This window comes from Acomys minous, assembly GCF_964271855.1.
Source record: "Acomys minous genome assembly, chromosome: 2".
Taxonomy (NCBI): Eukaryota; Metazoa; Chordata; class Mammalia; order Rodentia; family Muridae; genus Acomys; species Acomys minous.
In genome coordinates this window covers 86,376,465-86,442,210 of record NC_140484.1, presented here as the reverse complement: position 1 = coordinate 86,442,210, position 65,746 = coordinate 86,376,465, and the positions used below count along the sequence as shown (strand labels likewise).

The window sequence follows — 65,746 nt, the reverse complement described above, 5'->3', positions numbered from 1 at the left end:
CAGCACTGCCCTCCCCAGCACTGCCCTCCCAGCACTGCCCTCCCCAACACTGCCCTCCCCAACACTGCCCTCCCCAACACTGCCCTCCCCAGCCCTCCCCTCCCCAGCACTGCCCTCCCCAGCCCTCCCCTCCCCAGCACTGCCCTCCCCAGCACTGCCCTCCCCAGCCCTCCACTCCCCAGCACTGCCCTCCCCAGCACTGCCCTCCCCAGCCCTCCCCTCCCCAGCACTGCCCTCCCAGCACTGCCCTCCCCAGACCTCCCCTCCCCAGCACTGCCCTCCCCAGCACTGCCCTCCCAGCACTGCCCTCCCCAGCACTGCCCTCCCAGCACTGCCCTCCCCAACACTGCCCTCCCCAACACTGCCCTCCCCAGCACTGCCCTCCCAGCACTGCCCTCCCCAACACTGCCCTCCCCAACACTGCCCTCCCCAACACTGCCCTCCCCAGCCCTCCCCTCCCCAGCACTGCCCTCCCCAGCCCTCCCCTCCCCAGCACTGCCCTCCCCAGCACTGCCCTCCCCAGCCCTCCCCTCCCCAGCACTGCCCTCCCCAGCACTGCCCTCCCCAGCCCTCCCCTCCCCAGCACTGCCCTCCCCAGCACTGCCCTCCCCAGACCTCCCCTCCCCAGCACTGCCCTCCCCAGCACTGCCCTCCCAGCACTGCCCTCCCCAGCACTGCCCTCCCAGCACTGCCCTCCCCAACACTGCCCTCCCCAACACTGCCCTCCCAGCACTGCCCTCCCCAGCACTGCCCTCCCAGCACTGCCCTCCCAGCACTGCCCTCCCCAGCACTGCCCTCCCCAGCACTGCCCTCCCCAGCACTGCCCTCCCAGCACTGCCCTCCCAGCACTGCCCTCCTCAGCACTGCCCTCCCAGCACTGCCCTCCCCAGCACTGCCCTCCTCAGCACTGCCCTCCCCAGCACTGCCCTCCCAGCACTGCCCTCCCCAGCACTGCCCTCCCCAACACTGCCCTCCCCAGCACTGCCCTCCCAGCACTGCCCTCCCCAGCACTGCCCTCCCAGCACTGCCCTCCCAGCACTGCCCTCCACAGCACTGCCCTCCTCAGCACTGCCCTCCCCAGCACTGCCCTCCCCAACACTGCCCTCCCCAACACTGCCCTCCCAGCACTGCCCTCCCAGCACTGCCCTCCCCAACACTGCCCTCCCCAACACTGCCCTCCCAGCACTGCCCTCCCAGCACTGCCCTCCCCAGCACTGCCCTCCCCAGCACTGCCCTCCTCAGCACTGCCCTCCCCAGCACTGCCCTCCTCAGCACTGCCCTCCCAGCACTGCCCTCCCCAACACTGCCCTCCCCAGCCCTCCCCTCCCCAGCACTGCCCTCCCCAGCACTGCCCTCCCCAGCCCTCCCCTCCCCAGCACTGCCCTCCCCAGCACTGCCCTCCCCAGACCTCCCCTCCCCAGCACTGCCCTCCCCAGCACTGCCCTCCCAGCACTGCCCTCCCCAACACTGCCCTCCCCAACACTGCCCTCCCCAACACTGCCCTCCCCAGCCCTCCCCTCCCCAGCACTGCCCTCCCCAGCCCTCCCCTCCCCAGCACTGCCCTCCCCAGCACTGCCCTCCCCAGCCCTCCCCTCCCCAGCACTGCCCTCCCCAGCACTGCCCTCCCCAGCCCTCCCCTCCCCAGCACTGCCCTCCCCAGCACTGCCCTCCCCAGACCTCCCCTCCCCAGCACTGCCCTCCCCAGCACTGCCCTCCCAGCACTGCCCTCCCCAGCACTGCCCTCCCAGCACTGCCCTCCCCAACACTGCCCTCCCCAACACTGCCCTCCCCAGCACTGCCCTCCCAGCACTGCCCTCCCCAGCACTGCCCTCCCAGCACTGCCCTCCCCAACACTGCCCTCCCCAACACTGCCCTCCCCAGCACTGCCCTCCCAGCACTGCCCTCCCAGCACTGCCCTCCTCAGCACTGCCCTCCCAGCACTGCCCTCCCCAGCACTGCCCTCCTCAGCACTGCCCTCCCCAGCACTGCCCTCCCCAACACTGCCCTCCTCAGCACTGCCCTCCTCAGCACTGCCCTCCCCAGCACTGCCCTCCCAGCACTGCCCTCCCCAGCACTGCCCTCCCCAGCACTGCCCTCCCAGCACTGCCCTCCCCAACACTGCCCTCCCCAACACTGCCCTCCCCAACACTGCCCTCCCCAGCACTGCCCTCCCCAGCACTGCCCTCCCAGCACTGCCCTCCCCAACACTGCCCTCCCCAGCCCTCCCCTCCCCAGCACTGCCCTCCCCAGCACTGCCCTTCCCAGCACTGCCCTCCCCAGCACTGCCCTCCCCAGCCCTCCCCTCCCCAGCACTGCCCTCCCCAGCACTGCCCTCCCCAGACCTCCCCTCCCCAGCACTGCCCTCCCCAGCACTGCCCTCCCAGCACTGCCCTCCCCAACACTGCCCTCCCCAACACTGCCCTCCCCAGCACTGCCCTCCCCAGAACTGCCCTCCCCAGCACTGCCCTCCCCAGCACTGCCCTCCTCAGCACTGCCCTCCCCAGCACTGCCCTCCCAACACTGCCCTCCCAGCACTGCCCTCCCAGAACTGCCCTCCCCAGCACTGCCCTCCCCAGCACTGCCCTCCCAACACTGCCCTCCCAACACTGCCCTCCCAGCACTGCCCTCCCAGCACTGCCCTCCCCAGCACTGCCCTCCCCAGCACTGCCCTCCCCAGCACTGCCCTCCCCAGCACTGCCCTCCCCAGCACTGCCCTCCCAGCACTGCCCTCCCAGCACTGCCCTCCTCAGCACTGCCCTCCCAGCACTGCCCTCCCCAGCACTGCCCTCCTCAGCACTGCCCTCCCCAGCACTGCCCTCCCAGCACTGCCCTCCCCAGCACTGCCCTCCCCAACACTGCCCTCCCCAGCACTGCCCTCCCAGCACTGCCCTCCCCAGCACTGCCCTCCCAGCACTGCCCTCCCAGCACTGCCCTCCACAGCACTGCCCTCCTCAGCACTGCCCTCCCCAGCACTGCCCTCCCCAACACTGCCCTCCCCAACACTGCCCTCCCAGCACTGCCCTCCCAGCACTGCCCTCCCCAACACTGCCCTCCCCAACACTGCCCTCCCAGCACTGCCCTCCCAGCACTGCCCTCCCCAGCACTGCCCTCCCCAGCACTGCCCTCCTCAGCACTGCCCTCCCCAGCACTGCCCTCCTCAGCACTGCCCTCCCAGCACTGCCCTCCCCAACACTGCCCTCCCCAGCCCTCCCCTCCCCAGCACTGCCCTCCCCAGCACTGCCCTCCCCAGCCCTCCCCTCCCCAGCACTGCCCTCCCCAGCACTGCCCTCCCCAGACCTCCCCTCCCCAGCACTGCCCTCCCCAGCACTGCCCTCCCAGCACTGCCCTCCCCAACACTGCCCTCCCCAACACTGCCCTCCCCAGCCCTCCCCTCCCCAGCACTGCCCTCCCCAGCCCTCCCCTCCCCAGCACTGCCCTCCCCAGCACTGCCCTCCCCAGCCCTCCCCTCCCCAGCACTGCCCTCCCCAGCACTGCCCTCCCCAGCCCTCCCCTCCCCAGCACTGCCCTCCCCAGCACTGCCCTCCCCAGACCTCCCCTCCCCAGCACTGCCCTCCCCAGCACTGCCCTCCCAGCACTGCCCTCCCCAGCACTGCCCTCCCAGCACTGCCCTCCCCAACACTGCCCTCCCCAACACTGCCCTCCCCAGCACTGCCCTCCCCAGTACTGCCCTCCCCAGCACTGCCCTCCTCAGCACTGCCCTCCCCAGCACTGCCCTCCCCAGCACTGCCCTCCCCAGCACTGCCCTCCCCAGCACTGCCCTCCTCAGCACTGCCCTCCCCAGCACTGCCCTCCCAACACTGCCCTCCCAGCACTGCCCTCCCAGCACTGCCCTCCCCAGCACTGCCCTCCCCAGCACTGCCCTCCCCAACACTGCCCTCCCAACACTGCCCTCCCAGCACTGCCCTCCCAGCACTGCCCTCCCCAGCACTGCCCTCCCCAGCACTGCCCTCCCCAGCACTGCCCTCCCCAGCACTGCCCTCCCCAGCACTGCCCTCCCCAGCACTGCCCTCCCAGCACTGCCCTCCCAGCACTGCCCTCCCCAGCCCTCCCCTCCCCAGCACTGCCCTCCCCAGCACTGCCCTCCCCAGACCTCCCCTCCCCAGCACTGCCCTCCCCAGCACTGCCCTCCCAGCACTGCCCTCCCCAACACTGCCCTCCCCAACACTGCCCTCCCCAGCACTGCCCTCCCCAGAACTGCCCTCCCCAGCACTGCCCTCCCCAACACTGCCCTCCCCAACACTGCCCTCCCAGCACTGCCCTCCCAGCACTGCCCTCCCCAACACTGCCCTCCCCAACACTGCCCTCCCAGCACTGCCCTCCCAGCACTGCCCTCCCAGCACTGCCCTCCCAGCACTGCCCTCCCAGCACTGCCCTCCCCAGCACTGCCCTCCTCAGCACTGCCCTCCCCAGCACTGCCCTCCTCAGCACTGCCCTCCCAGCACTGCCCTCCCAGCACTGCCCTCCTGCAACTCAAATGCCCACAGCCTGGGCAGGCCAAGGGAAGACATGTGCCCTCTCTCTCCCAGTACTGCCCAGCACTGCATGGGCCTCAGCTTGTGCGAGCCCTCAGAATTCCAAGCTCTTCTGCCCTCTTTTTTTTATTTCCCATCCCTTGGTCCTCCCTCTCAGGAACTTGTCACTGAAGAACACTGTGCTGACCCAGCTCTGTAGCACTCTTTTTTTTTTTAAACTCTTATTTATTTGAGGTGTTCAGGCCTCAACCTCCCAACCCTGCATAGGAGAGAGAAGGTTATGGGGAGAGGGGACCCTTTTACTTTCCCTGGCTGGTTAGGGCCAAAGGGTCAGTCTCTGTGGAGAGCAGATGCTGCCAGCAATCTCCTTCACAATGCTGCACCCCGAAGCATTTCTCTCCATCTGTCTGCTCCAAACTGCCACATTCTCCATCTCTGGGCTCTTCAAACTGCTACACACCACACGCCAATGGCACACACCACACCCATGCTCTCTCTGAACTCTTATTTACATCTCTCAGAGCCCTAGATCCAGCCCTCTCCCTGCCCCAGGAGGAAGGCCTTATCAGCTGGCAAAAGCCTCACTCCACTAAAGTTGAGTCTCCCTCAGACTAAAGCTCAAACTGAAATCCCTCACTTGGGATTAAAACAAAAACGTATTTACATAACACTGCTGAGTTTACAAAGAAACCAAAACTTCCATTACGCAGCTCAGTCTCCTTTCTCTGAGTACCCTCACCCCCTTTTAAGTCTCATGTCTCTCTGTCTTCCATCTTTTCTCTGAGACTGTTCTTCACAAAATCGCCTTTGATTGGACATTTTTATCTTCGTCTTTCTCTCTCCTTTTAGTTCCTTTTCCTCTGTCTCCTGGCTACCATGGACAGCTCTGAAGCTTTGAACCAAAATCAACTCCCTTGGGTTGCTCTCCCAGACACCTGAGAAGTCTTCTCTGGGATACAGAGGTTTTCTTCTGGAGCCCTGCTGGGAGACCTGTGCTCAGCTCACAGCCTTCTGCTGTCACCTGCTATGCTGTGGGTTCTTTAAAAAAAAACACAGAAATTGTATGTTTTCGTTTTAATCCCAGGTGTGGGATATGGGGCAGCTTCACAGCAGCTGCCTGTGATTTGCCTCGTGCTCTAGCAGGGGCATGAGTTTGCCAGCTGCAGATAGTTTCTGAGAATGTGTGACATTTGGAATTCTGGGGCCATTTTAGGGAGTCTATAAACGCTAAGTCCCTGAGAGGCGGGTTGTTAGTTAGTCATTGGCTGTTGTTGGTTGTGGTTTGTTAAGTAGTGATGCACAGAGAAGAAACAGAAAGAAGAAAGTAGATATCCTAATGGCAAAGGTCAAACTGTTCCAAGGAGCTCAAAACCCTTAATCAGCCGGAAGTGGCCTAACAATAACGACACCCGCTTTCTGACCCCTGACTTTATTCGGGGATCTCTTTCCTTTCCTCACTAATCTAGTGTTAGGGTGTTGAAAGGGTGGAAGAAAATAGGCGGAGAAGGGTAGACGAAAGAATCATAAAGCAGCGAATGCTACCTCAGCCTGAGGGCTGAGTCTTCTTGGACATGTTAGTCAGACTCCCAGGCAGTGACTAACGACCTGGTAGCCGCTGTGTCCAGCTGTAGGAACTCTCTAACCACAGCTGGCAGCGTCAGCACGGGTTCATCTCTTCATCTGCTGACTCCTGACTCAGAATCCAAGCCTGCCCTTTCCCTGTTACAGAACTCTCTCCTGACAGATCTCCATCCAGCCACTGCTGGGCACCTGCTCTGCATGCTCTCTGTCCTTCTCCTAGTCAGTAGCATGCAGTCAGTTGTTCAGGACTGAAACTCTGAGACAGCTCTGGTCCTCCTGCCTCCCGCATATGTAATCCATCAGCAGGCCCTGTCACCTCTGCTGCCAAACCCTTTGTGTGTGAGTCTGTTTCTCTGTGTCTCCTTTTCTCCATTTCTCTGTCTGTCTGTCTGTCTGTCTGTCTGTCTGTCTGTCTGTCTGTCTGTCTGTCTCTGAAAAGGCACCAAGTCCAATCTGTGTTGCCCATACACTCATCAGAGTATGGTCAAACTCCCAGTAGCCAGCCCCTTAAAGAAGACTGAGTCCTTTCTGGCCGGGCGGTGGTGGGGCAGGCCTTTAATCCCAGCACTTGGGAGGCAGAGGCAGATGGATGTCTGTGAGTTTGAGGCCAGCCTGGTCTACAAAGTGAGTCCAGGGCAGCCAGGACTACACAGAGAAACCTTGTCTCAAAACAAACAAACCACTAACAACAACAACAAAACAAGAACAAAAACAAAAACGAAGAAAATGAGCCATTCTTCATCTTGGTTATATTCCTGTTGTTCAGAGGCAACATGTGCAGGGAGCTTGGGGCTGCTGTACACTACACCACCTGCCCTTGGCACCCAGGACACAGTCTTGGTGTTTGTAGCCCTCAGGCAGCACCACGGCCTGTCCTACAGAAGCAGAAGCTGCAGGGGTGGCTCCATTGTGGGTTGAGCTACTGGTAGCACTGGCCTAGCAGGTGGTGACAGGGTAAGGTGGGTCCAGTGGTGGTGCAAGCGCCCTGGCAGCCTGAGGACCAACCCTGCTGGTCAAGGACAGGCTCGTTGGTCCATCACCACCTGTGTCACCACTGCCACATCTCCAGCTCCACTGAGCATGCTGCTCCATCCGCCATCCTTTCACCTTCCAGTTCCATGAGACCACTTTTTAAACACATCTTCCCCTAAGGCCTGCCTTTTATTGTCGTTCTCATCCTTTGCCACTTGTCTCCACCTCCATGGGTCTCTCAGGCTCCTCTGAGCAGCCCGAGGGCCTCAAGGGTGCTAGCAGCGGCTGCCATCTTGAATTATCTCTTAAAAGTCAGAATTTTAAGAGAGGGAGTGTGTTTGTTGGTGTTGTCAACTTTTACAGAAGTTAGAATGAGCAGGCCTGCGGGGATCCTGAATGTTAACTGAAGTGAGAAGGTCCGTCCACTGTAGGCGGCACCATTCCCTGGGCGGGAGGGGGAACGCAAATCCAGGAAGGGAACAGTGCCTATTTCATGTGTTCCCTCCTAAGAATTAGGTCCTCAGAGTAAGGCACAAGGTCTGCTCCTTCCCTCCAGTCTTCCCTTCCCCCTGCCCCACCCCGCCTCACCCCGCCCAGCCCTGCCTCACCCCACTTTACCCCAGGAAGGGACTTTGCACAGCTTGCTGGTTGGAAGACAAAAATCACAAACAGGAAAGACCAGAAGGGCTCCGGATGGGAGCTTTCTGAGGTGTCCTTCCTTATTCAGGTGTTAGGGCTGTTTCTGTGCCATTTTCTCATGTAGCCCGAGCTGGCCTCAATCTCATCGTGTAGCTGAGAACAGCCCTGGGTTTCTGATCTTCCTGCCTCCACCTCCTAAGTACTGGGGTTACAGGGAGTGCCCACCTGGCTTTGGGGGGGCAGTGGTGGGGATGGAACTCAGCCTTGTGAATTCGAGATAAGCACTCTACCAGCTGAGCTGCACCCTCTGGCCCTCTCGGGGCCTCACACACTAGACACTTCAGCGACTCTGGATGGCGTGTCACAGAACCATTCGCAGCCCAGCTGACAGAAAAGTTCACCTACCATGGGACACTGGTGCTGTCCCCATCCCTCCAGCAAATGCAGGACATCGGACAGAACAGGACACGCAGTAATTCCAAAGGGACTGGGAAAGAAGCTGAGCCAACACCAAGGAGAGCCAGAGAGCGACATAGCGAAGCTGCCCCTAATGGCCACAGCCGGACAGAGCCAACTGATCTGACTGCCTCTCACAAGCTTTTAACCTTTACACTGTCATTAAAAGCCCCGCCAACATTTAAGGAGGACGTTCCGTGTAGTGTCCACTTGGAGTGAGTCAGAAACATAGTATATATGGAGTATGTCTTGTCTGTCCCAGAGGCTCATGCGGTTCACTGTCACTGCGCAGCAAGCAGGCCCACACGGTGGTCTGTGTCAAGTGGCCAGCATGCATACCCAAACACCCACAGACAGACATGCCGACAGACAGACAGACACACACACACACACACAAACAGATAGACCATAGACACCACAAACACACACCAGAAACACTCCAAGAAGAAAAAGTACTTTTCAAGTTCAGCACGACAAAGTCTTCCTGGCATCTCTAGGACACAGGACATCTGTCCTGAGGACCACAGTGAGCATGAGAGCAGCCACAAGCTGACCATGCTACATCCCCATGGCCTCGGCCTCCAACACTGGGGCTGAAGGCGCACCCGCTCTGTCTGCACCCCACACTATGCCAGGCCCCTGAAGAACTGGATCTGAGACGAATGAAGTGGGTGACTTTATTCATTTCCGCTCTTGACAGACCCTTCTGGTGGGCACAGACAAATGTGCTGCAGTGTCTGGCAGGGGCCTCGAGTGCACAGGAAGTTTGGGGAGAGTCCAGAAGGTTCTTGGCAGACAGAGACCATGTTTACTGAACTCTTCTTGCAAACGAATGTGGAAGATTAGGATTACTTTCGCATGGCAACGGCTCGACTTAAATACTTCTCTGACAAAAAAAAATAATAATAATAAATTATCTCCAACTCAGAAAATAAATTGTGTTCAGCAGGGTGACAGGAGGGTCCATTCGTCGCATTGCACCACAGGGCTACACAGGACAGGCAGGCAGGACACCAACAGAGGGGGCCCAGGGCCCGGGGGCCTGCCTGAAGTAAGCAAATATGTATGTGCCTCTGTTCCCAGGCAGGTGGCAGCCCTGGCCATGCCATCCGCGGGGGACAGGGCCTCCTTCCTCCTCACGTGCGCCTGGTCTTCTGTTTCTTGGTTTGTCTCTTCATGTCGTCTGGGCCGCTGCTGTCGGAGGCCGCCTGGCCAAGCGCTCGGACTCCCTGAAGACGACTCGTCAGCTGCAGCAGCAAAGGAAGGAGCTAGAAGAGAGAGACCGTGGGCATCAGGTTGGCTCTGCGCACAGAGGACTGGCAGGGAGGTTTCACACAGAGCGGGTAACTCTCTCCAGGCCACACCTCCCTAAGCATCAGAAATGACGGCACTGGAGTTAATACTCCTGGAGGGAGGTGTAGAAAGCCTAGGGCAGCCGCCTGGTCCCCTCCAACCTTAGCCTTCTGTAGCTTCTGTGACCCGGGCACCCTCCTGCGCTCTGTCTCCTGACCCCTGCCTTCCCAGGAGGCCTCGGCTTCCCTACCTTGTCGTGGTTGTAGCCGGCCAACAGGAGCAGCAGCGTCAGGGGCAGGGCGATGTAGGACCCCTGTGCAATGTCTTGCTCAGGGAGCTTCTTCTGCAAGAGAGCCGCGAGCCCTCGTGAGTCCTCACCCTCAAAGGCTGCCATCACATCACAGCTCCAGCCCACGCTGACGCCCATGGTTACCCCGAGTCCCGTGATATCAAAAAGAAACTAAGTGGGGTGCGGGTGTGCCTCCAAGCCCCTGAGACTCACAAGGAGGCCCCAGAGACCGAGGGCTGTCTTACTGTCACAAACGAACTCACTCTGGCTGCAGATGACCTGGAACCTCCAGCTCTACCTCCTGAGTGCCCAGATTAAAGGCATGTGCCACCGTGCCTGGCTGATGGCTGTGCTGGACAAGGCCTCTACCAGCGGGGCTCTGCCCCTGGCCCTGCACATCCCTGACTTAGCAACTCTACTTCAGTCAGTGCCAAACACAGATTGACAAAAACTCAAAAGCACGCATACTCGCAGGAACAGTGCCACCAGGGGATGAGCTGGACACCCAGTGATGTCCTCTGTTGAGACTTGTCCCATTTGAGACCGATGTGGCATACTGACAGAAGGGTCTGGGGACACCGCTTTTAGGAGGTGATTAAGTAATGAGGGAAGCCTTCATGAACAGGGTCAGCGCCCTCATAAATCAGGCCGAGAGGGACTGTGCAGCCACACGCAGCATCTGAGTCAGCTCCAGGCACCATTTATGGAGCCCAGTGGACCCGGGCACTCACGGCCTCTGACGGCAGAATCGCGAATCCCGGCCTCTAGGACTACAAGGAGCAGTTGCTGTTTCCAGTTACACGGTCTAAAGTCGATTTTTAGTATCCTGAACAGACTGAGCCACATGGTACACCCCCCCACCTCCCGCCACGAAAACAGTGCAGCTACAAAGTCTAGTGCTCTGCAGGCATCTTGAAGAAGCAAAAATTTTTACTTTCCTCAGAAGCAACGGCCAACACTGTAGCTGCAAAGTACGGCTTCCCTTTTTAAAAAGAATGTTTTACATTTACTTTGTGTGTGTGTCTGCGTGAGTGCATGTCTGCACGTACCATGCACGGGTGTGGTCAGAGGGTAACTTTGGGGTTGCTTCCCTCCTTCTACCCGAAGGCAGGCCGCCAGGCTTGGTGGGAGTGCCCTGAGGCGCTGGGCACCCTCACTGGCATGGCTTCTCTGGTGATGCTGTCTCCGGGGGATCCACCCTCAGCCTGAGCTTGGGCCTGGAGCCCATCTTTTCCATCACTGACGCCTGTTGGGGTCACAGTGGATCTACCATGCACAAGCCCCCAGACCGACCTAAATGATCCCCTGAATGGAGAACATACACCCCAGCTCAGATGGACAGTGAAGGCGCCTGCTCTAGGGGCTGATAAATTGACCAGGCTCTTCAGCCATGTCAGCCAGCCATGTGCTGGTGAACTTATTCCGGCTACTGCATCCGTGCCTGCTGGCGTGTACGCTCGTGTCCTCCGCTCTGCCTGTGAAGCAGTACTAGCTGCCACATGCTGGGGTGTCCTAAATGAAGGGATGCAATGCCACTGGTCATAGGGAAATGGTGTCCCTGTCCCTCATGTCCCAAGCCACTGGGACAAGCAATTCTGCCAGCTCCTGACTCGTTTCCTGACAGCAGGTACCAACGCGCAGAAAGGAGGCAAGGGGCCCAGGGAGAGCCGAGACACGGAAATGACCTGGGGGTCGGGGGAGGTTCCCACAGACGCTCACTTCAGCTCTTACCGTGGGACTGAAAACCAGAGTGATGTGCTTGTGGTAGCCCACTGCGGTGAAGGAAACCTGCGGCAGGACGTAGTCGTACTGGGATCTGGGGAGTGTGGAGTCCAAAAGCACGACGTAGTTCTGTAGGTATAGGACAGATGGCTGAGGCGACGCAGGGGACACGTGGCAGCCACGCACAGCACTTTACAGTTTGTGAACCCTCAAGTCGGTGCGTTCATCCCAGGGTCACCAACTTTCAGACTGTAGGAGGCACAGTCTCGGCGGCTCTGGGCCTGCGCCTTCTGATAAGGCTGTTGGGGCCGTGGTCCGTCCTTATGACATTCAGCCTGGGTGACTTCAGTCCTTTAAGGACGGGCTTCAGGAACCGCATGGGCTCTGATGAAAGAGGGGTGCACTGGGAGCCAGCGCTAGGAGGAAGTGAGGCTGGGGGGCTCAGGTGTGACTTAACTGGCTCCTAAACTGGCAAGTTCTAGAAAGTAGCACCTCCACAATGGTAGTGGTGAAGACTGAGGCCTATGTGTCACACGGCAATACCGTGTGGACATAGTGGACAGCACCCTCCATGACAGCCAGGAGTTTACACACAAAGGACGCCATGCAGCAGCCCCACAGGGCAGTACAAAGCTCTGGGAGAGCCCCAAGCTAAAGCCATTGAACCCGGACTCTCTGCTAATCCTGTCAACTGAGCTGACAGAGTCAGTAACTGCCTGTGGCTGGGAACTACGCAACCGTGGGGTGGAGAGCAGACCCGGACCAAAGCTCAGAAAACACCAAGTGGGAGAACTTAGAGACCCCACTGTAGCTGCCAAGCACAGAGAACGAGATGCCAGGCACGTGTGAGGCCCTGGTCCTACCCTTAGCAATAGGGGAAAACTGAATAGCATGAGACGGGCCACATGGGAGAGAAAGAAGCGCATCATGAGACCAAAGGCAGGCACGCAGAGGCTAAGAGTAAGGGATGCCCAGGTTCAGCGGGGCCATGAGTAACAGCTGGGTGGATGTAATAAAGGAGCTGACGACAGGGAGCAGGTGAAGGACAGATTCTCCCCTGAGCAGCACAGCCTACACACAGCGTACAGAACAGCAGCACCTCTGACTCAGCAGTGCCTGCACTTAATGCGCATGCACTTCCTCATACTGAAAAAGCCCCAAAGGAAACCAAGTAGTACCCTCCCCCCCTTATTTCTGGGAGCTGGGATTCTGTCTGGTGGTTTTAAATTTTTTCCCAACATCTCCTGCTAAGAATATGTATTACTTTTGTAAATAGAAAAACGGCGAATTGAGAGGCCGCCCTGTAGACCCCACCCTCCTTGGACTGGGGCAAACATTTATTTTTGCAGAGCAGTGCTCAGACTAACAAGTGAGAGCGTCATCCCTTAGGCCCGAGTGCCCGAGCCTGGCTTTACCTCGCCGTCGCGGAGCAGCGGTGGGAAGTGGAAGAAGAGCGACTGGCCCAGCGACACCGTCTGGATGGGGTTGTCTAGGTTCTCGCTTCTGTAGAGCTTCACCTGGGGGCAGAAAGGAAGAGGGACAGCTTCTGAACGCGGTGACTTCAGTTCATACCAGGACAGCCGCCTCCTCCCAACACGCCTCAGGCCCAAGACTCCAGTGAGCAGAGAGGCAAGTTCAGTCAGCCATGGCACCAGAGTGAAAAAGAACAGCTTCGGTGTGCCGAGCGTTGATAAACAATGTCGCCAGTCTTAAGGACAAAACAGCATCCCTCCAGAGAGCTGAAGACACCCAGGGCCACACAGAGTTACCCTGAGGCAGTGTCAGCCTCACCCAGCTGTGGCACTCCCCGTGTGACCAAACTCACTGGGACTCGAACTACAAGTGAGCTCTGGCTCTTGCAGCGGCTTCCCAGCAGGCTCTGCGCTGCTCTGCAGGAACACTGGCCGTCCTCTCTACCACGCTCCAGGGAGCAGGAGCGACCTCAGCCCTGGACCACATCAGAGGCTCAGACCAGAGCACGTCTGTGCTCTTTGACTGTATACAGCTTTGCAGGTGAAATTTAATTAATTGGCTACGCTGAGAAATAGGTGATTTAGCTGACTCTGATTTCTAGCTTTTCTAGAAAATTGAAAAGTGATTTGAATCCTGAGCCAAAATTCTGGCATGGCGACAACCAGGTGGAACGAGGCCATGGTGCCATCCTCACCCTTGCACGCACACACACAGACACACACAGAGACACACCTAGCGAGCATTCTGACACTACCTACCCACCGCACACATGCACAGTTGCCATCCTGGTCCCCACTATGGGTGCCCAGAGCCAGTCGGAGGCCACATGCCCCTCACTGGGCCAATCTTCCGCTGTGTTCTAAGCATCTGCCTAGATCCCAGCACAAACCATTAACCTCTCCGAGACATCACCGGCCTTTTTATAAAAGTTCTGTATTTCCTGTGGATTTTGTCAGAGCTGGGAGAAAGGTTCAGGTTACCATGGCCAAGGCTCTGGCTTTAAAGGCAAGAACCAAAGGACGTGGGAGTGGCATGCGTGGCCAAGACAGTGAGACAAGCAGCGCCCAGACTGCCTGCCTCAGGCCACACTCAGGCCTGATGAGGTGCACTGTGCACAACTACCTTCAGTGTCCAGCCTTCCTGCTCCACTGTGCCCAGCCTTCCTGCTCCACTGCGCCCAGCCTTCCTGCTCCACTGCGCCCAGCCTTCCTGCTCCACTGCGCTCAGCCTTCCTGCTCCACTGCCACCTGCCAGACTGAGGCTGATACCTGGTCTCTCCCCATCACTCGACAATTGGCTCCAAAGCCAGGTGTGACAGCTATTTGTTACATCTTAACCTCCACCCGCAGCAGGCAGCTGTCTGGCCAGCTCCCACTGTGGCAAGCTAAAGCCAGAGCCAGCTGGGACAAACATCTCTACCGCTGACTCTGGGAGGATAAACTCTTGCCTCTGAGGGTGCCATCTTACCCACAAAGTAGAAAGATACTCAGAGGACGTGATGACGTTTCCACTCAGGTCAAACTGGTTGATCTGCCGGAAAACTATGATGTTTACGTCATCCACGTCATTGTTCCCAACCTGGAGAGAAAGAGAGCACCACATTGAGCAGAATGTGGGAGCTGGTTCCCATCCTAGGGAGTAGATGGGTCTGCCCAAGGTACACACAGCAAGCAACGGGCTCTGCCTGGCCCACAGACACAGCAGTACACCAGTGTGGCATTTATTTTCTAAGTTTTTGCTACCTGCAAACTCGACAGGCAAGGTCCACCCCCACCCGCCCCACCCCCTGTCTAGCCAGAGAGAAGAACACCACTTTAATGGCTGAAGCCACTATAGGCCCTAGTGGGGAGCCCACTACAGTTATTCTACCCAGGAGTCATGTTGCCAAACTGCCCTCTAAATACTTTTGTTTATACCTACACATCTGAGCTGCTCTCAGCATTGGCCAGGGCGGTTGATTTCTGCAATGGACGGTGGTCAACGCAGAGGCTCGTGATTGGCCAAAGGACTGAGAATAGCGACTGTGAGTGCTCATGTCTAGATGGGACATCTGCATCAACCCATCACCTCCAAGACTCAGGGGACACGGAAAGAACGTAAGATGGGAAGGGGAGCTGTGATGTGCTGTCTTCCAACATGAGCTAGCTAGTGCCCTTATGAGCTCAGCAGCTGCGAACACAACAAGGCAGCCAAAACTGTTGCATAGACACAGTAGCCACACCTGCATGTGTATATGGAGAGCACTGACTCATTGGGTCAATGAAATATAAAATGAAGACATGAATTTGAGAGGGGATGTTGAGGGAAATTTGGAGAGAATTACAAAGAGGGAAGGAGGTGAGTGGATATGATTAAAATATATTGTACATAGGTACAAACTTCTCAAAGAATAAATTTAAAATTTAAGTAACTGAGTTATTAGTTTTTTTTGTTTTTCGAGACAGGGTTTCTTTGTGTAGCCCCAGCTATCCTGGACTCACTCTGTAGACCAGGCTAGCCACCTGCCTCTGCCTCCCCAGTAATGGGATTAAGGGCATGTGCTACTACTGTCTGAATAAATAATTAGGTGTTTTGTTTTGTTTTTTAAAGAACCTGTCCTAAAGGCTGTGGAGACGACTTAGTGGATAAAACTCTTGCTGCACAAGTGTCAGAACTGGAGTATGGATCCCCAGAACCTATGCAAAAGTGGTGGGCATGGCGGCCAACCTGTAATCCCAGTACTCTGGAAGTGGACACAAGGGATCCCCAGGGCAGGCGGGCTGGCCAAGCTAGCTGAATCTGTGAGCTACAGGATCCGAGAGAGACCCCACCTCACTGGATAAAGTAGAGAGCAATCAAGGATGGCGTGTGACATCAACCCGTGGCTTCCACACAGATACACACCACACACATACACAAAACAGAGGCTACTCATACGGACGCTATTGACAACCCCACCGTGGCAGCACTAATCGGAAACCACAGCCCGTTGGGGCAGGAGTGATGCTTACCTCGATCACCCGATGGTGGGGAAGTGCCCGCTCGATGTGGTCATTGCCTTCTGCCTTCAGCTGCACGTGGTACATACACCCTGGCTACAAAGATACCAGTTGTTATTTCTCTATAGAGTCTGTCACATGTGGCCTGAAAGTGGCTTTGGTACAAGTGGTCACCACATAGGACATCTCTGTCCTCCCATTTCCCGATGTGCACCCATCCACTTTCCAAGGAGAACATTGGTGACAAGACTCAATTAATGCTGTGATCTCTCTTATTTCCTGACTCACAGAAGGTTCAGTGTGGCTCGCTTCCTAATCACAGGCATTTGCCCTGACTGTTAGCCCCTTCCTTCCTCTGTGCTCTCCCCACCCTCGACCTGTACGTGTGTCCAGTGACAGCTGGAACCACACTGCCAATCCTTACGATGGACAGGATCTCTGGTAAGCAGAATTTGAGGCTGTTTTTCTTTTAAAAATTTTTTTTAAATGTTCTTATTTATGTCTGCTTTAATGTTAAACTTTTTTTTAAAAAGATTTATTTATTTATTATATATATAGTGTTTTACCCTGCATGTACACCTGCACACCAGAAAAGGGCACCAGAAATCATTATAGATGGTTGTAAGCCACCATGTGGTTGCTGTGAATTGAACTCAGGACCTTTGGAAGAGAAGCTAGTGCTCTTAACCTCTGAGCCATCCCTCCAGCCCCTTTATTGCTCAAATTTACAGGATATAATTATGGTCGCCAAAGATATTACTGGAAAAGCTCTGCTTTCAACTTCCAGCCACCAGCAGCAGCACAGCTCTAGGGTCACGGTCTGAGGCACTGGCTAAGGTGTGTGAGTGCCTCTAGGAGGAGGAAACCCAGGTCCAGCAGGCCCTTTTAAACCAGCACAGACTGGCGAGCAGAGCTCTGGTCTCCTCCTACAGGCAGCTGAGCACGGCTATGTGCCGTAGGCAGAGTGAGGAGCCTTGAGCGCACATGGCAGCCTCTGGGCCATCTTCCCTGTTAGGGTCAAGTTCTTTTATGAAGAATACAAGAGATCTTTCCAAAGACAATAAATCTTTTACTTAGAAAAATAAAACCAGCTGGGTGGTGGTGGTGCACACCTATAATCCCAGCACTTGGGAGGCAGAGGTAGGTGGATCGCTGTGAGTTCGAGGCCAGCCTGGTCTACAAAGTGAGTCCAGGACAATCAAGGCTATACAGAGAAACCCTGTCTTGAAAAACAAAACAAAACACAAACAAAACAAACAGAAAAACCATAAAATAAAAAAATAAAAGAAAGAAAACTACTATGGTAAAGATGTCCCCCAGGCCCCCAGAAGTTACCACACAACCCCAATGCTATTGGCTGCTTTATACAAGTTGATGGTGAAAGTCCATTGCTAAGATATCACACACTTGCGTCACAGAACGTGGAGAAATCCAGCTGGTATTCACCCAGAAGCTTTACCCTTACTGGCTAGCATTATTAGGGCTGGAAGGTGCTAAGTGCACTAACTACCAGAGGAGAAAAGTAGCTGTCAGTCCCACCTAACTCCAAACCCTGCAGTCTACAATAATAACATGTGTGCAAGATGTGGCCACTGGTGAAATAGTGGAGCCAATGTCATAGGAGTAACCAATCACCTTTTCAAATTTTATTTTATTTATTTTGGATTTAAGGCCTGCTCCACAAGACGGAGCCCACACCTGACACTAGGGGAAGCCTACTATCAGTGTGCCAAATGAACAGAGCAGTGACATGACTCCTGATGACCTGGGACTGCAGCCACGGCCCCACGCCTCACTGGCTGCTTCTTGCTGCAGACGTTAACTAGCATGGAAGTCCACAAGTGGTCGGCGTGCAGAGTGAGAGACTCAGGGGCGCTCGGTGCCCAGGGCCTCTGCTGAAGACGGGGTAGGAAGGCTGAAGAAGATAGAAGAGCCAGGGTGGGAGGTGACTTCAGGGAAAAGCGTTTTCTAGATACAACAGTGAACTCAGGGAGCGTGACAGCATGTGCAACACCTACAGCTTCAGCCGCACAAAAACCCAGCGTGAAGGAGGCACGAGCACAAAGACACGCATCACCGAGAGCTATGTGTAACTGACGGTTTCTGAGCGAGGGGAAAATCAGTTTACTTCAGCCAAGTGATACTGCAGCAACCACACTCCAGCGCAGGCCCTGGGCCCAGGAGTACCAGCCAACACAGATGGAACGCCATGTTTGATTTTCAGCTTTTTTGTTTGTTTGTTTTGTTTTTGAAGAGAGAAAAAGAACATAAAGTTGGGTGAGTAGGAAGGTAGACAGGACCTCGGAGGAGTTGGAGGAGGGGAAAGAATATTAAAATATTGTGTATGAAATTCTCAAGGAGTAAATAAAAACATTATTAAAAATAAATAAAATACTGTGAAGCCAGTTAAAGGTAAGAGCACAATTAGACACGTGGTCAGTTGGGCCTGGATGTTCCAGTCAAACAGTTATTTGCACCTTGAGGGGAAGAGAAGATGGAACTACTAAATCTGGAAACAGTGGCTGCTGGCGCTTGTCCCAGGGCCAGGGCCACGCTATGGTCAGCACGTGACCATTTCAGCCCTTGGCTAGCTGTTCCACGGATTCACCTACAGCCTTTGGCGACTGTGCTCCAGTTATGTCAACTTTACATAAGCTACAGTCATTCTGGAAGAGAAAACGCCTTCATCAGACTTGCCTGGAGGCAAGTTTGTAGAGCATTTTCTTTTCCTTTTTTTTTTTTTAATTAAACATTTTATTTAACTTTAATTCGTGTGTGTGAGAGTGTCAGATCTTGGAGTTATAGAGAGTTGTGAGGTGCTATGTGGGTGTTGGGAATTGAACCCAGGTCCTTTGGAAGAGCAGGCAGTGCTCGTAACCACTGAGCCATCTCTCCAGCCCTGTAGCTGGAGATCAGTGGTGTCCCACCCCCCCACCCCCCCACCCCTCCCCACCCCCTAGCCCCCCAGGCTGGTGGTCCTGGGGTCTATTAGAAAGCAGGCTGAGCAAGCCATGGGAAGCAAGCCAGTCAGCAGCACCCTGCATGGCTGCCTCGGCTCCTGCCCTGTTTGATTCTTGCCCTGACTTCCTTTGATGATGAACAGTGGTATGAGAATGTTAAGTGAAATAAACCCTTTCCTTTCCTACTTGATCTTGGTCATGAAATAACATTAACTGAGAGAGCAGCCATGCCTTTTTACAGATGTCTGAACAGGCGCCCTGGCCAGCGAGATGGAATGAGCAAGTGCAGCAGGGTCCACTAAAGCGGAGTTGAAATCCTCAATCTAAGGCGGCATCTCCTGCTCTCTCTGTCCTCCAGAGACGGGCAGATCACTGGAGACTTACAGCTGGCATGCGCCAGGCCCTCCATGTGGAGGCTCACACTGCCTCCAGGAGCACCCCGGAAGCCACTGCGGGAACACCAGTGAATCAACACCATCGGGGGAGGGGGAAGCTGGGGGGAGCTCCAGCGACGCCATGGAGAAGCAGGCTATGTTCAGTTTAATTAAATCAAATGAGTTAACAGGGAATTTCAGGCAAGCCAGGCCAGCAGGAGCCTGGGGGGACAAAGGACATAAAATTGTCACTATGAAACTATGAAAACGAAAAAAGCCGAGCATACTCAAGGGAGGGGAGAGGGGCCAGCCAAGCAAAGTGCAAAACTCCAAGGCCTGCCAGGCGGTGGCGCACACCTTTAATCCCAGCACTTGAGGAGGCAGAGACAGGAAGATCTCTGTGAGTTCAAGGCCAGTCTGGTCTACAGAGTGAGTTCCAGGGCAGCCAGGGCTACACAGAGAGTCCCTGTCTGGAACCCTACTAGCAAAAAAACCAAAAAACCAAACAAACAAACAAACAAACAACAAACAAACAAACAACCCCACAAAAAACAAAAAACAAACAAACAAACAAAAAAACCAAATAGCCCCAAGCCCCTTGTCCAGGGAGGCCCACTGAGGAAGGCTCTCAGCATTAACCCCTTGCTGACCAGGCAGCACTCTGTGGCTTAGCTGTGTTAACTCCTACAGCCCTCAGCCACGCTGCCGGGGCCAATATTCTCACCTCACTGTACACGTGACTGACACACAAAGTCCTTGTTGGGACTCTGTAGACACCCAATGAGCAGATGAACATGCAAACAACTTAAATTCCAGGAAGAAGGCACCACAGACCCACAGCCAAGTGTCGGGGCTCAGTGGCCGCAGGAACAGGTGGCCCCTTTGTGCTGTACAGTTATGGCATGAAGTTTTTGTTTTCCTTAACTAATTGACATCTAAAATTCAGGACCTGGGGCTGGAGAGAAGGTAGTTAAGAAGTTTGTTTGTTTGCTTGTTTTTTTGTTTTTTGTTTTTGTTTTTTTAAGAGACAGGGTTTCTCTGTGTAGCCTTATCTGTCCTGGACTCACTTTGTAGACCCAGCTGGCCTCAAACTCACAGCAATCCACCTGCCTCTGCCTCCCAAGTGTTGAGATTAAAAGTGTGCGCCACCACGCCCAGTGGCAGTTAAGAAGTTTTGCCAACAAAATATGATTTGAAAATTTCTACCCACTTGGAGATGCTGTCTCCACTCACAGCCATCATAACCTGGAGTTGAGTGACAGACTTGGACCTGTGCCGTGCCTTCAGTGCTGACTACCCCTAACGTCTGCCCAGCGCCTTGTCTGGCACATGTGCCTTGGTTTCATGGCCCTGGCACAAGCCGCAAGCTCTAGCACTGGGAAAAGCTATGCCAATCCTCCTTTTAGAGGCTTTATTTTCCCACAGACCAAAGCAGGCATGAGGGCAAAAGACGCCCTGTTAGCTAAAACAGAGGCATGGTACGGGGACCCTAGAGTCCGTACCACCGCCTGCTGCCCATGCTACCCCACTAAGATACACTGACAGAACAGAAAACACTCAACAAAACACAGCCTCACAGAAAGGGGAAAACCCCCAACAAAACACAGCCTCACAGAAAGGGGAAAACACCCAATAAAACACAGCCTCACAGAAAGGAGAAAACACCCAACAAAACACAGCCTCACAGAAAGGGGAAAACCCCCAACAAAACACAGCCTCACAGAAAGGGGAAAACCCCCAACAAAACACAGCCTCACAGAAAGGGGAAAACACCCAATAAAACACAGCCTCACAGAAAGGGGAAAACACCCAACAAAACACAGCCTCACAGAAAGGGGAAAACCCCCAACAAAACACAGCCTCACAGAAAGGGGAAAACACCCAATAAAACACAGCCTCATAGAAAGGGGAAAACCCCCAACAAAACACAGCCTCACAGAAAGGGGAAAACACCCAACAAAACACAGCCTCACAGAAAGGGGAAAACACCCAACAAAACACAGCCTCACAGAAAGGAGAAAACCCCCAACAAAACACAGCCTCACAGAAAGGGGAAAACCCCCAACAAAACACAGCCTCACAGAAAGGGGAAAACACCCAACAAAACACAGCCTCACAGAAAGGGGAAAACACCCAACAAAACACAACCTCACAGAAAGGGGAAAACACCCAACAAAACACAGCCTCACAGAAAGGGGAAAACACCCAACAAAACACAGCCTCACAGAAAGGGGAAAACCCCCAACAAAACCCGCAGCCTCACCAGCAGTCCACGCAAGCGGAACTTCCCCTCCTCGTCTGTCACGGTGTCTTCTCCGTAGATGCTACAGTCCTTCTGGCCGACAGCTTCCACTGCAACACCCTGCTCTGGTTCTCCATTTAAAGAAGACACCGTGCCATAGCAGCTGGAATGACAAGAGAGGACGGGGAAGGAGGCACCTTCAGCCCTCTGCAGCAGAGTGCCTGTGTTCCCCGATGGTTACACAGGGCAATACAGCAAACCTGCTCTGTAGGGACACTTGTGCAGCCAGGCCACTCAGTGAGGCCTGGGCCGCCTTCAGCAGGCCTTGTTAGCAGCGGGACACGCTGTGTCCGATCCATTTGGAAGGCCTCTGCAGGAGGCTGTAACGTGGGGGCTGAACTGTTTTCACTCTTGCTAATCTTTAATTTGAAATTATGAAACACTTGATAGGGTAAGTAACTCACGAGAATTTTCATCTCATTAATTGCCAGAGATATCCACTTTCTACCGCTCATCTCTCTGTTCATCTGATCCAAAGAGCTTTTGTAACCCGGGTGGGCACACATGCACGCGTGCACACATGTGATCTGTGTCTGTCCTCTCCATCTGCACAGTTAGTGGATAAGCACTCAATTGGGGTTAGGACTGTATAAAGTTTCCTGAGAGTACTCAGAAGTGGAAATTCTAGACACCTTCAGGACGGGATGTTGGGGGTCAAGGAGGCAAGAATAGAAACGCTGTTATTTATTTATTTATTTGGCTTATTTGGTAGAGGTTTTTTTTGTTTTGTTTTGTTTTGTTTTTTTGGTTTTTTTGCTATACTTGTTTTGGTTCCCTTTGATTTGATTTTGTTTAGTTTTGTTTTGTTTTTTGTTGTGTGCAGTGTAACACACCTTTAATCCTAGCACTCAGGGAGGCAGAGACAAGCGATCTCTGTGAGTTCGAGGCCAGCCTGGTCTACAAAGTTGAGTCCAGGACAGCCAGGGATACATAAAAAAATCCTGCCTTAAAAAGCCAAAATAAGTAAAAATTTTAAAATGTCATCATATTTCAAACTGTTTTTTGTTTTTTTTGTTTTTTGTTTTGGTTTTTCGAGACAGGGTTTCTCTGTGTGGCCTTGATCGTCCTGGACTTGCTTTGTAGACCAGGCTGGCCTTGAACTCACAGCAATCCACCTGCCTCTGCCTCCCGAGTGCTGGGATTAAAGGCGTGCGCCACCACAGCCCAACTTCAAACATTTTTTTAAACATTAACTTAAGCGAGGCACAAGGCTTCCACAGACTAGCTTTCAAAAAGCATGCTGGTGAGCTTTCAAAAGCAGCAGGCAACAATGCTGGAAGGAGAGAAGACACTAGAAGGAGGGTGGAGGTAACGGGGGACGGACACCCGGAAGGTAGTAGTCACCTATACATCGCAAAAGGGGCAGAGCCCCCTTTCTCACTTCCACCGCACCCCAAATCCCTCCCCATTCAGTCAATGTGAAGCCTGGGTGGCATTTCTAGATGAGTCCCAGAGCACCCCGCAGCCCCACGCCACCCCCTCAGCCCAGGGAGGGCACACACCTGTAGGCCGTCCGGAAGCCAGTGATGGTGATCCTCAGGTTCTGCCCCTCCTGGACCTCTATCATCTGCGAGGATGGCTCGAAGCGGAACTCCTTCATCATGGGCTTAAAGTAGTACTGGCCAGGACTCTGCCAAGACACAGGCACAAGTGAGACAGCTGCCACACTTCGAAAGGCTCAAGGTCACCATGAGACCCGATCAGGTGACAGAGCAGCAGAGCCTCCCAGACACACACAAATGGTGGCATGAACAGGGAGCTGTTACCACCTTTAGCACCTCAGGGAAGCAGAAGCCACGCCTGAACGTCAGGAAGAGTCAGAACACCCATAAACAGCCGGGAAATGACTCAGCAAGCAAGTGGCAGAGGGTAACTGGAGGCTGGGCGTGCAAAGCCTGTGACCTTCCAGGCATTTTGCAACAGGTCCATGAAGGAGTGACCAGCTGTCAACACATGTGCATACACATCCTGAACCCCACTAGCCAAAGCCTTGAACTCCACCTCCATGAAAACTTGCTACCCACCCCCTTTACATATGGAGTGGACTTTGAATAAGAAACACAAGTAAGCAAGCCACTGTCCCCCACACAAAAACAAAACAAAACAAAACAAAACAAAACAATAGGATCTGTGGAAAACAAAGGGCTGCCTAAGGAAAGGGCTGCTGTGGTCAGGCAATTAATTTTACTGTCTTGGTGAAAAACACATGTAAAAGAAAACACTGATCATTACCAGTGAGTCCTAAGTAAAAGCCATATTGTAACAGGTGACCCACACTGCTGTCCTTACACTGCCCAGCCATAACAGGTCACTTGTGCTGTGTCCCCACTAGGGAGTTGTAGATTGCAGCCCTACCAGGTTTGAGAACGTCAGAATGCCGTTATCTTGGGTCAGGAGGTTGGACCGAAACACACCACCACTCAGGGATAGGAGGACCCCAGGGAGGGGCTGATCATCTTCCGCTTTAATCTGGAAAGAAAGTAACACCAGGGCAAGGTCAAAGGCAATAAGCAGGAGGGTGGCACTGCCCAAGACAGCAGGTGTCACAGACGCGAGGACAAGTCATAGAGGCCTCCAGCTGACCACCGCTGCCCTTAAATGTTATGTATGGTCCGTGCGTAATTTTGCCTAAAAACTACTTTGAAATCCACTTTCTCTCATAAAACTGTCCTTCTATTTCTCAGTCCTAATGAAATTCAGTGTAGAGAATCAGAACTGACTTCTTTAGAACCTGCGTTGAGAGCAGTAGAAGGTGGGCTTGGAAAGTCACACTTTGGATATTTTACAATGGAGGACCCCGTGGCAATTAGCCTAGGCTTGGATAAAGATGGCTAGCACACCTGCTGGTTTGGGATGGGAAGTGAGTCAAGGCTTTTCTGTGTTATTTAGTTTCACGCTATGTTGCTACAACAATTGTGTAAACACAATGGCTTTAGCCCAGGGAAATTTATGACTAAACCTTCCCGAGTATTGTTTAAGAAATAACAATCAGGTCATGCTGACCAGTGTTTGGAAACTGATTGATTTTTGCTATATGATTTATTGTAGGTTATATAGAACTGTTTGTATTTCTCTGTTGATTTTTAAATGCTCTATTTATTGTAAAAGATGAGAAAGTCATGATGTAATCTGTAATGAAAAAATTGAACTTCACTTTAAATACAGTACTGGGGTTGGCCCAGGAGGAACAGAATAGAAGTAGAAAAAGAAAGTTCTCCTAGGCTACAAGACCTTTCAGTTTTGCACCACAATTTATGCCTGGGCCTCATTATTTCTTTTCTCTCCATCCCTCAGTCTCTCAACAATTAGTTCCTTTAACTGACCGTGCACCAACAGCTGGTCTCTCTGGCCAGCTATTCCCTGCCTGCTCAATTCTCTCTGACCTTGGAACCACCAAGACTTTCTCTTCTCTGATCCCAAAGCTTTGTCTACGGGAAGCAGGGAGCCATCTTTTGTCCTTACTTTAAGGACAGGGATTCTATTCTTCCCACAAGTAGTGTTGAGAGACTAGTGAGGAAGCTCCAGCACTTCCTATGGTCCACACTTAGAGTGCTGGTGCCCTAAGAGACTTGGGGGTATGCTGGGGTGGCAGAGGAGGTGGGGGCGAGGCAGCAGGGGATATTACAGAAATGGGAGGCTGTGCCTGGAGCTCTGCAACTTGTTCTCATAGTTCACCTCAGTTCTCGCTAGTGCCACTTGCTGCTGTTAGCTCATCAGAACATTCCAGAGCAGAGGCCAGCAACCCACAGTGGGTGGGCCAGTGGCACACTTTTGTAGTACAAAGGGGGAGACAACCGACTAATATGTCTCCAACATGTACATCCTTCCTTTAGCAGTCAACCACTCAGAATTGCTGTAGTGCGTAGAGTCTGAATGTGAGATGTGCCCACAGGCTCCCGGGCCTGCACACTTGGTCCCCAGCTGGCAGGGATGCTTTAGGAGGATGTGCAAGCTTTGGGAGGAGCCTTGCTGCAGGGGGTGGGTCACGATGGAGAGTGGGACTTGCCTAGCTTTCCTCTGCTTCCTGATCTGTGGAGATGTGAGCAAGTGGCCTCCTGCTCCTGCTGCCACCATGCCTCCCCACCCCCAACACGGATGGGACCCCCAACCATGAACCTAAACAAACGCTTTCTTCCTTAATTGCCCATGTGGGGCATTTTGCCACAGCGGCACCATAATTATCTCTGCATGGCAAAATAAAGTATTTGGACTTCAGGGGCTGGAGAGATAGCTCAGTGGATAAGAGCACCACCTGCTCTTCCAAAGGTCCTGAGTTCAATTGCCAGCAACCACATGGTGGCTCACAACCATCTATAATGTGATCTGGTGCCCTCTTCTGGCCTACAGGTGTACGTGCAGGCAGAACACTATATACATAATAAAATAAAATAAATCTAACAAACAGCACTTCCTCGGTGACCTTGCTGGCGCTTTCTCAGTGGCTGCTGAAGCAGAGCGCATCTCCCATCCTCCTGGTCACTCAGTCACACGAATGGCCGTCCGTCCATTTTGCCCAGGAGGTCGCTGTGTTTTGGGTCATTCTAGAGTTCCTCTATGAACCATGGGTCTCGTCCGTGATGCGCACAGCTCTCCCCGGTCTACACCTCCTCACTCTGCCCTAACACGCACTCAGTCTGTTTGTGACGTGCTTTTCAGAGTCATGCTTAGCCATTTCCCAGCCCGTGCTGTTCAACCCACTATGCAAATGACTAGTAGACACCATGGGACACAGAGCAGGTGAGAATGACAGCCTAGGGCCTGGGGAGCGCCTGCCGGGCATGCGCAAAGCCCTGGGCTCCATCCTCAGGACTGCACAGGTGTGGGCATGCACGCCTGCCGCTGCAGAACTTGGGAGACAGAGGACTAGGAATGCAGCAATATATTCCAGTACACAGGGATTAGAGGCTTAGGGCCTAGTGTGGGCTGGACATCCTGCTTCCGGGGCAAGAAGGGCAGCAGAAACCTGCACAACCACGTGACAGCCGATGTCTCCACAGTGTATCCATGTAAAGGAAGCCAGGCCAGCACCTGGTACAATCCCACTTATATAAACGCTCTGGGAGATGGACACCCACTGACAGACATGGAAGGCATCAGCATCACCATAAAGGACTAGGGGACAGGAAACTTGCTTTTTGGACAGTGGTGGTGGGCGTACGGTGTGCGCTGTGCGTGGTTTACAATCGTGTGCCACCGTGTGCACTACCCTCAGGGAAAAGGCTTTGGAAACACATTACCTCGAAGCTCACACCAGCCAAGGCATAAGCCTTGAAGTCACCCACTGTTCCTTCCACGGCAGTCAGCACATAGCCCTCCTTCTGCGAGGTCACGGTGTACTCCAGGTCACTGTGCAGGGGGCCAACACTGCAGGGAAGACAGACAACTGCTGCAAAGGGGATGCAAAGGGCCACCGTTTCAAGCTCGAGGAAACCCAGCCCTCCCCAGGAAGCTCCCTGCTGGGGCCAGCCAAGGCCTTTCTCCTTGGGGCCATACCTGTAGGCACCTCTGTCATCAGTGAAGACGGTGATCAAGGGCGAGCTTGCCCCCTTCTCGCTGATGACAATCTCGACCCCCTCCAGCTCCGGGTGGATCTGGCCTTCCAGGAACAAGCCGGCCTTCCCATGGATCTCAATCAACTTCCCCGGGCAGCTTTCTAAGGAAGAAGAAACAAAAGAATGGGCTGGCACTACAGAGCGAGGAGCTCGGGCTGGGGAGACGGTTCAGCTCCACAGGCATGAGAACCTGGGTCTGAACCCCAGGGCACATGCAAAAGGCCAGGTCTAGCCTCAGCACTCCGGGACGATGACAAGAGGATGGCTGGGGCTCACTGACCGCCAGCCTACCTCCAGGTTCAGTGAGAGACCTTGTGTCAAGAGACAGAGCAAGACACCTGCCATCTTCTGAGGGGTGCTGTCCCACCTCAGACCCAGTGGGAAGATGACAAAGGGAGCAGAGAACTCACTGGAAACTCACTCTTCCAACTCTAGACACACACCATACAAACGTTCCCGGAAAAGACCTTCCCTCCGCACCTGGGAACGGGAAGATCCAAACCATTCAGAAGCAGCAAGCTCGAGCACGTGTGGCAAATGGCGGCACGGCTCACCCTCTACCTTCTGGATCAGTAAGATCAGGGGAAGACAGGTCCTTCTCCAAAAACACCACCTCACCTACAGTCACAGAAGCTACCTCGACTTAGACCACTCACTCACCCACTTACTCACACACATACATACACACACACATACATACAGACACACACATACACACACACACACATACATACACACACATACATCATACAGGCACCCATCTACCAGCGACGCCAAGTGCCAAAAGGCTTTTGGGTGGCTTACAGACACGGCTACACAAATACAGCACAAACCCCATTGAAACACACACGGAGAGAAACAGGCGTGAGTGGGCACGTACCTCCACTGACAGTGGCCTCCATGGACGGGGGGTAAAAGAGGAGCTCTTTGGATGAGGGGGTGACAGTGATTTTCTCTCCAGACCTGAAGGAGTGAGAATGGTTGAGGCAGGCTGGTTGGCTCCATCCCTCCGGAAGGCAGAGCGCAGTAGAGACGCCAGCACATACCGGGCCCAGTAGGAGAAGTCGTAGGAGAAGGGGCCCTGCAGCTCGTCCACCATCTCCTGCCCAGGAGGCCTGGCCCTGCCTTCCTCGGCCTCTTCTCTGCCGTTCTTCTCCCTCTCCTGCCTGCGGGCCTCGATCTCTGCCAGCTGCTGTTCCCGCCGCAGCTCCTGCGCAGACTTCAGTGGTCCCAGCACCAAGGCCGGCTCGCTGTCGATGGACGACCTGGAGGGGAGACAGGGCTGGCGATGGGCACGGCACTCATCCTGCCTTGGATGGGAAGTTGAAATCCCCACAACTGGGGACTGGTGAGCAAAAGCCAGGCACCTTACAATGACGCCACAGTGGCATAATCTTTCATTTTAAAAACACTAATAATTAGGGGGCTGGAGTGTTGGCTCAGCAGCCAGCTGGTCTTCCAGAGGACCTGGGTTTGACTCCAGGACCTTCTGGACTCTGCATACACATGGCACAGACATACATGTGGGCAAAATATGCCATCTACATAAGCTAAAATAAAAATAAAATAATAGCAGCAGTAATAATAATTATAATGTTTAGCAATAAATAAAAGGTGGGGCTGGAGAGTGCCTGCCTCATGTAAACCTGAGGCTCTGAGTCCCCAAACCCACATTTTCAAAAAAGCCAGATATAGTGGCAATATGCTTATAATCCCAGTGCTAGGGAGGCAGTGCTAGGCCAGCTGGCCTAACCTAATCAGCAAGCTCCAGGCTAATAAAAGGCCTTGTTCCAAAAAAGGCACATGGCTCCTAAGGAACAACATCTGAGATTGCCTGCTGACCTCTACACACTTGCACTTGCACCTACATGGATGCACAAACAAAATTATAAAATGAAGTCAACTAACATCTTGATGTGGCGTAGCAGCAGATGCTAGCAGCACTGGCTGGAATAAAAAACCCTGCAGTAGATGAGAGCCTGCCGGCTTTCACACAGCACTGATCCATGACCCCGTCCTCTGCCCTCTCACACACCACCTCTCTCTAATCTGAAGCGGTGAGAGCCGGGTGTGGTGGCGCACGTCTTTAAACCCAGCCCTCAGGAGGCAGAGGCAGGCGGATCCCTGTGAGTTTGAGGCCAGGCTGGTCTACAAAGCTAGTAGGACTAAGTAGAAAAACCCTGTCTCGAAGAAGAAACAAACAAAATAAGAAAAGAAGGAAAGGAGAAAAAGAGAAAAGAAATAGAGAAAAGCAGAAGTAGGAACCGCATGCTGCAGGGAACCCCTCCCTGACCTAGGAGAGGATGGTAACAGAAAAGGCCCAGCAGACACAATGCAAGGAGGTGAGCAGCTGCTGAGGGCACAGTGAGCAGAGGGCTGTGGCACAAGGCAAAGAGCAGCAGGAAGGGAGAATGTCTGGCCTAAGGTCAGGGTGGAGAGGGGCTCAGGAGAGTAGACAGTGGGGTGACATCCTTTAGGGTGATGTCCTTGCTGTTTTAGAGACAGCAAGATCGGAAAACCTGGGACAGAGGACTCATAGAAGGACAGATAGGTCAGAGGGCCAGAGGGGAAGCAGGGGTCACACACACTCCAGCGTCCTGTGTGGGCTCAAGGTGAGCCCGGTGGGAAGCGTGCTGGGGTTTCCAGGCGGGGAGGAACAGGTCTCCACCCTGGCCACTGTGCGGAGGCACAGCCAAGACGGGGAGGACAGGAGGCCGCTGTAAAGGCCCCAAAGCACGGTAAGTGGCAACAGTGCGGACAGTGGCAACAGTACTGAACAGGAAGAGATTTGAACACAACTTTACTGTAAAGGCAAAGGTGTGTTGAGGAGCGGGCTGGAACGTGGGGAGCGGAGGACAACGATCAAGGGGCAGGAACAGGATGCATGGGAGCTGCCACCTCTGAACAAAGGAGACTCCAGAGCGGGTCTACTGATACAGGAGCCCCGGCAGGGTCCAAGAGGCGGTGCCCAGCCAGCCACACAGCTCATGCCCCCGACAGGAGGACACCCCTGCCCACCCCCAAAGCTACTCAAGGCATTATAATGAAGACACCAAGCACTGACCTGGAGTCCCTGCTGCCAGTGGTGACCGCACAGCAGCAGGGAAGGACAGGCCCCCTGCAGCGCCGGCCCCACGCTGAGACTCGACATGGCCGCTTACAAGCCTCGCTCTCATGTGCTCAAAGGTCGGCCCTAAACGCCGTCACAGGCACAGGTTTCAAGTTCTGGGCTTGCTTCTCCTTGAGACCAGCCATTGCCACAGGGACACTCAACCCCACACGACCCAGGGCCGCGCCCTGACGATGCTCACTGGGACTTTCTGGGCAAGATGGCACGGGTCTTGCATTTCAGCTAGGAAGAATGCTGAGAGGGCAGGCTTACACAGCGAGTTCAGACCATGTTGGACAACTTGACCGAAACTCTGACTCAAAGTGAAAATAGACCTAAGGGCTAGGGGTGTATCTGGCGATAGTGTGATCTAGCGGTATCTAGTGGTAGAGTGTCTGTCTAGCATGGGCGAGGGACCAATAAATAAATTGTTCTGTGTTTATTTGTGTACGTGTATGGAATGTTTGTACACTTAAGTGTTTGTGTATATGTGTATGCATCTATGTGTACATATCTATGAGTGTGTGCGCACACATGTACCTGTGTTTATTTGTGTATGTGTGTGGAATGTGTATAGACTTATGTGTTTGCGTATATGTGTATGTGTCTGTGTGTACATATCTATGAGTGTGTGTGCACATGTGTGTGTGTGTGTGTGTGTGTGTGTGTGTGTGTGTGTGTGTGTGTGAGTGTTCTCGGCATCTGTGACAGAGGAGGACGGGAATTTGTCCGGCTGGAGACAAAGCCAACTTCAACTAGATACAGGGGAGGGAGTTCCTCAGATTTTGATCTGTGTGAGACAGCCATGTTGCCCAAAGTCTGTCACTTCCTGAGAAAAACTGGGATGTTGGACACACCTCACCCAGCTCAGAACATCCCTCAGCAAGGCCTGCCTCCTAAGTGCCTCCTCCAACCTACACAGGAGCCATTTCTACTCTCAAGCCCTTGAGAGAAGATTTAAAGAAAAAGAGGCAATTTTTCTTTTTTAAGTCACTAAAACACTTGAATAACAAACGAACCTTGGAAGTTTTTTTCCTTAGTAAGTATAAAGTATTCAAATAGTTTTAAGAAGCGGACCCTCACACAATCGGGACCCTACTACTGTGTTTTTACAGCTGTGTCACCAGAGTGCAAGAGAGGGAGGCCACTGGTGTGTAACTTAGAGATGAGAGGCCAACATCCATTAAGGTCTCCCAGGCCAGCAACTCCCGCTCCCTGCTGTCTTACTTGATAGTCACCGTGACATCCATCATTTTGTCGGTGGTGATAGTTCCGAGGACATGGTGTCGGATGGCCGTCAGCGTCAGGATACTGGGTGAAGACCTACACATCAAAGCACAGAGAAGCCACTAGCAGCAACCCCTACACAGACTCCAAGGGGCCAGCAGCACTGCCATGGGCCCTCCCTAATACCCTGAGAACACAGCATGCAGGCGGGGCGAGGAACGCAGGAAGCCTCACAGGTACAGTATCCTAATTAGTTTCTTGTCACTTACACAAGATAGTGATTTCTGAACTCTAGTTGAGAAAATGCTCCAGCCAGACTGGCCTGTGGGCAAGCCTGCAGCTCATTTTCTTGGCTGATAATTGACATGGGAGGCCTCAGCTCACTGAGGGCAAGGCCTCCCCTGGGCAGGTGGTCTGGGGAGTATAGGAAAGCAGGCTGAGCAAGCTGAGGGGAGCAAGCCAGTCAGCAGCACCCCTCCATGGCCTCTGCATCAGCTCCTGCCTGCAGGGTCCTCCTTGAATTCCTGCCCTGACTTCCCTTCAGGACTGGGACTAGGACACGTAAGCCAAATAAACCCTTTCCTACCCAAGTTGGTTTTGGTCATGGTGTTTATTGGAGCAATAGAAACTGAAGTAAGAAATCCACCAAAGATGCCAAACCTCCTAGGCCTCGCTGATGGGAAGGAACCCTGGCTCAGGCCACCATGTTTGCATTTTCACAAGTGTGTGTGGGACCTACTGAGAATAAGGGGAGTGGTGTTTTGAGAGTGGAATTAGTTCAAAGACCATATGTAAGGCATTTTCCAGCATGGCTGTCCAGTCTGAGTTTATAGAATTCCAACATTTTAATCATTACCACTACTATGGGGTGAGCGGAACCCGTGCCACAGAACACACGAGGTGGTCAGAGGACAACTTTGCGGAGTCCACTCTCTCCTTCCACCTGAGACAGTCTCCAGCTCTGGTCTCCAGGCTGGCTCAGCAAACACCTTCACCTAGTGAGCCCTCTTGCCGGCCCATGTTTTCAGAATTCTAGGAAGGGGAGTCTGACTCCATTTCCTCACTCATAAAAACTGTATTAGAATTTCACTTAATGCCTAATCTTACCTCCTATAAAAGAAGACCAAAAAACAACAACAACAACAACAACAACAACAACAACAACAACAAACCCAAAAACAAAAACCAACAGAAATTCACCTGTGTGTTCAGACACAAAGGAAGAGACGACAGTAGGAAGGAATACCTTCCCTCTCGAGAGGGAACCCACACAAAGCTGTGTCCCCAGGCTTACGTGTCATAGGTGTAGAAGGCTTGCTCAAACCGGTGGCAGGAGCGAGGGGTGACTTTGTACACACCTACAGAGAGAAAACCAAAAGTCAGTCTCTGAGAATAGAAAGCAACGTGTTAGGCGCTTCCTGACATGTGTACTTGGAAGGCAGTGCGCCTCACTTCAAAGCTCGGGCATATCACAGACTTGGGTGATGGGACTGGAAACACCAGGCAGGCTGCCTTCCTATGTATGCCAAAGACCCCTCCCCTGACAGCCCGCTCAGGAGAGCTCTACGACTCAGTGGCCTCTGTGTCTGCACCTGCGCAGACGCAGCTCCCACCCGAGCATCCAACAAGGAACGAAAAGTGAATCTCTCCTGTGGACCAGACTGAGAGTTCAACCTAAAAGACACTTAACAGGGGCCTCCGGGTAACCACAGCCTTGTGGCCTGCAGCACAGGCACTGCAGGACACACTCTGGACATAACCCTGTGGCGAGTAAGACCTTGTCAGGGCCTGGACCCACCTCCTGCTGGGGGCATGCAGGCGAGCTGAAGGCAGAGGCAACAGTTTGGTCCCTCTCAGGCTCACTCATCGCCACAGAAGCCTCAGGCCCCTTGCTGTTCTCACTGCACAAAGCGGGCCCCAGTCAGAAGGCCTTGGGGACATCATTAGCTCCCCCAGGCCACATTTCTGCTGTATTTTCGTCATCAGCCTCTGACTGACCATCCCATGGATAGGCACCATGGGGAGGGCAGCAGGCTAGCCGAGCCTCCACTGGGCTTGCCATCTACAGAGTGCGTACTGGGTGGCTCGGAAAAACCTTAACAGACAATGGCCAGAACAAAAGAACAGAAACAGGCCTGGGGCAGGCGGTGCCAGGCAGGCGGTGTGGGTGCCAAATGGTGCAGTCTGTCTGGAAAGGAACTGGCAGTTCCTTATGCACGTTACATGTAAATTTACATGTGATTAAGATGGCTCATTCTTAAGAACGTAAATAAAAATTCAAACAGCCACAAAACCATGCACGTGGCTCACAGCCATGTTACTCCTAAAACCCAAAGACAGACGCAATCCCAGTGTGCCTCAGATGGCAAGTGACAAACAGCTGCACACAGAGAAGGTACTGTGCACACACAACGGAATATTACTCAACAACAAAAAAGAACAGAGCACCAGACACTACAGTGTGGCTCAACTCCAAGACTATGGTAAGTGTAAGAAGCCAAAGATCAGGATCAGCCCAGAGGCACAAACAGTGCCGAAGCCACTGCCAGCGCAGGGATGGTGCTGAGCACGGAACAACCTGGGAAGCGTCTAGAAATGATAGATCATACATCTTAAGGGTGTGGACGTGGCTGTTTGTGTGGTACCGGGGATAAGGGCAGGCCCTGGGCATGCTGGGTTGGTGCACCACTGCTGGGCCTCAAAGCAGGTGACCTTCATGCTGTGTAAACTGTATTTCAACAGAGCCAGAGAAAGGCGCTGGAGGACTACAACAAGGCAGGGCACTGCTGCAAGCACAGGCCATGCTGGCCCCCGCGCCCCAGCCTCCAGGCTCACCCGGCTTGGACAGGCAGAAGCGGTTGACTCCTCGGGAGAGGTTGTAAATACCCACGTTCTCAGGGCCATTTCCATCCTGGTGAAACTCCTGTGGGGCCAAAGGCAACACGGTGGTGACTTATGGGGAGACAGGCGCCACCATGACTGATGATATTTCTGTTTCTCAACCAGTCATCGGTTTAGCCCACTAATCATTCAAGCTCTGGGATGGCACAGGAAAACTGCAACCTTCAAAAACTGATGACTAAAGCGTGCTATTTGCATTCGGCCTGGTTACAGAGTGCCTGCTATGGGACAGACTCGGGCCAGGGCCCTGCGAGGCATCTTGGCGTGTCGCACCCCCTCCCCCACACCCTGGGGAGGGCAGGTGACCTTTTAATTTGGGAAATCAGAAAATCGATTCAACAAATGAACCAAGTGGGTTCAGACAGGGATAAAGCCAGGCGTGGTGGCGCACGCCTTTAATCCCAGCACTCCGGAGGCAAAGGCAGGTGGATCTCTGTGAGTTCAAGGTCAGCCTGGTCTACAAAGCGAGTCCAGGACAGCCAAGGCTACACAGAGAAACTGTCTCAATAAAAGTAAAAAAGTGGGGAGCTGTTGAGTTGGCTGCGCAGTTAGGAGGACCTGGCGTTGATTCCTACGTGGATCCTCACAGCCGTCCTTAGCTCCACTAGGGGATCCAATGTCCTCCTCTCCCTCGCACTGTACGCTGCACACAGGCAATACAGACGTACACAGGCAAAAGACCCATATACACAAAACAAAATAACAATAATTTAGGCAGGGCCCAGCACTAGAGAGGAATAGGCATTTGGATCGGTGAGTTTGAGGCCAGACTTGTCTACATAGTGAATTCCAGAACAGCCAGGGCTACATAATGGAGAGGCCTGATCTCAAAACAACAAACAAACAAATAGACTAAGATTTAAGATGGTTTAAGGACCAGAAATACAGCTCAGCAATGAGTGCTTGCTCAGGGTGTTTGAAACCCTGGCTTTAGTCCCCAGAACTTCAAGAAAAAAATAAAAGCAGAATGAGAGAACAAGCGAGCGAGCGAGCAGGCTCTGCCCGCGGGAAGCAACCTCAGCTGCACTTAATGAACAGCATCCTGGGTGCAGAAGGAAACAGTAAACACAGCAGCTGGCTGGGCCTCCACCGCCTGAGATGTGGGCACCAGGATCCCAATACTACAGGAAAAACACAAGGGAGCTTGCTCAAGCACTGCCACACGCAGCCTCCACAGCTGCCCAGCTGCAGTGCTGAGGACGCCTTCCCTCGAAAGTGGGAACTCAGGAAATTGGCTTAACTGTCACTATGAACTCTTGCCCTGCCAGGCTCTGACAACTGCTTTAAGCCAGGCATTCCTTTTTAATTTGTGTGGGTGTGGGTGTGTGCTTGCACTCACGGGCATGTGCATGCGAGTGCATGTGTGTATGCGTGTGTGTGTGTGTGTGTGTGTGTGTGTGTGTGTGTGTGTGTGTGTGCGCGCACTGCATGCATGTGGAGGTGAGAGGATTACTTGCAGGATTTGGTTCCTTCCTTGCATTGTGTGGGTCCCCGGCTTGGTAGCAAGCACTTTGCTGAGCTGATCCATCTTGTCGGCCCCGCTGGGCACTCTCTCTGGGAGCCTTCAAAGCAGCACATACCAGAGTGATGGCGTGTGAGAGGGCGCAGCGCAGCATGTAGCCCGTTTGCCTGAACTCCACCGCAGACACGTCGTCCTCCAGAACGTCCACTTCCAGACTCTTGTTCCTCCAGCACCAGTCCTCGTGCATGATGCTGACTGCAAGGCAAGCACAGGCGCTTGGGCCACACACCACCACGTAACCGGGGACCTGCTAACTAGCGGGCGGCAATGATGGTGTGCACTGTGTCCCAGCACTCTCAAGACTGAGGCAGGAGGATGGAGAGTTCTAAACCAGCCTGAGCTCTAGAGTGAGACCCCGTCTGAAAAGAAAATACACTTTATATAGAAATACCTAGGCAGTCAGCAGTGCTCAAGACAGGGCACAGCCAAAGTGGCCACACTAGTGGCCACTGTCAGTACCAATAAGGAAATCCATCTAGGCCGAAGATGCCAGGCTACAAGATATCCAGGGGTCGCCGGACTTTTTGTAACCATTTTCAGCTGTTTGTATGATTTGTTGTTGTTGTTGTTGTTGTTGTTATGAAAACCGCTGCCCTGGCAGACCCTGAGCTCCTCAGCTCAGGAGATTCTCCCTCCTCAGTCTCCTGTCAGCTTTGCAGGTCTGGACTTCTGGACTCTGCCGGTGGACTGCAAGAAGCAACAGCCAGTATGTGCACGCTATAAAAACAGGCAGCCAGCGCTCTGAGTGGAGTTTGCCAGCTCTTTCCGAGACAGAAAACCACAACCACCAGGGAGAGAAGTCTAGTGGCTGCCACCAGCGGTACACTGGTCCTCAGAAAGGAGGCTCGAGCTGGCTTCCTGAGGGCGGAAGGACACCAGCCTGGGCTACTGCCCTACTGACCAGGCTCTGTGCTTTATGTGGTCTCTCCTTGAAAAAGACTACTGTAGGGGCTGGAGAGATGGTCCAGCGGTTAAAACCACTGACTGTTCTTCCAGAGGTCCTGAGTTCAAATCCCAGAAACTACGTGGTGGCTCACAACCATCTAAATGAGATCAGATGCTCTTTTCTAGCGGGAAGGCAAACATGCAGGCAGAACACAGTATTCATAATAAAGAAATAACTCTTAAAAATAGAAAAAGAAAAGGCTACTATACCATTTCACAGATAAGGTAACAGAGTCTGGGGCAGGGGGAGAGTGACTGGCTGAGGTCACTCTAGAGCTAAGTGGCAGACACAAAAGCAAAAGTAATCATGCTATCTCTGGCATTTAGACATAAAATGATGTATGCCAGGGCACCCTTCCCAGAGCATATGCAGAGCGGGACCTTTGTGACAAGAGGGTCTTATTGCAGGTCAAGGTCCCAGGACAGAGTACACCGGGAAAGGCCTACAACAAGAACAAAGGGGCACAGGCTTGGGGCAACTCACTAACACGTCATGCTCCGCCTTACTTTTGTATTTCCCAGGCAGCACTTTGTCAAATGTGAAAGTCATGGAGTTGACCTTGCCGGAGAGCTGGAGGCTGCGTTTCTCACCCTGGCGGCTCAGGGACTGCAGGGTCACCAACAGGTCACCACAGGTGTCTGTAGAGGAGAGACCGGAGGACCTCACGTGACTGACAAGCTTCTGGGTGCTTAGCCTGAGCAACAAGGCCTGGCGCTGAGTTCAGAAAGCAAGCCTCTCAGCCCCCCAGAGCAGCTTTGGCCCTGTTTCCTCACAGTCAGTGAGGAACCCAGCAACCCAGTTCCCAGTCACCCCAAGGCTGTGGTCAGCAGCAGGCAATGACACTCTGGCAGAGAAGCAGGCCCACAGAGCCCCCTGCTACACCTCTGCCCCGCAGTGCCCCACTGAGACAGCATGGGGCAGACCACCTTTACCTGCATCTATTCACAAACGCCTGCTCCCGGCTCCTCCCACCGCCTCCACCTCCGTTCTCTGAACTACAGGCTCTTGCTTTCAGTTGACACCTTACCCAAACAGGAGACTTTTCCAGAAACAGATGCCAAAAACTGCATGAAGGCCACGTCCATCACAGGCCTGTTGGTCACAGTGAGAGGGAACGTCTGCGGCTTCAGCATCAGCCCGGCTCTGGTCTCGGCCTCAGGTACCACCACCTGTGAGCACAAGACGCCAGGACAGCAGTTCTCAACCTCGTGTCTTGGGGATCCCGGCCATGATTATTCCATTGCTACTTCATAACTCTAATTTTGCTACTGTTATGAATTGTAATGTAAACAGCTGTGTTTCCTGATGGCCTTAAGTGACCCCTGTGAAACGGTCATTTGACCCCTAAAGGGGTTACGACCCACACATTGAGAACCTCTGCACCAGCCACTGCAGGGAGCAGCTCCTCCCCAGGCCGTGAGCCCCTAGAACCTGGGCCTCAAACTAAGTGGACAGTGAAGGGTGCAGGCTCGCTTCCAGCCCAGGTGTGTATTCACAGCAAATATAAGAGCAATATTTCTAAAGTAACACAATCCCAGCCAGGCTTGGCAGCACCAAGCTGAGGCAGAAGGAACACCCAAGCTCCAAGTCAACCTGGGCTGTGTGAAAACAAGTCTCAGAGAGAGTGTGTGTCTCTCATGTCCCCAAGAGACACCTATAGAATCAGGTCATTCTCTTTTCCCATGTACTTGGTTTCTTGTGTGTTACTTTAAGACAGAGGATATGCAGCCCGGACTAGCCTGAAATTCACACTCCTTCTGCTTAGATGCCCCCCCACCTTGCCTCCCCCAGCCCCTACCCCTCACCTCCCCCCAGGCCCCACCCCCTCACCTCCCCCCAGGGCCCCACCCCCTCACCTCCCCCCAGGCCCCACCCCCTCACCTCCCCCCAGGGCCCCACCCCCTCACCTCCCCCCAGGCCCCACCCCCTCACCTCCCCCCAGGCCCCACCCCCTCACCTCCCCCCAGGCCCCACCCTCTCACCTCCCCCCAGGCCCCACCCCCTCACCTCCCCCCAGGCCCCACCCCCTCACCTCCCCCCAGGCCCCACCCCTCACCTCACCCCAGGTCCCACCCCCTCACCTCCCCCCAGGCCCCACCCCCTCACCTCCCCCCAGGTCCCACCCCCTCACCTCACCCCCAGCCCCCACCTCCGTGCAGGGATTGCATGTGTGTACCATCACACTTGGCTCCTTTTTCTGTGTGCCTTTCCCAAGCTCAGAAAAGGGTGGGGAAGGGGACAGATGTCCCTTGTTTTATTGCCAGTAAGGAATTGCCCAACTCGGGGCTTCTGACAGATGAGCTGGTCAGGTGACCACCACCAACAGCTGTCTCCTACAGAAGACAGACCCACTCTAGAAGAGCCAGGCTTAGTGGACACTCCTAGGCCCACCTCACTAGACTGGGAGCACTACTGAGCTGACTGGCAAGCCCTGCCCGTGACCGGAACATGGCTCTCCAAAGTGATCAGGGCCTGCTGTGATAGAAGGCTAACGGGCAGGCTCCCTGGGGCCTGCTGGCTGTCCTGGAGTCAGGAAGTTCCTCCCTGGTCTGGCCAAGCTCTCAGAAGCCACTACCACAAAGTCCAGGAAGGTCCAAGATGGCACGAGCTCGCTCCTAAGCCTGCACACACCTAGTGAGAGAAGTCAGGTGTCTGCCAGTCCCCAGCACTCACATGCAGGAAGGAGGACACTTTGGGAGCCAGGAACAGAAAGGCTCCTTACTGTGCCCCACGGTGGCTCCTAACACTCTGGAAAACCCTTGCTTTTTCTGAGTTTTGGGGTGAGGTGCGAGTGTGTAGAGGCCAGAGGACACCCTGGGTGTTGTTTGCTCAGGAGCCACCTTCCCAGCCCTGACATCTTAAACCAAACACATCACCTACCTGGACTTTGTAGCTCCCCGGTTTTGCTTTAAAGCAAAAGGATCCATGCGCATCAGTCTCCACGGTGACCAAAGGCTTGTCCTTGTCTTGAGCTGACAGGACCACTTTGTATTTACTCATCTGCTTGGTGGTGTCGGGGGAGCGGATGATGGATATCTGACCACAGATGCTGAACCTGCAACCAGAATCCTGGTCATTCCAGCGAGACTCAAATGCGCAGGGCAGGCTCCCGGCAGCCCTGAGACTAGACCTTCTAGAGGCCTTTGTGCCCACTGCAGACTTTGTGCGAGACCCTCCTGCAAAAGTGTGCAGCTGGGGCCCGGGGCAGGGCTGTGTGTGCCCTGGGTAACATGTGCCCCCTTTTCCTCCCTCCTGAATGCTGCCGAAGCTATTTGCAGGAAATCTGCAGGTAATAAAAATGTTTCAGGTAACTGGATCGCTATGGTAACTTAGGCTAACCCTAAAAAAGGAAGAGCTGTCAGCTGTCTGCAAACAAGACCATCAAGCCACCAAAGAGTCCGCCTCATTTGCGGTTAGACGCCACGTGTGGTAAGAGCAAGTGCAAAGTTGAAACAAACTCTTCAGGACTTGAGAGACACAGAGGCCTCTCAAAAAGGCAGAAAAACTCTACAGATGGGAAGGACTCGGATTCCAGCTCCCAGATGAGCAGGTCCCGGCGCTGCCGGAGAAGACCGGCAGGGGTGCCATCAGGCCTTGCTCCCGGTCCATCTGTGGGGGGTGAGGTACAACACCACCTGGAGGCCACTCAGCTCCCCAGCTCACTAACGGCTCCATCTTCTCATCTTAACCTATCACTGGCAAGAAGCATCAGCTGAACTTTCTGCCTCTGCCAGTCGTAGGCTAAGTGTTGGAGAACCAACTGGGCAATCGTGGCGTGTGGCGGTCAGTCACCTCTTGTGCCCACAGGCCACCTCAGGCTCACCACCTGCTTCTGCATGAACTGTCATCCAAAGGCGGTTTCTACATTAACTGGTTAAAAAGTTTTTTTTAAAAAAAATCAGGGCTGCAGAGATGCTCAGTGGTTAAAAGCACACCCTACTCCCCAGAGGAGCCTGGTTCAATTCCCAGCACCCACCTAAGGGTGAAACTCCTTTTGGTCCCAAAGACATTGAGGACAAATGGCTGGGGTGCCTATTAACTTATCAAGTCGGTGGCTGCTGGCTGCCAGGCCCTCCAGCCAGGCTCGCCCGGCTCTTCCCATGTCCAGGCTCCTCCAGCACCGCCCACCCGCTCCACCACTCCCAGTCCCCAGCTTCTCCTTCCTTACAGAACCCAGACATTTCAGCTCTGTGAGAACCCACATGCTCTCCTTGTTCTCTTGCCCCGCCCCCTTCACTCCCTCTGCGCCCCGCCCCTCCCCTCCTGCCCTGCAACCGGGCCATGTGGCTGTGTTCAGTCTAGGCTCGTCTATTCTCTCCTCCAACTCTGGGAGATCTGACACCCTTTTCTGGCCTCCATGGGTACCCATTTACATACATGCACACCCCACACACACACACATATACACACACACCAGAAATATAAACTAATTTAAAAGGAAAAGAAAAAAATCATGGGTCAGGAAGCTGATTCAGTGAGTAAAGGAATTTGGTTATTTGCTATTTGCTGACAAGCCTGACAAACCTGAGTTCAATCCCAGAGACCCATACAGTGGAGAAAGAGAGCCGTTTCCATGTGAATGCCATGTGCGTACACGCAGGCGCACACACACACACACACACACACACACACACACACACGCAAGAAGGTGAGGAGATGACTCAGCAGTTAAGAACACTGTACTTGCAGAGGCCCCGGGTTTGTTCCCAGCACCCACATGGCAGCTCACAGCTGTCTGCAACTCCACTTCCAGGCGATCTGATGCCCTCTTCCGCCCTATGAGGGCACGGCACAGACTCGGTGTATAGATATACATGCAGGCAAGACACACTCATACATATAAAATAAATATAAGAAACTTTAAAAAATTTTTAAATGTAAAAAAAAATTTAATGTAGTTTTATAATGTAAAAACTAAATAAACAAAAGGAAGGTAAGAAATATCCATGTGTTAAGGAGGCAAATGCAGGCTGGGATGAAGCTTGGTGACAGCGCATTTGCCTGTGCACAAAGTTCTAGGTTTGATCCCAACACCGTCCAAAAGTAAATGTAAATGTGTTAGCTGGTCCCTGGGTCCTCCAAGAAGTAATGAGTTTTCCAAAGACATTCAAATGTCATTTTTCCTCACTTTGGTTTAAATACTACACTTTAAAAAAGAAAATTCTTAGCTATACACTCCCAAGGCTGGGGCCTGCCAGCGCGTGCCTAGACTTTCTAAGCTGATCATTTATCAAGCGCACTGGCTTGTCATTCACAGCCCCGCCAGCGCCCAGCTCTAAGGCACGCCCTGCCTCCATCTTCTCCAAAGCACCGCCACAGGCTCCTACCTGCACCTCTGCCAGCACGCTGGCTTCCCACCAACTCCTACCCACCCCAGCAGCCAGAAAGAAAAGGATTTAAACTCGCATCTCTACCGGACCCTGCTAACCCCCATGGCCTCAGCGGGCAACAATGTCCCTGTGCTGCAGGTCCAAAGGCTTTCTGACCTCATCGCTGGCCTCTGCCTCACTGGCTCAGCTTCTTCTGCCCCGCCCCTCCCCTCCGAACACGCAGGCTGCCTTCCTGCCTCGGAAGCCTTGCACCTTCTTCCCACGGTCCTCCAAAGGCCTCCGAGCTACCACCCCCGGCCCAGTCTACGTAAGGTCTTCTCAGAGCAGCCCAATCTCTTGCTGGCATAATTCAAACTTGCAGGCATCTCTCTTTGGCCATCTCCCCAGGGAGCTGACAGCCCTGTCTTTACCATTTGGTTCCGTTACTTGTTACATCGCCCAAAAACAGCTGCACAGAGCTGCTCACGGGAGTCCACAGGTAGTGTTTGCTTATCTAGTGTGGATTTTCTAGCACAAAAGCAAAGAGGGGAGGGGAAAAAGACTTGAACCCAAGAATTACTTTCTAAGGATGATTTACTTGCTGGTCTTTTAGAGCTGAGGGTCACTGGGCATCCTTGGTGACAAGGCTCGTGGATTCTGTCTACGCGGGCTCTGCTCCTAGCATTGTTGTTAGTAGCCACCTTGTCCCAAACACTCACTTTCTTAGCTCCTGTGGCCTCACCCAGGTAGGCTCCCCAGCCCACGCCTACAACGCTGGCATTCCACTTCCAGCTGACCTAAGAATGCCAATCATCAGGATGTACACAGATCCAAGCATCTGGGAGAGTGTGCCACCTAGTGGTTTGTGGCGCCAAACCTGAACCCTCATCACTGGTGCACAGCAACACCTCTCATAGGCTGCAAACTCCTAATACTGTCCCATTCTGTCCTTGATATGCACATAATCAGGTGACTAAGTGAGGAACTCTGCCAATGGCCAGAAACACTTCCCAGTACACCTCTGCATCTATCTACCACCAACCCCACAGAACCCTCCAGGGTCAGCCGAGGAAAGCACTCACAGGGAGGGCCGACTTCAAAGAGCTTTTTCTAACATACATGGATGAATGGATGGATGGATGGATGGATGTCTAGATAGATAGATAGATAGATAGACAGACAGACAGACAGACAGACAGGCAACCTTCTTCCACCATGTGGCTCCCAAGGACCAAATTCAATCATCAGGCTTGGCAGAAAGCTTACTACCATTTTCTCGGTCCTTCTTTTCCTACCTTAGCAAACCCTTTAGCTTGAAAGCAAAAGAAAACAGCGTTAAGTGTCCAACATGTAAGAGCCTGCAGCCCTCATCTTTCCAAAAGAAAGGCAGCCTGACTCTCACCAGCTGTCGGAACTGGATGTGACTCCTAGGCAGAAACAGAGGCAGATCAAAGCTCACTTTCTTCTCCACTGCTACCACGGGGAGCTGGGACACACCCAGGACTGTGCGCAGCCTGTGCGCAAGCTAACTTTATGCCAAGGTGACACATGCTGGCGCCATTTGGGAAGAGGAAACCTCAACTGAGAAAGCAGCCCCACCACACTGGCCTGTGGGCAAGCCTGTGGTTCATCTTGACTGACACTGACGTGGGAGGGCCCAGCCCACTGAGAGCGGTGCCACCCCCTAGGCAGGTTGTCTAAGAAAGGAGGCTGAGCAAGCCAGCAAGCAACCCTCAGGGCCTGTGTACGCCAAATAAACCCTTTCCTCCTCAGGCTGTTTCAGGTCCTGCTGTCTCCTCACAGCAATCCGACCCCTAACTAGACAGCACGCTCACCCTGTGGCGATGAGGTCGGCCAGCTGTGGGGTGTTGGGTGCAATCTTGATGGTGACCATCTCAAAGTAGAGGTGTTCCTTCTGGGCATGGATGGTGTACGTGCCTGTCGTGATGTTCTCCAGGCGGAAGGAGCCATCAGCTTTTGTTTTAACTGTGAAGCCAAAGTACGTAAACAAAAGATGAGCCCCCCCCCCCCAAGGCTTGCACCCTAACAGGTACATGAATGTATAGCACTTTTATAAGGCCCCCGACGTTGTCCCTTGTGTCTGTAGCAATCCATGATGCGAAACAAGCCCTCTGAGCAGGCTCAGGACCACCATGGCCGCCTACCTTTAATCTGGTTGTTCAGGGTGACCACAGCCTCCGGGACGCCTTCTCCTTCAGGTCCGTTCAACACTCTCCCAGTGACAGAGAAGCCCATGACGTGGAACACGGGCTGCGAAGCGAAGAATAGAAGGTGTTCACGTGACCACGCCACCAGGATTCCTCCTGCCTAGCACATGGTCCGTGTGCTGGCCCCCTCGCCTCCCTCTCAGCCCTGTCTCCCTCACAGCCTCTGTCTTCTCAGCTGCCTTTCCCAGGCAGGAAGCTAGCCTGCAGTTGTGTGTTTGCCCAGCGCTGCCCTCACCTGCCCCGCCCCACCATCCATATGTCCCCACTTTGGTAAACCCGACCCGTCTCCATCCTCTCAAACACAAACCACAGGCCTGGGACCCCTGGCTTCTCCCTTCAGCATTACCTGAAACCCCAGCCTATTTCACCAATATCTCCTAAGAGCGATGGCCCTCCTTCCCTTTCAAAGGCCGAGAGTCCTCACCTGACAGCCAGAACCCAGGCCTAGACAGGTTCCTTCCAACTCAGCTTCCTCTCGAGTGGCTCCACACAGCCCTGGGCCTTGTCTGTGTGTGCCCTGACCACTGGGAGCACCGAGCCTGGGCTCTCCCGGGAGGCCCTCAGCTCCAAGCCCCCTGACACTTGGCTCCTCAAGTGAGACATCAGCAACCTAATTCTGTATCTTCATCAAACTCCGCAGGGCCTAAATGCATGTTCGATCTCCTCCTTCCCCTCCTCCTCTCATTGAAATGTAGACTTTGTAGGCTCAGTGGAGCCTGTCCTAGCTCAGCTACCTGCTACACTGCAGCACTCAGTAAGTGCCTCTTGGCTGGGCAAATGCAGGCACTATCTGAAGGAGAGCCTGAAAGTGGGATCATGTTAGCCAGGCACGACAGCACACTCACACTTACAATGCAAGCACAAGGTGTGACTGTGCAGGGCACGGTGGCCCACACCTGTGATCTCAGCACTCAGGAGGCACACACCTGTGATCTCAGCACTCAGGAGGCACACACCTGTGATCTCAGCACTCAGGAGGCACACACCTGTGATCTCAGCACTCAGGAGGCACACACCTGTGATCTCAGCACTCAGGAGGCACACACCTGTGATCTCAGCACTCAGGAGGCACTCACCTGTGATCTCAGCACCCAGGAGGCACACACCTGTGATCTAAGCACCCAGGAGGTACATATTTGTCAGCACTCAGGAGGCACACACACCTGTCATCTAAGCACTCAGGAGACATACACCTGGGATCTCAGCACTCAGGAGGCACACACCTGTGATTTCAGGAGGCACACACTTGTCATCTCAGCACTCAGGAGGCACACACCTGTGATCTCAGCACTCAGGAGGCACACACCTGTGATCTCAGCACTCAGGAGGCACACACTTGTCATCTCAGCACTCAGGAGGCACACACCTGTGGTCTTAGCATTCAGGAGGCACACACCTGTCATCTAAGCACTCAGGAGGCACACACCTGTCATCTAAGCACTCAGGAGGCACACACCTGTGGTCTTAGCACTCAGGAGGCACACACCTGTCATCTAAGCACTCAGGAGGCACACACCTGTGGTCTTAGCACTCAGGAGGCACACACCTGTCATCTAAGCACTCAGGAGGCACACACCTGTGATCTCAGCACTCAGGAGGCACACACCTGTGATCTCAGCACTCAGGAGGCACACACCTGTGATCTCAGCACTCAGGAGGCACACACCTGTGATCTAAGCACCCAGGAGGCACACATTTGTCAGCACTCAGGAGGCACACACACCTGTCATCTAAGCACTCAGGAGACATACACCTGGGATCTCAGCACTCAGGAGGCACACACCTGTGATTTCAGGAGGCACACACTTGTCATCTCAGCACTCAGGAGGCACACACCTGTGGTCTTAGCATTCAGGAGGCACACACCTGTGGTCTTAGCATTCAGGAGGCACACACCTGTCATCTAAGCACTCAGGAGGCACACACCTGTCATCTAAGCACTCAGGAGGCACACACCTGTCATCTAAGCACTCAGGAGGCACACACCTGTGATCTCAGCACTCAGGAGGCACACACCTGTGATCTCAGCACTCAGGAGGCACACACCTGTGATCTTAGCACTCAGGAGGCACACACCTGTGATCTCAGCACTCAGGAGGCACACACCTGTGATCTCAGCACTCAGGAGGCACACACCTGTGATCTAAGCACCCAGGAGGCACACATTTGTCAGCACTCAGGAGGCACACACACCTGTCATCTAAGCACTCAGGAGGCACACACTTGTCATCTCAGCACTCAGGAGGCACACACCTGTGGTCTTAGCACTCAGGAGGCACACACCTGTCATCTAAGCACTCAGGAGGCACACACCTGTGATCTCAGCACTCAGGAGGCACACACCTGTGGTCTTAGCATTCAGGAGGCACACACCTGTCATCTAAGCACTCAGGAGGCACACACTTGTCATCTCAGCACTCAGGAGGCACACACCTGTGGTCTTAGCACTCAGGAGGCACACACCTGTCATCTAAGCACTCAGGAGGCACACACCTGTCATCTAAGCACTCAGAAGGCACACACCTGTGATCTCAGCACTCAGGAGGCACACACCTGTCATCTAAGCACTCAGGAGGCACACACCTGTGGTCTTAGCACTCAGGAGGCACACACCTGTCATCTAAGCACTCAGGAGGCACACACCTGCCATCTCAGCACTCAGGTGGCCAGGAGGATCAAAAGTTTAAGGCCAGCCTGGAACACACAGTGGTACTTTCTCAAAACAAAAAAAGAGAGAGTGTGTAAGGGAGGGAGGAATAAGAAAATGGTTTCCTTTTTTATTCAGGGAAAATCCTTCTGTAAATAAATGATAAGTCAGCTATGATTCCCTTATTAATTAATTCACATATCCAACAAATGTTATCTAAGGCACTTACCATGAGCCAGGTGCTGAAGCACCCATGTGAGGTTGGGCTGCTTCCTGGCCTGATGGAACATTCTAGGCCCTCACTTGAAACTCCAAGTTCTACCTGTTAAAACTTACATTTGCCCTCTATCTGCCCAAGTACTTGCTGCACCCTTCCTGAATGGTTGTACAGGTAAGATCAGCTCAAGGCTCAGTTCCCAGGCCTCCTGTTGCTGCAGTCAGATGCCCTGCACAATCTTAGAGGGAGGGGCCAGCTCCCTTGACTCTGTGACGTCTTAGCAGACTGCTTTTCAGTACATTATGAAACACAGAGAATGACTTTTCACTAACTAACCCAGGTGCCCTTGGGTACTTCCTCTTTGTTGCAAGCTGCCAGCAGGGACCACTTATCAGCCCTGTCATTAAACAGGCAGAAGAATAATGAAAGCACATTTACCATGTTTTCTGAACACCTCGACACCGCCCATGCTCCCTGTGCTCATGTGGTTACTGCCCTGGCCCTGTAACTGCCTCCTGGATTCCACTCCGGCCCAGGCCAGCCTTCCTCACTGCACCTCTCCTCGGCAGCACCCGAGCGCAGCAGCGTAAGAACAAAGTGCCCAGAAGCTCTGCGCTATCACCTCCCCACTCCTCCTCTGTTCTCACTTCCCTTCCCTCCCTCCCCCTCCCTCCTCCCCTCTACTCCAGCTTCCCTGGGCTCCTCACCCCTCCCAGAGCCTCAGACCGTCCAGGCACACTGCCGCCTTGAGGCCTTTGCATTCACCACAAGGCCTAGGTATAACTCTCCTGCTCCCCTACGACTGCAGCTCAGTCACCTTCAGAGAGGCCTCCAGACATCCAATGTAGCCCTGAACCCCTGCCCTGAACTGTATGTCCCTCCTTCTGTCCCAGAGAGCGCTACCACCTTCTATACACACTAACTTGTTTATCTAAACAGGCACTGGCTCCTCGCATCACTTAAAAGTAGCTTCCAGAAAGACTATTGAGCCGTTAGGCCCCTTCTGAACAGCCAACATGGAACAGAACTCAAGACATCTCGCTGAAAGGTAGGACTGGCCATGGCCCTAGCTAGCTCTGCTCAAGATGAAGATGCTGTGTAAGAGAGGGGGGCTATCCAGTGGGCCCCAGGCTCTGGCATGGAGTCCCACTTCCTCCGACAGCCATTCTGGGCAGATGCTGATGTGCACGTGTCTGTAACATCTGTGCCCTGAGCCGGGACCCCAAACGCCTGTCTCCAGAGCACTGGGAGGCCTCACCTCGATTCTCAGGCTGTCGTGCTCCACGGTGAAGTCGAGCCTGGAAGGTGCCACATCGAAAGTGATCCTCTCCCCTCTGTAGAACGGCACCTAGGAGGAGGGGTCTGGTGACTCCGAGGAACCTACAGCCCAGTGCTGCCAACAGGATTCACGTAGGTCTAGCAGCCAGAACCGCCCGAGGGCTGGGGGGCCCAGTTGCTGGTGGTCTAAGGGAAGCCCTGCGCTCTACCGTGACAGAGGGAACCCTTCTGCCCAGTGCAAACACACGTGCAAGAGTTTCTCACTGCAGAGCCGTTCAGGTGCTGGAGTCCCTGCATGTGCATCCTAAAACACCTGGTGGGCAGGTCCAAGTCTGAATCCAAGATCCAGTACATCTCATGCATGCCTTACAGAGACACGGGCTGATGGCAAACTTAACAGTGCCCTTAGAATTTAGTGTTTTAGGTCTGGGGTTTGTGGTTTTAGGGACACTCAATCGATCCCTGCCAGGCCGAGTGTGCATGGATGACGGGCCTACCATCTGGTTGTTCAGTATCTATTACTCATTTGGATCTTAAGCTCCCCCAAAGGTCCATGTGCTAGCACATCTCAGGATAGCTATGGATGTGGCCAACACATCTGGAAACAAGCAGGGTCATAACGCAAAGTCAAAAGGCTAGCCACTCCTGCGCTTGAGGCATGCTTGTCACACTGTGCAGAGGTGGCTGGCGCCTTCAGGAGCCAGGGCCTGATGGAAGGAGGTCACACCACGGGCAGCATGCTCTTGAAGAATGTTCCAGCCCTTCTGCTCCCCCAATTTTGCGCACCCCAGCCTCCACGAAGCAAATAGGTTTCCGCTACCACGGGCTTTGGCCTCACCCTATAGCTTCCCCTCAGCCCCTAAAGCAAAAGGGACTGAAACCACCACCCAAGGCAAACCTTTGTCCCTTTAGGTTGATTTACCTCAAGGTGTGTGTCATCATTTGGAAAGCTGACTCACAGGACACCCAAAGGCTCTTATCAAACCATCTCGTACCGAGCAGATAGAGAGCCACTCACTCACCACAGTGTAGCCCCCACTCGGCAAGGAATAGAAAGAAAACGAGCCATCTTCTTTGGAGACCGCGTAGCACAGATAAACCAGGCTCTCATCTGGAGGCTGGAAGCCAGACACTGGGGACACATTGCAGCCCAGGACGTCCTGCGTGAGGGAAGAAGAGACGGGCCTGTTCCATGTCCGTGTTCCGAGTACTCCACAGCCAACTTACAGAGGTCAATGCATGGGTTCCTCAAGGCAGGGGATCCATGCAGGCAAGGGAAGGCAGCTTCAGAAGCTAAAGATGGGCAGTCTTCTTAGGAAACATGCCAAGGCTCTGCCCTCAACAATAAGGAAACTGGCCAAGGAAGGGAAGTGACACATTCAAGATGCCACAGAGCAAAGGGTGTTTATCAGAACCTGACACTGTGTGAACCTCCTCAAAATCTGGGTGCCCCCTAACTCCATGGTCTAACGGTACAATCAGTCATTTTAGACCTGGTGTCCTTAAACATCCAGGCCACAAACCAACAGTTATTGCTATGTTCAACGATGGGCCCCAGCCTGCCACCCGCACCCCCTGACACAAACAAACAGTTACTGGTATGTTCAGTGATGGGCGCCAGCCTGCCACCCCCATCCCCGATCTTGGTTCTTTACTTTTCTACGCTTCTTACCTCTTTGTTCACTAAAGAAGAAAAGAGAAGAAACTTCACCCCTTTCATGGGCTCCCCGTCGCTGCGGACAGAGCCGGACACGTTATAGCCAGCCACTGTGAGGGGACCGGCTGCATTAGCATTGGAGTTCGTCACACGTACCGTGGTGCTGGCCTAGAACAGGAAGAGGTCTTGGCTTCAACAGCACTGAACCCTGACAACCAACCCAGTGGCTGACGCCAGCAGTCCCCGCACTGGGACGCTGAGGTAGGAAAATCATTGTGAATTTGAGGCCGGTCTGGGCTACAGTGTGACAATCTCAAAAGGAAATAGAAAATAAAATTAAATAAATAAATAAATAAAATAAACCCTTTCAGAATACCCAACAACACAAGGACATGTTTAAAATTTGAACTAAAAAAATGAGTGTAAGCCGGGTGTGGTGGTGTACACCTTTAATCCCAGTACTCAGGAGGCAGAGACAGGGGGATTGCTGAGTTTGAGGCCAGCCTGGTCTACAAGGCCAGTCCGCTAGACAGAGAAACCATCTCAAAAAACAAACAAACAAAAAAAAAACAAAAACCAAAAAAACAAAGGAAGAATCAACAACAACAAAAAAGTCTACATATATGTCTAACCCACACCTGGCTGAAGCAACAGAGAACCCACAGCCAAGTAGAGAATGACGCAACTGCTGTGGGTTCTGTGTTGAGAGCAGGTGTGAACATGCTGTGGAACGCATGTGGCGCTCAGAGGGCAGCCTGGACAGTCAGTTCTAGCCATCCACCGTGTTTGCGGCAGAGCAGCTTGTGGTTTCAGCTGTGTACGTGAGACTGGGAGACCCAGGAACTAAGCGGGATTCCCCCGTGCCCGCGGACTGCAGGTGCATCCGCCACAGACTCATCTTTTACATGGGCTTTGCGATCCAAGCTTGGGTCACCAGGTTTGCGTGGCAAGCACTTTACCCGCCGAGCCATCTTCCCAGCCCTGCAAGTTCTTTTTTTCTATGCACAATGAAATGAAGAGAAGCAGGTGACAAGGAGGCCCTGTGCATGGTGACTCTGCTCTGACAGGTCCCCTCCTTCCAGAACTGCTTTGCTCCATTCCTTCATGTTCTTCTTATAGCCTGACTTCTTTTCAAATTAAAATTATCTATTTGCTGGGGGAGGGGTGCAGGCCACAGTGTGTGTAAGAGGTTGGAGAACAACTAGGAGTCTCTCCTTCCACCACGCGGGATCAAACTCGGGTCTTTAGGCTTGGCAGCAAGCACTTTACCCCAGCCCCCAGCCCAGTTTGTTCTGTATTGAGCAAGCTGGTTTCTCCCCTTTTTACTGCTGCACTGAGGCTTCACACAAAATGCAATCCCCAGAAACCGAGCAATGCCCCTGCTCACCCAAAACCTGACAGAGACAAAGCCAAGGCCAGAACCCCTGCTCCCTCAGGGTCACCAACAGCCCATGACAGGACAGAACCGAGGCCACAGGCACTGTCCCTCAGTGATTGTTAGCCTCACTTACAGCATCATGCTCTATTTCTATTTTTATACAAAAAGTATTTAATTACTATAATATATTTGAAATCGGTCCTTATATGAGATTTCAAATGTTCATAATCTTTAGATATTCTTTGGGCTGTTGGGTTGTTTTATTTTGAGACAGGATCTCAATTATAGCAAAGGCTGGTCTAAACCACTATGTGGCTCCGGCTGGCCAAAGCCTCACAGCGAGCCTCCTGCGCCAGAGTCCGAGTGCTAGGATCCCAGGTGCGCGTCATTTGGCTCTGATGCTCTTTCAATGAATGCTGCTAACATCTCAACCACTTTTGATAAAAATTTCAAATACAAAGCAGAACAAAAGATGAAAATTTAAACCAGCAAGGAAATCATTGCTTTTTCTCTCCTTGAAACAAGGAGTTTTCTCTGGCTTGCACACCCGCTTCGCTGCTGCTGCTGCTGCTGCCACTCAGGATGCAAAGGCCTGTTCTCCCCTTAACAATCAAGGCCCTTTGAGAGAGCTCACTCTATCTGGGTGTATGGACAACAGGCCTCTAGAATAGTTAGCATATTTGTAGCTCTCTGTTTTGGACAGAAAAAAAAAACCAAATTTCACTGGGAATTTCTGGTGTTGCCTTAGCACAAAACAGGGACAGTGGATGGCGGAGGACTTCACAATACCAGAAAAGAAACCAGCAGCAGAGGCAGCCCTGCACAGGGGAGTTAGCCCTGGTATCACCCCCACATCTGCTCCCAAAAGACAGCGCCATGGCACAGCCACACCATGGGTCAGAGCTCACCTCCTTCAGCGCCCAGGTCGGGTGAGTCGCCAGGATTTCATAATCTCCAGGAAGAACTTTAAAAAACGCGAACCTAAGAAAAAGAACAGCGCTCACTCACCCCGAGTCTTAGACAGGCACCATGTGGGAGTTAGTGTAAGCTTCCAATAGCTGCTCCATCCCGTTCCGTCCACACTGCTCACGGAACACGCCCCGGGTGCCAGGGGGCAGAGAGAGCCACTCTGTACAGAGAGCCGGCACCCCCAGAGTCTCCAGGAGGCCCGGCATAAGCTCTCGATCAGACTGGTGTGAGCCGGAAGGAGAGGGGAGGGGAAGCATCTAAGAGCTGCGAAGGGGAAGGGAGGAGCTGTGCGGAAGGAAGAGAGCAAACCCCAGGCTGAGGCAGATGGCTGACACAAGAGGATACTAGGGCCAGGCGTGGCAATGTGCACTGTGATCCCTGTGTTCAGGAGGCTGAGACAGGAGAGTTGGAAACTCAAGGGTAGGGGCTAGAGAGATGTTTCGGTGGCTCTTCCAGGGGACCCACGCTTGGTCCCATAACTGTAGGTAATTCCAGTTCTAAGGGATCCAATGTTCTCTTCTGCCTTTCATATGCACCAGGCATGCAGTGCTGTCTGTCCAGCAGACATGCAGGCAGGGTACCCAGACATAATTTTTACACACACACACACACACACACACACACACACACACACACACGTATAAATGTGTGTGTATGTATGTATATATATGTGTGTGTGTGTGTATGTATGTATATATATATGTGTGTGTGTGTATGTATATATATATATGTGTGTGTATGTATGTGTATACACACATACATACATACATGCATACATACATACATATTTCCGGCCCTCAAGGCCAGCCTGGCCTACACTGTGACCCCATCACCCAAAACAAAACAAAGATGACACTGAGTGTGCTGTGATGAGCTGACAAGTTCTGGCCTCTGCGTTAAAGGGTTAGACCTGCTGCCTGTTGTCTGAACGAGGATAAGCCACCTGAGTTCTTTCTCAGGGCAACTGTGAGGAAGCCTTCAGCCAATAAGCAGAATTCTAGGGACTCTAGGTAAACTAAGGCCAGCTGAGCTGGGGCTGCAAACACTACAGCCACCTGATCTAGGCCCCTGCCAATCAGAAGCTGGCTCTGGCACAAGGAACTCCCTACAGGCAGCATCTGTGTTTTCCCGGGGTCTGTCAAACGACAGCTGGGCAGCGGTTTGTCGCACTTTGCTACAATAAAGCTGACAGGGCCGCTGGCTTCTGACCATTAAGATTTAGTCTTCCTAGTCCCTGCTTACAACAACGGCAGAGAGTACAGTGGCTCCAGTAAGGTCTGGAACAAACTACAGCTGGGGCACCCCTCGTTTGAACATCAGAAATCTAAAATCCAGCTAGGTGTGGTGGCACACACCTCTAATCCCAGCACACAGGAGGCAGAGGCAGGCAGATCTCTGTGAGTCCAAGGCCAGCCTGGTGTACAAAGTGAGTCCAGGGCAGCCAGGGCTTTGTTAAACAAAGAAATCCTACCTCAAAAAAAAAAAAAATCAAAATCCAGAACTTTTAAAATACTGATTAGTATGCCAAAAGCAGAGAATTGCATACCATGAAACTGTTTTATGTAAAAATTATTTAAAATTCTGTATGAGAAGGCTGGATAGATGGCTCAGAGCTTAAGAACACTGGCTGTTCTTCCAGAGATCCTGAGTCCAATTCCCAGCAACCACAAGGTGGCTCACAGCCATGTAAACTATGATCTTCTGGCCTGCAGGGGTACACGGAGGCAGAGCACTATATACATAATAAATAAATCCTTTTAAATAAATAAATAAAATTCCATGAGTAGGTTCGGCCTGAATGCTTAAGATGTGCAACAGATGTTAAATGGAGTGTGTCACTAGGGTAGGGGGTGGGGTCTCACTGCAGGAAGTGCATCACTGGGGCAGGGGGCCCAAACATGAAGGCTAAGTGACCAAGGTCTGAAACCATTGGCCAAACAGTATCAGTGTGCTTATCGGCACTGAGAAACTAAGACACTGCATGTAAGAAAACATTGCAAATTCTGGAAAACCCCACATCAGATGTTCTTCTGGTCCCAAGAACCTGGCTGAGGGACCTGGACCAGGTACCAATCAAGGAGAAACATCAACAACGGTAGTCTGTAAGTTGCATGGCAGAGTAGAAGCTAGAACTTCAGTCACTGTTTTGGTTGGGTTTTGTGTACTGAACTAATAACGCTCTGAATGTTTTCCAAAGTATCAGGTCCAGTATCCTGGTGTTAATCCCGACTCATGTGCTAACAGTCACAGCTGAACTCCCCCGGCTGCACAGTTCAACTCAACAGCCCTTTAATTTTCATTCCGCAACGAGAACTAAATAACCATCAGGCCCAACTACTGGATAATTTCCATGTAAATGAAAAAATATTGTCTTTAAACCCTAACTGTGTTGACCTTGGTCAGCTCCAAGCTGGGCAAGCTGAAACAAGTATGGTCTCCCCAGTGACCTCTACAAATTGGAAAATCAAAGCATTTGCCCCAAGTCAAAGAGCGAAGAGTGGTGCCCGGATTCAAAGCCAGGCTAATGGGCTCCACAGCCCACCGTAAGGGCTAAGTGCACCCCAGGCCTTGAGCACCGCTGTTACAGAAGGCACCTGATAGTCAATCGCCCACCTCCTGCACAGGGGGTCAGACACCCCACTTCAAGAGGCACTTGGGTTTGGAAAGCATGAACTTGCTTAAGAGGCCAGATCAGGATCTGAGCCCAGGCCCCCCTCAACCCATAGCTCCCCGTGCCTGCCACAGCCTGGCCGAGCTGCCAGCGAGCCCCCAGGGTGCCACTCACTTTCCGCCAGGCTGCGTGACTGTGGACTGGATCTTGGCATCAGCACCCGTGCTCCGAAGAGACACCTGAACTCCTGCGGGGCCCAGGGGCTGCCCTTTGCTGAGGACCTGTGAGAAGGAGGGGAACGGAGTTGTCACTAATGCTTCCGCTCCCTGGGTGGCACCTAGCGCGGTTCGCTTTTGGTCAAGAGCCTCTTTGAAGAGGCTGCAGTCAGGGGACCTTTGTGGAGGGCTGGGTGGAAAGCGGACAGTGACAGTGGAACCCTGCATCACTGAACCTAAGATGGGGCCGGAGGCTGCTCGGAGGATGGTTACGGGTGCACACTGCTCTTGCAGAGGCCTGGAGTTAGTTTCCCAGCACCCACATCAGATAGCCCTATAACTGCTGTAACTAGCTCCAGGGCAATCCCATGACTCTGGCCTCCAAGGACACCCACACTCACATATACATAGCCGCACATAACTAAAATTAAAGTCTTTTTTTAAAAAATCACTATTTTACAAATCCCTAAGAAACAACAACAAAAAATATCTAAGATCCCCCCTTCGAATAAGAAACCCACACAGGAAACAGCTGAGGGCCTCACTCTCAACATAAGAGTTCCTATAAGTCCACACATAGCTGGTACCCCGCCAGCACAGACATCTCATCTCTACTTGGGGGCTGGACAGAGGGAAGAACGGAGCGGGGAGCAGGTGCTGACACATCGGCACCACGCACTACACCAGCGCTCCAACACCTCAAGTTCTCCCCGGGGATGGGGACGGTCCCAGGGAAGGTAGGAGACAGGGCGCGCAAAGCCTCAGGAGGAGGCGTCTCTGGCAGAAGCCTCCCTGCAGGGAGCTATACCAAGCTCTAACACAGCAAGCTCAACAGCAGGGATCCTGAGCACGTGCCCCCCTTTCTGCACCCCCACCACAGGCCGTTCTAACAGCACCCAAGGCTGCCACACACCGCAGACCCCCACATCTGTAAGGCTGAGAGACAGCGGCCATCTGTAAGGCTGCGAGACGACTGCACATGACAGAGCAATGTAGAAAGCGGCAGAGCCTGGAGCCAAACCTTTCCATTCACAGAGAAGCCGGTGAACACAAAGTTGATGTCCCCGCCCTTCGTGCAGATGTCGCTCACACCGTCCACGTGCAGCTCCACATTGGTTGGCTCTGGAGGCGGAAATCGGGAAAGGAGAGGTGAGAGACGAGACACACAAGGCAACATGTGTGCTGGGAACACACTTCCCAGCCAGACACTTCTATGTGTTTCTACATGCAATGCCCTCAAGTGACCAGAACTGAGACAAAGGCAGGAGACGCTAGGTGCAAGTCTCTTCCCAGCACCCCCGGCCACCTGGAGTCCTCTCACAGAAGGACGTCAGAACAAACTCCCGAGTGCACTGAGGAGCAGGGTGCTGCTGGATGTGTGTGTGTTTGTGTGTGTGTACACAAGTGCAGTGGGTGTGTGCACATGCACATGGAAGCAAGCTTCCTCTCTAGCTGTTTTTTTTTTTAAGATTTATTTCTTTATTATTATGTATACAGAGCTCTGCCTGCATGTGTACACCTGCAGGCCACAGGAGGACATCAGACCACCTTATAGATGGTTGTGAGCCACCATGTGGATGCTGGGAACTGAACTCAGGACCTCTGGAAGAGCAGACAGTGCTCTTAACCACTGAGCCACCTCTCCAGCCCTCTAGCTCTTTATTTTTGAGGCAAGGTCTCTCGCTGACTCCGGGACACATCTGTCTACCTGGGCTGACTGGCTAGCAGCTCAGGGCCTGCTTGTCCCTAAGCGCAGCTCCAAGGTTGCAGGCACATGCACTGGACTTGGCTTGGACAGGAATCTGTATTCAGATCCTCACACAAGAAGCAATTTGCCCCAACCGAGCCATTGCATCCGCTACGCACCAGGCACCAAGCCCAGGGCGTTCAGTTCCTCAGGAGATACAACAATTTATTTACTGAGGAATAAACTAAGTCATGAAACGATTAAAGGACCCTTACACAGGGTATGTGACGCAGCTCTGGTGATCTCACACACTGGCTCCAGGTCTAAAGAGGACCGTCCACTCCATGGGTGAGGACATGAATAGTGCAGGCTAGGGGACAGGAACAAATGGAAGAGGCAGCCCTGGCTTGGTTTTACCACCTGCTCCCACAGCGCCCAGTCTGACGGGGTTTCCAACCCCTCACAAATGTGGGTGTTGAGTGAGTCCCTCTGATCCTTCAATGTCAACACAATGCATTTTCTTCAGAAAACTAAACAGCACCCCACAACAGAAAATGAAACAGCAGGAGCGGCTGAGGAGACAGCTGGGTCGGTAAAGGGCTTGCCCCCCACCCCCGGCTCCCACAGCACAGAAACACAGGGTATATCCACAGTCCCAGAAGTAAAGGGGCAGAGACAGGATGGCTGGGGCTCATGGGCTGAGCGGCCAGCTTAGTTCAGTCAGAGAGTTCCAGGCGCAGTGAGAGGCCCTCTCTTGGGCCTGGAGAGATGGCTCAGTGGTTAAGAGTGCCTCCTGCTCTTCCAGAGGTCCTGAGTTCAATTCCTAGCAACCACATGGTGGCTCACAACCATCTATAATGTGATCTGATGCCCTCTTCTGCAGATAAAGCACTCATATACAATAAATAAATATTTAAAAAAGAAAAGAAAAGAGAGGCCCTATCTCAAAAACGAAGGTGCAGAGTGATTGAGGAAGACACCTGCCATCAACCTGTGGCCTTCGTGCACATACATGTGCACCTCCCCACACCCGTGCGTGCGCACGCACGTGCACACACACAGGGTCCTGGTTAATTTTTGTCAACTTGTTAGGAACCTAGATATATCTGAGAGAGGGAACCCTAATTGAGAAGACGCCGCCAGCAGGTTGTGTGGGCAAGTCTATGGTGTATTTTCTCGACTGATGATTGATTGATGTGGGAGGACCCAGCGCCCTGTGGGTGATGTCACCTCCACGCAGGCAGTCTTGAGGTGTATACGCAAACTGGCTGACCAGGCCATGGAGAAGAAGCTGTTGTGTAGATTTTCTCCACTGCCTCTGCTTTCGCTCCAGCCTCCAGTTCCTGCCCCGCCATCCCTCAGGGATGGCGTCAACACTGGGGTGCTTAGAGTATGTGGTGAAAGAAACCTTTGCCTCCCCAAGTTGCTTCTGGTCATGGTGTTTTGTCACAGCCACAGAAACCCAAAATAAGACACATACGTAAGCCTGGCAGTGGTTCTGCACGCCTCTAATCGCAGCACTCAGGAGGCAGAGGCAGGAGGATCTCTGTGAGCTTTAAGTCAGCCTGGTCTACAGAGTATTCCAAGGCTACACAAAGAAATGGGGCGGGGGACAGACACCGACAGATGATGGACACACACATACACACACAGGAATCAGCAGGATAAATAGCCTGGAGCCACACAGAATAAAGATGAGCATCATAAACAAGAACTGAAAGAAAGCAGACTGGGTGACTTCATGTAGTTCAAGTTCAAAACAAAATGCACCCACCCAGAGCACGGGGCCCAGCTGCAACCCCAGCTACCTCAGAGGCCGAGGCACAAGGATTATCGGGTCAGGGCCAGCCTTGACAACTTAAAACAGTGGCCTGCATCAAAATGAAGAAAAGACAAAGGCAAAAAAAAAAAAAAAATGCTAAGATGGCTGGAGGCATCACTTACACTAGACTCTGGGTTCAATCCTTAATATGGAAAATCTGAGGCTGGGCGGTGGTGGCGCACGCCTTTAATCCCAGCCCTGGGGAGGCAGAGGCAGGCAGATCGCTGTGAGTTCGAGGCCAGGCTGGTCTACAAAGTGAGTCTAGGACAACCAAGGCTACACAGAGAGATCCTGTCTCGGAAAAAAAAAAAAAGGGGGGGGGGAGGACTTGACTCTTGTGCCCAGGCTCCAGAATCGCCCACTACCCAAGCATAAGCCTCGCCTCCATCTCTAGCTCCATGCAGATCTGGCCTCTGATAGCGAATCTTACAATGTTTAAACAGCTCCCTTATTTTAGAGGAGATGGGGGAGCCAGGCGCGGCAGGACACATTTGTAACCTCGATTGCAGGAGGCCAACGCAGGAAATGCCAAGCCTGAGATAAGCTTGAGCTACACAGTGAGACCCAAAAGCACCAACAGCCCTGGTCCTGGGACAGGAAGGAGGCCCGACCGTGTGTCTAGCCTGTACCAGGAGCTGAAGCTGCCAAGGCTGTTTCTCCAGAAAGACGGACCACAGACCACAGAGGGATTTTTCAGAAGATGATAGTTGCCGGGCATGGTGGTGCACGCCTTTAATCCCAACAGGCAGGCAGGCAGGCGGATCGCTGTGAGTTCGAGGCCAGCCTGGTCTACACAGCGAGTCCAGGACATCCAAGGATACACAGAGAAACCCTGTCTCGAAAAACCAAAAAAACAAACAACAAAAAACAAACCCAAACCAGAAAATGACAGTCAGCATGCGGTGTGGTCCCTGCAAAGAGCCCTGCTACTCGGCTCACTTACCAAAACTCCAGCCCAGGGGAGGCTCAATCTTCAGGATGAAATCCCCCTACAAGGAAAGCCATGAAAGGTGAAGGCAAGGGACCCGAAGGCCCCGGGTAGATAGAGTAGTGCAATTAAATCACCCAAAACAGCCCATTTCAACTAAAACCCTACACCAGGCTCTTCCAAATGGTGGCGGCCAGGGATGATCCCCTTCTGTGGGGCAGCTGGCTGAAGCTGGACCCAGAAATCCATCTAGCAGCAAGGAGGTTGGCATCCCAAACAGAAGCCCATCTGTGAGTTCTGAAGACATGAGCTAGCAAGATGTCGCATTGGATAGAGAGCTTTTACAAGCCCAATGACCTGCGTTCGATCCCTAACTCCCAAAAGGTCACTCCCCCCCCCCCCTCTCTCTCTCTCTCTCTCTCTCTCTCTCTCTCACACACACACACACACACACACACACACACACCATTGTAGACAGGACTGTACCCACCCCCGATAGATAAATAGATTGACAGACAGACAGATAGATAAACAGATGGCAGAGTAAATTGTGCACTGCTGAGAGCGACCAGCTCACCCCTGCCCACAGCATGCCCGTCCTGGCTGTGACAGCGCATGTCTGGAGACACTGCCATATGTGCCAGAGACATGCAGCCCCACTGAGCCCACTCAGCCGCTGGAAATCTGCATCCCACTGATGATTAAATGAAAGTGTATGTCTGTGGGGGAAAGGCCATGTTCCTGGGCATACTAATAAATTCCTATCATAAACACCACACATAGAGACTGAAGTCCCTCCACCTCTTACCTTATCATACAAGGGGATCATAAAGTAGCCGTTGTTAGGAGCACAGTCTGTTTGATATTTCAAAGTCCCATGCTTGGTGTACAACTTTATCTGGAGAGTAAGAAAAAAAAAATCAAAAAACAACAACAAAAAAACAAAGCTAACGTTCTAATATTGGCTTAGAGAACCAGTTAGCACATGATGCCTACATGCAGTTAGCTGAACCCCTGCTTTACCTATTACAGGCTGGCTGCTAAAACAGCTTCAGGGGCATAGGAAAAGACAGCACCCCAGAATAATGCTATTCCTGTTGTTCTTATTGAAACCACCTTCAGCCTACCCACAATGAAAATTTTCGGTTTGCTTCAGTGGCCGTCTCTACTTTGTTTATGTAAATTTCTGAGTCTAAAACTTTCTTATTTGCAAGGCACTTATGAAAATCTAGATTCCCAGGCCAGCAAGATGCCCAAAGAGCTATGTGTAAGCCTGAAGACTTGAGCTCAAGTCCCAGAGCCCACATCAAGGCCGGAGGGGAGAATTGAAAAGTCAGCACACATGAACGCCCACACAATGGGTTCTTAAATCCATGATTGCCTGTTCCTCAGTGCCACGCCAGCGTAAGGGCAAGTCAGGATGTAGGTTCCTGAGCTGATCCCCCAAAGACTTTACCCAGACGGTCTGGGATGAGCACTGAGGCCTGCATATTAGCCCAAAATCATTCTCTTTCTTTCTTTCTTTCTTTTTTTTTTTTTCCTCCGAGACAGGGTTTCTCTGTGTAGCCTTGGCTGTCCTGAAACTCAGTAGACCAGGCTGGCCTCGAACTCAGATTTCCCCCAGCCTCTGCCTCCTGAATGTTGGGATTAAAGGTGTGCATAATGACCACCCAGCCCCAAATGATTTTAGATGCTCAGAGAAACCTAAAACCCTTCACTGCATCCCCAGAACAAAGACTGATGAGAAAGACACCAATGCGTTCGCTCCCCTCAAGGCCTGCAGCCCACAACTGCTGCATCCTAAGCCTCTGCGGGCACAAACTGCTCAGCGGAAAGGCACGAAGCCGTACCAGAGCCTCCCTACAGGGGTGACCCTGACAAAGGCATGACCCCCACGCCCTGGCTCCTGAGTGGTTGCATGTACTCACGGCCATGTGGTAAGCACCAGGCACAGTACAGACCCAAGTAGAACATCCTATTTAATCTCTCTGATGGAAAAGGCCACCTGGCACCATCAGCCAGACACACACCAGACAGGTACAGGCAAATTCCCTAAGTTTCCCAATCTGTAAAGTCACATTCAGGGCAGGTGACATCAAAGAGCCTGCTTGGCCTCTAAAATATGAGTGTCGGGGCCAGACAGTAGCTCAGCAACTGAGAGCCCTTTGAGGCTCGTGCAGAGGGCCAGAGTTCATTTCCAGCTCTAGGCGATCTGCTGCCCTCTTCCAGCCTCTAAGGGCACTGCACTCATGTGCACATGGCTACATACAGATACACATCAACACGTTAATAAAAGAAGAATGCTCTGTGGCAAAAGGAGCCAGTGGAGTCTTAGGAGACATATAGGGAGCCAGGCCCCAGGGCACACGTTGGAGGGAGTGCTGTGAAGTCGGGCGTGGACTGTAGTGCTCATGGGTAGTGACTACGGCTTCTACTCCACACAACCCAGACTTAATGTACTTTAGACTCCAGCTACTCAGTTAAGTAAAAATGAATTTGCTCTAGGCCATAAAGAAACTCAGACGCACGCACTGCACATGCACCAGCACAGAGGATCAGAAGGCAGCAAGCACCTGAAACAGCCACTGGCCCCCTGCTCCACCTAAGCCATGGCCTGCAACCTGAAGATGACCCCGTGTGTGTGTGTGTGTGTGTGTGTGCGTGCGTGCGTGCGTGCGTGCACAGGTGTAGGGATGAAACTTGGGTCCTCATACTGCACAGCAAACCCTTTGCTGACAGAACCATCCCTTAAGCCCAAGAACCAAGTTTTGGTGTGAATTTTGACTGTTAAAACACTAGAACCAGTAAATCTTTTTTTTTTTTTTTTTTAAGATTTACTTATACATATATGAGTATTTTTTGCATAGATGTCTGTGCATCATGTGGTACCTACAGAGGCCTGAAGGAGGTGTCAGATCCCCTGGAACAGGAGTTATAGTTGGTTGTAGACTGTCATGTGGGTGCAGAGAACCGACCCTGGTCTTCTGCAAGAGCAGCAAGCACTTTTAAGGCCCGGGCCATCTCACCAGCCCCTATAATGCTTCCCTGTAGCTGTATAGGCTACTATTAAAGGACCAAATGTCAAAGCCCAGAGCTTTGTCTGGTCCTTTCACTGCACTGTGACTCCCCCATCTGGCCATCTGGGAAAAGCCTTTGGTATACAGTGGCCTCAGTACAAAGCTGCTGAAGGCAGGCACCTTAGGCAGGACTAGAGGGAAGAGGGCTGATGAATGATGGGAGAGAGCAGGCAGGTGAGCCCAGCTGACTTCCCCACTCAATCTCTACTGGGTGTATTGAGCATTCAGTCCAAAGATGCACTTGCTACCTGTGTATCTGCTACCTATGTATCTGCTACCTGTATATCTGCTACCTGTGTATCTGCTACCTGTGTATCTGCTACCTGTATATCTGCTACCTGTGTATCTGCTACCTGTGTATCTGCTACCTGTGTATCTACTACCTGGTATCTGTAATTATGTATTTGCAACTATGTATCTGCTACTGTGTACCTGCTACCTGTGTATCTACTACTGTGTATCTGTGACTGTGTATCTACTACTGTGTATCAGCCACCTGTGTTTCTGCTAGGGAGTATCTGCTACCTGTGTATCTATCAGCTTCCTGCTATTTATTCTTTTACTTTGGTTTGCTATATATTTAAGAAGACCATTCATTCAAAACTCAAAAGCATGGCTACCATACTTCCCTCCGGACCGTGTAGTACGAGTCCCTTGTAAAGTACAGATCAGAAAAGGCCAACACGCCTCTATGTGGAGATGACATACTTGAAATGTCTGATGTCGTAAGCAGAGATTACAAAAGGATGGGTTGCTTCAGATATGAGGACAAGAAACACAGCTCACCACAAGTCACAAAACCCACTCTCTGTTCTCTTGATCTGTTAGTGCTTGGGGTGACGGCACCCGTGACTGCCCTCTCCTTCCTCTCAAAGCTGCGGAAAGCTCAAGTTGAACAGGCTTTCCAAGACAGCTTCTGAGATACCCAGTGCAGCAAAGCCAGGCGGTGGCACTGGCACCTGGTAACATGTCCCTGACAGTTCCCAGGAGCCCTTAAAACAAAAAACAAAAAAGACCAAACAAACAAAAAACTGGCAGAAGGAGCCCAGGTATACTCAGCACAGTGGAAGGAGAGGCAAGAGGGACCAGAGTTCAAAGCCAGCCTTGGTTATACTGAGTTTGAGGCCAGCTTGGGCTACATGAGACCTTGTCTCAAAAACTTAGAAAAGCAAATATAAATCAGGCAACTAAGGAAGAGAGGCGGACGGCACAGGCACACAGTAAGCCGGGAAGACAACAAAGGAAATCATGCTCCTGGGTTCTACCACCTCCAACACCATCTTGTAAGTACAGGCTGAGGTTTGGCAAAAAGCCAGGCCAAAGGGAAGTCAGGGTGGAGATGGCTTCTCACCTTTCTCCCCCAGTCCTATGCGGCGTGTTAAAAGGTGGCCACTAACAGCACTGGGGAAGCCCAAAGGGGCCTTGGGTGTCCTTCTCTTTGGCACCCCCACATTTCTACTCCGTGGACACCTGTTTTTACCTCTCCCCAACTCTTTCCCTTCTCTGGCCGCACTACCAGCCTCCTTGGGAAAACCTAGAGAAAGGCCTACCTCTCTCTCCAGCCCCCTGTGTCTACGTTCTGTCCATCCTCCTTTTGCTCACAGGCTTTCTGGGTCAGAATCCCACTGGGCTGATACAGTCTTCCCAGAACTTTAAACTCGACCAAAACAGCCTCACAAATCTCTCGTGTTAAATCCAGCAATTATGCAGGACGGTGGCAACTCTCCACTTTAAAAAGGAGTGGTGGGAAGGCGGGAGGCAGCTTCGCACACTGCTCCACGCCAGGACTTAGCGATAGGATTCGATCCTATTTAAATTCACCCCCCGCCCCCCAGAAAGGATGATAGAGCGATGGGGTTTGAACTACGGAGAGTGACACGTGTGGTTTCCAGGTTCTGCAATATGGATTGGGCAGATCAGAGTTTCAGGGGTCTTGGTCTGGGAGAGCCGGGGACTAGCAGACCCTCTCGGCACCTCGCCCCTCGGCGCGGCTGGGGAAGGGTGCAGAGCAGCCGACAAGCCTGGCCGGGGATCACACTGCCCGCCCGGCCACGCGCGGCGGCTCACCTCGATGAGCGAGTAGTTGATCTCCACGTCCGACTTCACGAAACCCCCGCAGCCTACCACGATGTCCTCGGAGCCGATCGCCCGGCCCGCGCCGCTCAGCAACAGCAGCAGCAGGAGCGGCGCCGCGGCACCCCGGCTCTCACGCATGGCCCGGCCTCCGCGTGCCTACACCCGCAGCCCGCCCGGTCCCGCCCCTCACACCGCACGCAGCCGGCTCCTTCCTCCTCCTCGCTGGGCTGACAAGCCCAGGCCCCGCCCCGGCGCCGCTCCTGCGCAGGCGCACCGCGGCCCTGCGCCCACGCCCCCAAGAAAGACGTGACACTCGCCCCGCCGGGACTCGCAGCCGCTTGCGCCTCTGGCGTCCAGGAGGACTGCGCGCAGCCTCTGGAACAAGCCCCCAACCCCCAGACGCCTAGGCTTACACTTCAGATTCCGCGTCACACCAGAGAGCTTTTTTTTTTTTTTACTTTGGTTTTTTGGAGTTTTGTTTGTTTGTTTGTTTTTCGAGACAGGGTGTCTCTGTGTAGACTTGACTATCCTGGACTTGCTTTGTAGTCGCGGCTGGCCTCGAACTCAGAGCGATCCACCTGCCTCTGTCTCCCAAGTGCTGGGATTAAAGGCACGCTCCACCGCCGCCCTGCTCAGAGAGCTTTTTTGTTGATTGATGTATTCAACATGTCCCAAATCTTTTGACTCACATAGCTCACGCCAGATGTCATTTCAAATCTTTTAGAAATCTGTTATTTGGTCCCCCTTCCAATAGTCCCATCACTTCCTCTCATGGTGCTTAATTAACTTTATATTAAACTCGTTTTACCCAGACAAGTCCAAGGCCTGCCTGAGCTACGATCAAGTTTAATAACAACT

The 65,746-nt window shown here is 53.0% G+C and overlaps 1 protein-coding gene across 1 annotated transcript; it reads right to left on the bottom strand.

The window, feature by feature from the left end:
- Window positions 1-8,795: 8,795 nt before the first annotated feature.
- Window positions 8,796-65,104, bottom strand: LOC311592637 (BOS complex subunit NOMO1). Its single transcript, XM_084773306.1, has 31 exons — window positions 64,880-65,104; window positions 60,544-60,633; window positions 59,751-59,796; window positions 56,320-56,420; window positions 55,258-55,364; window positions 52,412-52,484; window positions 50,141-50,293; window positions 49,491-49,628; window positions 48,449-48,538; window positions 44,264-44,369; window positions 43,934-44,084; window positions 39,670-39,844; window positions 37,817-37,958; window positions 37,296-37,427; window positions 35,902-36,038; window positions 34,256-34,343; window positions 32,715-32,778; window positions 31,421-31,516; window positions 28,131-28,349; window positions 27,965-28,047; window positions 27,026-27,185; window positions 26,770-26,896; window positions 23,888-24,001; window positions 23,035-23,162; window positions 21,494-21,635; window positions 15,909-15,992; window positions 14,386-14,496; window positions 12,861-12,962; window positions 11,455-11,574; window positions 9,685-9,777; window positions 8,796-9,409 (listed from the first exon to the last, which is right to left on the bottom strand). The coding sequence occupies exons 1-31, from the start codon at window positions 65,024-65,026 to the stop codon at window positions 9,278-9,280; spliced, it is 3,651 nt and encodes a 1,216-aa protein (XP_084629432.1). The 5' UTR covers window positions 65,027-65,104; the 3' UTR covers window positions 8,796-9,277.
- Window positions 65,105-65,746: the final 642 nt, after the last annotated feature.

What these genes read in the sequence shown, in the direction of transcription:
- LOC311592637 (XM_084773306.1), bottom strand. Translation starts at nt 65,026, where the DNA reads ATGCGTGAGAGCCGGGGTGCCGCGGCGCCGCTCCTGCTGCTGCTGTTG. An exon ending in GTCACGCAGCCTGGCGGAAA is followed by an intron (nt 52,485 to 55,257) that starts GTGAGTGGCACC and finishes TCTTTTTCTTAG; the next exon opens with GTTCGCGTTTTTTAAAGTTC. An exon ending in CCCACCATCGGGTGATCGAG is followed by an intron (nt 14,497 to 15,908) that starts GTAAGCATCACT and finishes CTTTCTCTCCAG; the next exon opens with GTTGGGAACAATGACGTGGA.